Source organism: Triticum urartu, chromosome 5A, assembly GCF_056163025.1.
Source record: "Triticum urartu cultivar PI428250 chromosome 5A, HENAU_Tu73, whole genome shotgun sequence".
Lineage (NCBI taxonomy): Eukaryota > Viridiplantae > Streptophyta > Magnoliopsida > Poales > Poaceae > Triticum > Triticum urartu.
The window spans coordinates 484,326,231-484,398,319 of NC_141877.1; the positions used below are offsets into that span (position 1 = coordinate 484,326,231).

Genomic DNA, 72,089 nt, shown 5'->3' on the forward strand with positions numbered 1-72,089 from the left:
CTATTTGCGTTGGTTGTGAGGATTTATTTGTTTTGTGCAGGTACGAGGGACTCGCGCGTAGCCTCCTACTGGATTGATACCTTGGTTCTCAAAAACTGAGGGAAATACTTACGCTACTTTGCTGCATCATCCCTTCCTCTTCGGGGAAAACCAACGCAGTGCTCAAGAGGTAGCACTCTTCATCGCCCAATGCCCATAGGCATCGCGCCATGCAGCAGCTTAACAGTGAATGACGCCAAGTGCCCTCATCTGCCCCGCAAATCGAGCATGCTGGTGAATCTGCCATATTTCTCTCATGTCGCACGAGCCCCATCGGGATCAAGGTATGTGCTAATCTCCATACAAAAACCCTGATCTTGGAGGGAACCCATACTTTCCACAGCTGCGACCAAGAGTTCCTATCGGCTGCAATGTTTGAGTGTCCCGGTCGATGATCGAGCCAATCCTCCCTCTGAGCCTTGACTGCAGAAATCATACGGTAGGCTGATCGAACCGAAAAAAACTCCCTTCTTATCGTAGTGCCAGGCCCAAAAATCATCTTGTACCCTGGTACTCGGTGGTATGTTCTGAATGACTTCAACATCAGGAGCGATAAAATGTTCCATGAGCACCTGCTTGTTCCATGACCTAGTGGTGGGATCAATCAAATCCGAGACCAAAACTGGCGGGTTGGCCGACCTTGAGCATATTGGTCTGAGTTTGTAATCCCTCGGCAGCCAATTGCCGTGCCATATGTTCGTATGTGTTCCAGAACCAATGCGTTTGATGAGCCCTTGCGCTAGAACATCTCTTCCCTCTAGTATGGAGCGCCAAACTTGGGACGGACCTGCACCCAAGGTGGCCTCCAAGAGGTGGCAATCTGGGTAGTACCTGGCTTTTAGAATACAAGCACTGAGCGAGTCCGGATCCTGTAGTAACCTCCATGCTTGGCACGCGAGTAATGCTAGATTGAACAGCTCCACATCCCTAAAGCCCAATCCACCCATGAACATAGGTTTTGACATAGTTTTCCATGAAACCCACGCAGTTTTCCGTTGGCCATCCTTGCTTCCCCACCAGAACTTCCAGATAATACCATTGATATGCTCACACAAGCCCCGTGGCAGTTTGAAACATGACATAGAGTACGTTGGGATAGATTGATCTACAGACTTTATAAGTGCCTCTTTCCCTCCGGCTGATAAGCACTTCTCCATCCACCCTTGCACCTTCTTCCAGATTCTATCTTTCAAGTACTTAAATGATCCTTCTTTTGCCCTCCCAACATCCGAAGGCAAGCCCAGGTATTTCTCTGTCAACGATTCATTGTGGATAGTGAGGATATTCTTTATGGAGTCACGAGCAGAGTTGGGTACTCCTTTACTGAAGAAAATGGATGACTTCCCCATATTTACCCTTTGTCCGGAGGCGTTGCAATAGATCCGCAATAGCTCATCAATCCGGGTGGCACTATCATCATTTGCTTCAAAGAAAAGTAGACTATCGTCAACAAAGAGTAGATGATTAACAGATGGTGCATTCGGTGCAACTGTGATCCCCCGTACTCCTGCACCAGCTTTCAGCAAGCACGAAACCCCTTCAGCTGCTAAAAAGAATAAATATGGTGAGCTCGGATCGCCCTGGCACAAACCCCGAGAAGGCTTGAAACCATCCAGACTCCTTCCATTAAACAGAACCGAGAAGGATACGGATGTCACACATCTCATAACTGTGTCACTGAAGCGGGGGCTAAAACCCATCTTGAGCATTACAGCTCTCAAATATGATCACTCCAAGCGATCATACGCTTTCATCATATCCAATTTCAGAGCACAGTATCTGTTACCCTTCACCCTCTTAGTCTTCATATAATGTAAACATTCATAGGCTGTGATGAAGTTGTCTGTGATAAGACGTCTAGGGACAAAAGCCGACTTCTCTTCGGAAATGATCTCGGGGAGGATTACTTTCAGCCTGTTAGCTAAGACCTTTGAAGCGATCTTGTAGATCACATTACAAAGGCTTATCGGCCGAAACTGTCCTAACACCTTTGGACTTGCTATCTTTGGAATTAAAATGATGAATGTGCTATTTATCTCCTCCGATGAGTCCACACCATCAAGCACTCTGATGATCATCCTCGTAACTTCATCACCACATAAGTCCCAATGCTTCTGAAAAAAATTTGCAGGAAAACCGTCTGGCCCCGGTGCCTTAGTTGGAAACATTTGAAAGAGAGCTTCCTTAACCTCATCATTACTATAAGTGGCATTTAGGTAGGCGTTCATATTACCATCCACCCTCACCGGTATGTGCGATAACACCTCTTCCATACCTATTGTTCCTTCCGACGTATAGAGATTTGAATAAAATGTCGTAGCCATATTTGCCAGTTCCACCGGATCCGTGCAAGTAGTCCCATCAGCACGATCAAGTTGGGTTATGCTGTTTTTGGCCCGTCTAGCACTAGCCTTCCTCTGGAAAAACTTGGTGTTACTATCACCCTCGGACAGCCATGTGATGCGTGACCGCTGTCTCGCCATAATTTCCTCTCTGTACGCCAGTTCCACCATGCGCTCCTCGACCTTGCGTTCCTCCTTGCTTGGTTCGGTTCTCATCAGATCTGCACGCAGCATAGCAAGTTTCCGTCGAAGCAATCTTTGCTCCTGCCGAACCGATCCAAAAGAGCTCAATCCCCACCTCGAAAGAGAAGTGGCCATCGACTGTAGTTTGTTGGCCAACTTCGTCACCGGCGAGGCAGGTCCATCGCCATTCCATGCATCTTCCACAACGTCCTTGAAACGACCATCTCTCTCCCAGACACATTCATAGCGAAAAGGTTTCTTCATCGCGATGCGCTGATTCCCAGCTTCCATTTCATTCATAAGCAGGATAGGGCTATGATCACTCCTAACTGATGTTAGATGCTCCACTCGTTCAAACGGGAACATGTTTGACCAACTTGCCAAAGCTAGAGCCCGGTCCAACCGGACCCTACAAAACTGGCCTCCTGTAACACGTTTCTCGAAAGTCCAGTCTAAGAAGGTATAGCCCAAATCCGCCAGCTCACATACATCCACAGCTTCCCTAAACCCCTCCATTTGACCGCTATCCCGTGGGTTAGGGCCCATCTGCTCCTCCTGGCAAAGTATCTCATTGAAATCGCCCATGCAGAGCCAAGGTAATGTGCTTTCTCCCCTCGACATTTTCATGGTATCCCATGTTTTCTACCTCAGGCTCCAGTTTGCCTCTCCATAAAAGCATGTGAGGCACCATTGCTCAGACCCTAGTTCAGATACCCAGGAGTCTATGTGATACTGCGAGAAATTCTTTATTACCAAATTAACATCCGCCTTCCAGAAAATACAAAGACCACCACTACGACCACTAATAGATACTGCAAAGCTGTTTTGAAAACCTAAAGAGACCGCCAAGCCTTCCACTCGATTTTTTGCTAATTGAGTCTCCACAATGCAAAGAACCGACGGCGCACTAGCCCCCACGAGATCGCGGAGCTCATGGACTGTCACAGGGTCGCCATTCCCATGACAATTCCAGCATAAAGCTCTCATTTGGTTCGACGGCCCTCCTCGAAAGGAGGCCGCCTCCATTGCTTGTGCCTTGCTCAACTCCTCATCATCTTGTTGCTTCCTCCTCTTGACCAGCGGATCTTTCTCTGGTGTGGATATCGTCGCAGTATTGCTTGAGCTCGGGGTAGCACCTTTGAGTAGCTTTACCGTCCCAGCTACCCTTCCAAGGTTTGAAACGGTCTGCCCCATAATAGTAAGAGAGCCATCCGCATTAACCAGCCGTTTGCGAGCTCCCTTCTCTCCACGTTCATGATTGTCCCCACTAATATTCATGTCCATGCGTTGCGGGGCTGGTGACTTAGGCCTTGTTGCTTCTCCTCGACCGCTGCCTCCTGCCGATGCCCCCCAGCCTCTACCCCCCCCCCCCCATCTGCTCTACCAGAATCCCTTCCTCTTCCTCTAGCTCCACCGTCACCTCTTCCCCGGGCACCATAAGTTTGGCCCGCTGGAACCTCCGGTTCCCACAACAGCCACTCCCCCCATTCAAAGGATCTCGGGTCATGCACTCCATCCCCACATTCATCCGCAAGATGCCCCATGAGGCCACAGGCAAAGCAAAAATCTGGGAGTCATAATAGACGCTATATTTCTTCCGTTCCTTCAAAGTTATATGAACAAAACGAACCAAAGGTGTATTCACGTCAACAAACACCCTTGCACGCAGGGTGCTAGCTGGGTTGATGCGCCCCTCGTTGACAATCACATTGAAAGGAGGATCGCCAACCTTCGCCGCCACTTTTTCAGCAAGCTGTCGCTTCCTTGTCAGACCATCAGGCAGGCCTTTGACCCTAGTCCACACCGGTACCATGTTGAGTTTATACTCTTTAACATCCGAGAAACCATCATACTCATGCAGAACTACCAGTGCCCTTCGAAACAGCCACAGACCTCCCTTCATAATCTTCCTCCAGTCCCCTAAACAGTGACACTGCACCAAGAAAAGATTAGGCCCCTTGATATTGAAAGTGACCCCCTGCGCTTCCATGCATGTATTACGCATCTGGGACAGGAGTGCCGCATGACTAAAAGGTTTAGTGGTATGAACTCGGAACAGTGCAAGCCATCGGACGTCCTTGACCAGATCGTCTACCTCAGCCGAGAAGTCAAGATCTTCTTCCTCCTTCCCGTGCAGCCTCATCCCCGCAAATTGGTTCTCCAGATCTGGATCGGCTCCAACATCTTCACCATAATCCTCCTCTTCATCTGTCGAATCCCCCCATCTGCGTCCTAATCCTTCCCTTCTACCTGCTTGCACATCTGCTCCCACCTCCCAAATTCGCTCCCCATCCTCCGATTCAAACCCCCCACCCAGCGCCATCGCCACACTTGCCGCCGCCCGATCTACCCCCTGGGCCTCCATCTCCCCTGACTCCGATTCAGTCATGCACATGCGTACGCCCGCCGAGCAATGGTTGATCTCGCTGATTATCAGGAAACCCCGGCAATCCGACGAGAGTTGACGTGGACTCTGGCAAAATCGCCAGAGGATGGGTGGAACCCTAGGAAAACCCTACTAGGTTTCGATTCTAGGGGTGCCCTCATTATTTCCAATTTTTCTGAATCTACACACGCTAAATGGGCCAGGCCGACACTGTTCACATGGACGCGAGAGATCCTTGTGGACTCACTTAATGTGATAAATAGTCGTTGGGCTCGTCAGTCCCGGACGGATGAGTGAGGCGGTTCCAAGCTGAAGGGGTTTGGAGTCCAACCGGGAAAACAACACGTGGCAGGGCTCGCAGGCGAATGGCCACTCATTGCATGCACACGCAAAACCTCCTAATCGGCACCTTGTGCGCCGCCAGTTAGGGATTCGGGCGCCCACACGTCCGCATACATGGGCTAGCCCATCACATGGCGACGCGATCGCTTGCCAGGGCGCACTTGGTTTGCTCGGTGCACGGTTGACCAGTTGACTCGAAACTCTTTTAAATTTGGGGGAATACCCAAAAAAACTAAAACAATCATGAATTCAATAAAGTTCATGGATTTGGACAAATTCAAAAAAAATCATGAAATGGGAAAAACATGATTTGAATATAGTTCACAGATTTCCAAAAAGGAACATATTTATAAAAATCATAATTTTAGGAAATGTTTATAAATTTCTATATATTCATGATTTGAATAAGTTCGCGGGATCAGAAAAAATGTTCATAAATCTGAAGAGTTCAAGAGTTTTGAAAAAAGTGGTTCACTGAATTTGAGAAAAGTTCACAAAAATTGAATAAGTTTTCAAATTTTAAATAAGTTCATGTATATAAAAATAAAAAGTAATAATAAAATTGAAAAAAAGTTATGCATTTGGAAAAATCGGAAATGGAATGAAAAGGGAAGAAAAAAAGGAAAGGAAAAGAAAATCAAAAAACAGAACAATCCCCGGTTCATAAAAAAAAATGATCCAAAAGCTTCCCTAAACTGGATTGGAAGCTTCCCAAAACAGGGGAGGAATCTTCCCTCTCGTGAGCTTCATGGATCGGCCCATTAGGAATCGAAGGAACGGCGGGTGTGTGAGATGTTTTGCAAAATAGGCTAAAACGGGCGCAGATGGCGCCAAGTAGACGCCAACCCCAAACTCAGCTCGATCACTTAAATTGACATATATCCCTAAAAAAAACTTAAATTGACATATATGGCCGTTGGCCTCTTTGCAAAATAAAATAAAAAGAAAAATAGGTTATATTTCCTGCTCGGTTTCCGGTTTTAATGCTAAGCATCGCCTTCGATCGCCTTGTACTCGCGAATTGAGCGTAGCTTAGCTGGTTATGTTTTTTGTTGTGCAATCAGCCCACCAGGATTCAAGTCTCGTTCGGTGGGAGGAGATGTTCCTCTCGACTACGAGGCAATCTCGAAGGTGCTTCATATGGGTAGGGTATGCATGCGTTCGTTCGTCAAGGTGAATGTATGTGTGTATATGTGGGCACAATGTTAAAAAAAAAAGTTGTACTCCGGGTAATCAGACAACTCCCACTCCTAGCTTCTATGGCACACGCACCCGGCAGCTCTCTCGTGCATTGTGGAGCACACAGTACAATACTAGTACGTATGAATAAACAAGGACAATCCATGTAACACACATAGTACCGTATCACTTGGCAGTGGCATCATTGAATCAACAACGAACTCGAGCTCGATCTGTTTTATAACTTTATTTCCCAGGGCAGACGTGGAATGGTAGATCAGTCACTTGCCCGGCCGGCCGGTATATCAGACCCTTGGACGACAACACACACGAATGTGCTACTACTACTACAGACCATTACAAACGAACGACTGAAATTAAGAAGTATATAAACGTAAGTATTTCTTTTGGCGGTCGGTTCGCCAATCGTTAGCGATTCATCTCCTGCATGCACCCGTGCGTGCATCAGCCCTTGATCGATCAGAAAGCCTTGATGTAGCCCTTGCGCGGGGTGGGCGAGCTGATCTCCTGCTCCATCTTCTGCAGCTCCGCCAGCATCGGCAGCGTGCTCACCGTCAGCATGGCCACCGCCGGGTGGGTGCCCTCCGGCAGCTCCACCTCCTGCTGCGCCGCCGCCTCCGTGGACACGTCGTGGATCCCCGTCGGCAGCACCAGGGCCGACGTGTCGGGCTTGCGGTAGCAGAAGTAGAGCGTCATCTGGGCCACGCCGAAGAAGAAGCCGCCCACGTTCGGGAGCTGCACGCGTGCACATACATGCATGCTGAGTCAAGCCTCAAGTGCCGTGCGTAAGTAACATGGATGGATGGTTAATTTGCGACGAAAGAAACTGATGGATTGTAGAAGAAGCAGGGCGTACGGTGACGTAGATGTCCTTGGTGAAGAGGCCGTAGAAGAACCAGGCGACGGCGCTGAGGGTGAGGAAGAAGGAGAGCGAGAAGGGCATGTACTCGGCGCTCTTGGTCTTGATCACCACGAACTGCATGCATGCATTATTCACCGGCCGGATAGTTAGTTAGTTAGATCTCATGGTCTTGATCACTCAAGCAAGAGCAGTAGTGGTAGAGCTTACGATGACGCTGAGGGGGGCGACGAAGACGGCCATGGAGAAGGCGAGGCAGACGCTGCCGAGGACCTTGACGCGGCTGGGCTGGGGCACGAGGAAGACGGTGACGACGACGATGAGGGAGAAGGCGGCGACGTCGAGGAGGAGGAAGAAGGCGAGGGCGCGGTGCCTGGCGTTCCTGGGCGCGTACACCACGTAGAGCAGGATGTAGAAGGACTCGACGACGCAGCCGAAGGCGTTGATGGTCAGCAGCGGGCTGGAGTTGGTCTTGACCAGCGCGTAGAAGATCCACAGCATGCAGCTGAAGAGCGCCACCACGTACGGCACCGCGCTGAACCCCTCCGTCGACTTCTTCCGGTACACCCGCAGGAACGTCGGCCTACGTACACATGCATAAGCTTTAGCTCGTCAGAAACTAAGAACGCGTGCTGACCAAGTGACCATGCATGCACGACGTACGGCCAAAAGATGCAAGAGGATTATGTCACTTACGTCGGTGCGAGGAACACCAGGAAGGATATGATGTTGCCTGCAGAAAAAAGGAATGGGAAACGACACTTTGTGTCAGTAAGGCTTAATCATGTGACAAAACAAATGGCTTGGAAATACATGCATGGATGATGCATCAACAGTTGAGCAGCATGCATGCCTACCTAGGATGCCAAAGGCGGAGGCCCACGGGTGAGCCATGGAGAAGAGCCCTTCTGCCATCCTGATCAGTGATCACGAGTACAAAGCACGGTAACTAAGCAGATCAGATGAATGTATCTACTGTATGTTCTTCTCCTTCCCAAAGACTAGGGAGAGACCTTCAAAAAAAAAGACTAGGGAGAGAAGGCAGTGCTTGTGTGGTTTTTCGAATGGAAACAAGCCGTGTATATATAGCAGTAGCAGAGCCCCTCCCCGTCCCCGCTCTACCTCTACGACGAGTACGTAGTGGAATTCCAGGGCAGCCACAGTGGTGAAAATTCAACAAGTGTGCGTGAGTGCGCGGTTACAAGTGTATCGGTGTACCATTCATGTAAACATGTACGCATGCATCCTTTTCCCAGCCAAGATGAAGAATACGTGCACAGCATTCCGTATGGACATTACCGGAAGCAAAAAAGGGCTGATCGGTTACTGCCATATACTACTGTTATTACCACGTGCGTGCTGCGCGCGTAGCCAGTCTACAAGTACATGTGACAAAATTGAAAGTGGTAATGCAAACGTGCATGTACATTACATTAGTTCCACAGAACCACTGGGTACGTCGAGGCTACTAGTAAAACAGAAAGAGAAACCAAAGCATAAAACGAAGTACATACGAAACTGCTTCATGCATGATCCTGGTGCCTGATGAATGCACGACACCGAAATCCAGCGGCCGGTGCCCGATGTATGCACGAATGTCCGGCCATATTTTAAGCATCGTCTATGAGTCATACATATTTTGTCGTATGTATAGCACGGCTCTAGTATATATGTACGCCTTTACAGCACTTAGATTACTTTATTAGAGCGGTGAAAATCCACGTGTGCAATAACGATGCCATGGTGCACCAACTTGGTATGAGCCTTGCATCACCGGCGGATGCTTTCTCTGATCCATCGATCGCCAACAGGATATGATGCTATCGTTGTATATCCCGCTGAAAAGATATGTGCTTGCATGCCGCTACAGTTAGGCAGGTAGCCGAAGCTGCTAGCTAAAACTTGCAGCGAGTGCCGAAGTGGCCGCCGTGGCGAGGGCTATGCATTTTCTCTTCCTGTCAATGCGTGGACTGACCTGACCTGACCTAACAACCGACACGTCACACCCAGCACTCAACGATGCAGTTACATCTTTGGGTCCGTTCGGTTACACAACCGAAGTCCGGTTCATTAGGTCGAACGTTTTGATGCAGAAAGGGTAGTCAGGGCGAGATCTTTCCCGACTTCTTGATGCATGATACATTGCACCCGCACGGGCTTAACGATCGCCATCGTGTGTGATACCATTAAGTTACCCGTCACCGTCGATTGGTCTCTCCCCTGTTCCGTTTCACCTCATGTGTGTATGTATGTATGTATGTACTGCCCCCCCCCCCTGTCTCTTTTACTTTACAGTTGCATCCCACCACTGTAGGTGGAGCGAGGGACGAGGGGCATTTTACGCACGCACGTAGTTCGTCTGGTAGCTGGTATGCATGGTGTATGCAGCAGCGGTGCTTTTCTGCGCCGTGCCACTGGCGGGGTGAAGAAGCGGAAACATCTCAGTGCTACTGTCACGCGCAGCATCGACGATCGATGGATCGATCAATTCAGGCTACCTAATACCTAGGCCGCGGGCAAATTATTACCTGCAGAGTAGCTGGCTGTATAAGCATATGCGGCAACGGGGGCCTTTTCCGCCTCTGCCACTGGCGAGGCGACGAAACGGAAACTCCTCGGTGCTCGTTTCACTGGCGCCGATCGATCCTGTTGCTGCTGCTGTGAATAATGCAGCTGCCGTGCTTTTGTGCAAGAGAGATCGGCCGACTGGCAAAGGTGACGGCGACACGAGTGGCTTGGCATCCATCCATCCATGCACGCACGCGCTGCTCGTTTGGTCAAGCGGGCTAGTGGGGTTCGTACGTATGCAACCGAACCGACTGGCCGACCTCGGAGACGCTTGGCCGGCCTCCGAGAAAAAACTGGTAAATGAAATGGTGTCTGAGCAAGGTACGCGTGGATGCATGATCGAGCCAAGGCGGTACGGCACGGTATGTTCGGCGGCCAAGTGGCACCGATTCCACCTAGTGCCTGCCGCCAAGACGCAGAGTCAGATTCTGTTAAGGTGCATGCAGAAGAATATACTCGTACTCCCCTCCAGCTTTCATTCTGTCTGGCTTCCAGGCTTCCAGCCAGCACAGCGCGTCGCCAAGGAACATGCGCATGGGCGCACGGCGCAATGATGCCATGCCATGCCATGCCAGGGCACCATTGCGAGTGCCGTGGCCGTAGCTACCTCTGCCACCCCGTATTATCATCTGCGCAAAGTCGCAGCAGATCGGCATCCGGCTCGCCGTGCTGGGTGCTCCTCCTCATGCGCACCACCATCCATTCATCTTACACTCGGGCGAACGAGCCGGCCGTGTATCTAATTATCTTCTAGCATCCCATGCATCCTCCGCGACTTGCTGCGATCTGCTCGGCCACTGGCTTACCGTAGCATCATCGCTCGCAACTTCGCAAGTGTCTGTTCTACTAGCTAGCACTGGACGTACTAGGAGGATGTGGGTGGCCTAGTGAGTATGCCATGAGTGAAGAGCAATCGATCCGGCGTCCATTTGCTCCATGATCAAGGCTCAAGGCTGCAGTGGACCTTCCACTTCACCTACTGCTCGCTCTACTTGCAGCCGGACAGGGGAACATAACACAGATATTATTTCGCCGGAAAAATCATTTCATTACTTGTCTTGTCGTTGGTTGAATGTCTCTCGTGCTGCTTCACATCAGACCATTTTCTCTAGGAGAATGAATATAAATACATAAGAAACGCCTTTCCTGTTTTTTCTAACAGAAGAAAGTAAGAAGCGTCTGTCATTTCATCGGGTGGTGGTGTGGTTGACCTACAGAATAACAACTGAGCTGACCAAGTACCGTGAAATGACAAAGAAGCCGCGCAGACAGAAGCTGGAGATTCGTAGTTATTATTATAAAATAAATAAACGAAATATGTATCTGGCAACTGTGTGGCAGATTACAAAAACTACCACACGCATCTAGCATCGTCAGATCCGATCGCGCGCACCTGCCCCGCCATTCCAATTTCCTTCCTTCTATAGCTTTCCCGCACGTCCTCCCGATTTTATCGCGCATCCGCACCTGCATGTACCTCCCTAATTTTCACGCCTCCCGATTTTTAGGAGATCCGATCGCGCGCGCCTGCCTTGCCCTTCCGATTTCCTTCCTTCTTTAGTTTTTGATTTTTGGGTAAAAATAGTGCTTGCAATGGGATTTGATCTCTGGTCTACAGATAATCAATGAAGGGAGCTGACCATCTCACGTACAACTCATTATTAAACAAGCTAAGGAAAAATACGGTTTTGACATGTTTTGCCTTTAATATGTTAGCACAGAAAATCTTTTCGTTTCACCTATCAAACCCGACACATAAACTTTTCCCGTGGTAAATTCTCCATCACCATTATGATAACTAACGCACCACCAACATGATAACTTTTGCATACCACACATTACATTATGTGTAAGAGCATGGTCATATAAGCACCGGAGACGTGATAACTTTGGTGAAAGCATCGTGGTAACTTTGATGATTGGGGAAGAAATTTGTTGAACAACCCCCCCCCCCCAACCCTTCGGTAATTTCAGTAAATAGCATGATAACTTTCACGCCATAGACCTGATAATTTAGATACAAACATCATCGTACCTTTAAACATTGGGGAAAAGAACGTGAAAATATACCCGATAATTTCTGTGTAAATAGATGATAATATACGTAGCGCACATCTGATAACTGAGATAGAAACACCATGGTAACTTCGACCATAGCGAAGAAAATTATTGAAAAGATACTCCGGTAACTTATGTGTAAATAGCACGGTAGTATACCTCCTTCCTCTGGTATTTTTCTGTGTAATAGCATGAAAACATATGCACTGCGATAACTAAACACCATGATAAATTTTGATCCATGGGGGAAATTTTTGCTGAAATATACCCCTGATATTTTTTGTTTAAATAGCATGATTTTTTAAGCATGGCGGGCTTGATAGGTTACCTAGAATCACCATGATAACTTTTTGACCCGGAAAAAAGTTGTTCAAAACATTCCCGATAAATATTTTTGTGTAAATAACATGATAATACAAGCACCCATAACCGATAACTTATATATAAGCATCATGGTAACATTTTACCAAAGGAAAAGAAAGTTGTTAAAAACATACACTCGTCTCGCGGGGGCTCTTGGATGAACACAACACATGGTGTGCCACGAGAAAGTCACATAATGTTTAGTGTCATGAGGGGCACACGTGTTTGTGAGTTGGCCGGAAAAAAATGGTCCACTTTGACCCGCTATAGGCATGATAAATTAAGTTACGCAAAAATTTCGTTGTAATTTTTCACCTATGGAAAAAGCTACTGAAACACACCCGGGTTTTTAGGTATAAGTACCATGATAATATACGAACCGTAGAATCAGTAACTCATGTACAATCCCCCATGGTAACTTTGACCGGAGGAGGTTGATGTAAACATACCTTGATAATTTATGTGTTGGTACCACGGTATATTACGCATCGAGGAGCTGAATAACTTATGTATAGAACACAATGGTAACTTTGAAAGAGGGTGTAGTTGTTGAAACATAGTACCTGATAAGTTCTATATAAATAACATGATAAGTTACGCAACATAGGCCTGATAACTTGCATACGAATACCATGGTAACTTTGACCCGAGGGAAAATCGTGGTAATTTTCTGTAATAACACGATTGTAAAAAAAGCGTCAAAAGGAATAGTTTTCTTTAGTTGAGCAACAAATCCCTAAGGATGAGTTGGTTGTGATGGTGTGCTTTGGTGCCTCGGAGTTGTGGGTTTGAATCCCACATGCGCAATTTTTTTATCACGTGGGAGACAAGAAGAAGTGACAGTTTTCCTGGGGGTGGGCGCGCGAGATGTGCGGGAAAAGCAGGTTTTTCGGGCGAGCCTACAGGGTTGTTCGGGAGGATGAGGGATCGAAGAGAGGGGAAGTTGTTTTGTATTTAGAGGGAAATGGATAAGGTATGTGTGGTAGTTTTAGCTATGTGACACACGTGTGCCAAATATCACGATCCATAAATAAAAATCGATAACAACGAAAGTCATTTTTTATGGGGGAAAAAACACAGGAAATGGTCGCCGCATTAAATCAGCAGCGCACTACCGAAGTTCCACGGGTGCAGCAAGGAAAATGATCGTGCTAGAGGAGCAGGAAAGCGCAAGCCAGCATTGACCTTTCGCCCGAGAAGTAGCACCGCTGGATGAGCTGTGTAACGATCTCTTTTTTATCCCGGAAAGATTGTGGAATGTCTCTGCCCAGTCCACGAACGAAGGAACATTGAGAGAAGAGAAAATACGCAGCGAGACTCACCTGGCAATTATGCCCCTGTCTGCACCAATATCTCAGCTATTGGTAGAATAATAATTCCACGGAAGCAGCTTTGAGTTTACAACTTGTCAACTAAGCAACCATGTCTCACAAATCACAACCCTAAACTGATGATAACTACAGTACATTTATAAAACATGATTTCAAAGCTACGAATATTACAAGCAGCAAATCATACAGAGCACACTTTCTTACACACTGTTCCAATGATAAATATATACACACAGATAAGACAATCCAAGCCACGCAGCAGGAGTTAAATCTCTTCTGTTATTTTCTTTGCTTACTTAAAACACCAAACGAGAAGCACATCAAAAGGACTGACGCCCTTCCAAGATGAAACGGACACAGGTAAGAAAGCATTGGCATATTGTATACCCTAGGTGAAAGGCACAAGCTCACAGGATACTCAGAAAGGCCGGTTCTTCATTTTGGAGATCAGACAGGGTTGTTCCTTGTTGAGATTAGACCCGGTGCGGCGTCAGAAAGCGGCGCGCGGTTTGCTAGTGAGTTCCACTGGTTGTGCCGTGGCCACTGCTGACCGAGCCCCAGTTAGTTTCTCCACCTCCCATCTGCACGGCGATGCTGTCCATCGACTCTGAGGTCCCACTTCTGTGACCCCAGCTTGATCGTCTCGAATGCATACCAGCCCTGCCTTCCATGAGCTCAACTGGAAGGGCTTCTCTGCTCAGATCCGGTGACGCATGGGTTATTCTGCCCTCTTTCTCATCCAGCATGCCCCCAACTTCTAAATCTCTTATATCAGCTCCTGACCGAGGTTCGTCCCATGATACTGGCTTCCTGCCCAATTCAAGGTCTCCAACAGGTTTGCCCATGTTTGGGCTCATGAAACCCCTGGTTGGTGGGCGTGATTGCTGTAAACCTTGCTCTACTGGGACCCTAGCTCGGAAATTGTTCTTGGAAGCGGGGACAGCAGTGCAGAAGATCTCCAGAAAGTTGTTCACCACACCTACGTTATATGGGTTAGCCCGCCGGTCGTACCGATACCTGAAGTTCTCATATGTAGTCTGCAAAGGTGAAAGATTGGATGATTACCAAGTTGCGACCAACTGCTTTAAATATCAAAAGTTTTAAAACAGGGGAAGGGAAGGAACCTGGTTGGTGCTCATCAGGTAGAAATGGAAGACAGAAAGACCACCAACAAACCACACACAAATAAAACAGTAGATGATCAGAACCATTGAGGCGGGTGTCTTCAACATTGCCTTCCAAATCGATGAACCTTCTGCATCTCTGATCTTAATTATGTACACCCAGCAGAACCCAAATACGTAGAGGCAGAGTAATGTGGTCGAGAAGACAAACATATAAAAGAAGCGATAATTACGCTGCAGCAGAAAAGCTGGTAGTTAGCGCCGATCAGTGATTAATAGTAGCAACAGAGAGTCACCGTGCGCATTCGGATAACAATAAAATATTAGACTGTGAAGCATTAAGCTACTTACCAGTCCTATGCATTGACCAACCCAAGGACAGTGATGATCAAAACGCTCCACACAGTTGTTACAGATAGAACAGTGAGAGCAACGAGGTGGCCGATACAGCATGCAGGTGTCGCAGTACTTGACCTTTACAACAACTCCATTTACATAAACATCCTTTGTCCGTGGTAAGCGCAATTGTTGTGGAGTCTGACCATTTCCAGTATCATTGTTCCCATCAAGGGATTCAGGTTCAGGGGGGTGCGTGTTACGAGGTACTATACCAGGATCTCTACCAGAGGTAAGAAGCAGCAGCGTCAAATCCTGGAAAATGAAAGGAACAAGGCTCAGACAAGTGTGAACTCTACAACAGTGCATATTCATAGGAACTCAGGTAAGAACAGAATCATCAATTTTTAACTTTCGTATCAACCGCACCCACCCGCCTACCATGTTCATCTTCATGATTATTGTATTAGAAATGACAAACCTTTTCTCAAATACTGTGTTTCCTTCAATTAAAAGGATCCATAAAAGAGGTCAAGTCATCGCCTTTGAAAGGTCACACAAAATGTTTCACAGGCATTCCCAAATAAGACTACTGCTCAAAATATCCTAACTGCAGCTAATCAAGGGAAACGCTAAAAGAATTTAAGCTCTGAGCTCAGCTAGTTAAGGTAAAATGAACTAATCCTTCTGATCAACCTTCATCTGAGCAGAAAATCAACAAGATAGAAAGAATTGCAGCTCCTCTGTATTGTTTGATTTTAAATTAGAGAAATGGTTCAAAGTAATTTCAAAAGAATGTTGTAGGAATCCAATCCATAACAGATTTTTCCTACAGAGTTCAAACAAATGAACCCTTCAAAATTCTTTTTGATTGCTTCTCTACACTACAATTCCTAGGATTCCAAGCCAGCTATTAGACCTCTTGGAAAATTCCCTCTGTGTCTATGACAACTATGACATGCACTCACTATCTAGAGATAATTCCTGTGTTCTTTTTCCTGTGGTGCAACTAAACAACTCCTCACGTGTAGGGTTCCACATCTTCACGTGTCATGATATCCTATTCATGTGCTTTTATCCTGCAAACCAAAGAGGTCCACTCATGGTACATGGTGTGGCTTCCCAAATCACCATTTTCCAGAAAAGGGAGGTGCCATTTGGCCATCCATCTCAACACTATTTGTAGGTCATTGCCCGGTACTAGACAAAAGAGGATCATTGCTGGAATTTCGAAAAACATGGAACACAACACCAAGAGACGCTGAGCTGAAATTAGTGCAATAGAAGATGGGGTGGAGATGGCGGACACAAAGAACCACTCTACTCTGAAAATACTCATTGTCAAATATGTAAGGTGTAATAGTATCATCTTGCATTTCTAGGCACTCTTATCATCACATTCAATCAAGGGTCACTTCTGACAGATTGATGCAAGAATTTATCTAAAATAAAATTGGAATTAACAATGTTTTAGCAACCAAAGCAAGGTAGGAAAGTTGGGGATCCTCTGTGTATGATAATTCATCACTGTCCAATGAATAATTATGTATGCAGAGAAACTTCAATTAGCATGAAAGGGAGCATAGTGTAACTGTCAATAAAAATTACACAACTCCAGACCAGCTGGTTAAGTTGTTCTAAAATGATCAGAGCAAAACAGAAGTGAAGTAAAAAACAACACTTACATATACTGTGAAGACAACCGCTACAACCATAACTGAAATCCCCCAGTGATCAGGAAAATCATTCATCAGATGTCTGGCAACAAATATACAGAAGACCAACACTGGTGCAAGGATGAGGAATATAGTGAGAAACAAGGATCTCACATCAGGTCCAAATATGAACCGCCCTTGCAAGAGAAACTCCTGAAAGAACATTCAAACTGTCGTCAACAAAGACCAATTGATGAAAGTAAAAGCGACAATTGCAAATACAAAAGTAGTAAACTCAAAATAACATGTATTCTATGAAAAATGATGTTGTTTGCAATAATTTAGCCCCTTAGTCGCTAAGGAACACAAATATCCTCTCAGCACATTAAGATAAAGGTTGATGGAATACAGAAGCCAATAGAAAACTAAAAGCTCTAGAGAGTGAACAATTACTCGAAACTAAAGAGATATGCTAACATATACTTGAGTGGCTGTGGATACGGAGTTCCGAAACAGCACTCGCGCAGACACTATCATGTGCGCTGTTACATGGGGCGGTTAAGAAAACATTTACTAAGGATTAGTGACTTGGTAACATCTGTAACTGGTTATAAATGGAAGGAAATTTCTACAATTCTATCTTATAAAATCTACAAAATGCAGAGCCACTGCCGCCCAAGCAGACTCTCCCTGAAAGAATGCCTCCGTAGACCTTGTTTCATAGATGGATGACAAGTTAATTCATTAGCAGTAAACGTGTGAGAGCAGAATTGGGGCTGCACATTACACATGCAGGGGGGAGCTTCACGGATGCCTCTTCTTTGAAGATAAGGTGATATTTACCACTAGATGGATGACACATATATTTATTGGCAGTACACGTGTGAGAGCATAAATGGGCTGCACATTACACGTGTGGGGGCGCTGTTTTATTGGCAGTACACATGTGAGAGCAGAAATGGGGCTGCACATTACACGTGCAGGGCGCTGCACGAACAGGTGCTTCTTCTTTGCATATAAGGTGACATTTAGAACTAGATGAATGACCGATATATTTAATGGTACACGTGTGAGCGAAGATTTGGTGCTGCACATTACACGTGCAGGGCACAGCTGCACGGGTGCCTCTTATTTGCAGATAAGGTGATATTTACTACTAGCAATATGCCATACTACGTCAAGTGCATCAAAAGGCAGTTTGTGATCCCACGTAAATTGGTATTTCCCCGTCAAGCATGACCATGCACTACAAACATAAAGCTCATATGCCAAATGTACTCAAAATAATGTCCGGTAGTAGCACACGCCTTTCCTACTTGCTAAAGACAAATCATGATGCATACATATGAGACCAGAACAAAGCCAAGTCCATAAAGAAGTTGAACATTTCCAACAAAAGTATTGGCATCATGCAAACTAGTACTTCCCAAGCAACTTGATAAAAACGCTGAAAATATAAGAACTATTTACACTGCATGTAGCACACATATCCAAGATGCCGACCAACATTCCATAGAGGTACAGCTACAACATACTAACAGGTACTTCCTCTGTAAACTAATATAATATTAGTTTACGGAGGGAGTACTATTTATATCACAACCGGAGCCATATTTCCAGCTAATAAGTAAAAACGACTAGACCACTGCGCTCGGTTCAGCATAGCACATCTTGTTGCCATCCGGTATACTGCCCAAGCACAAATTCCTATCAGGTGAACCAAGCACACGACACCATCAGAAAATGTGAGAACTCTTTTACACTGCACGTAGTATGCATATCCAGGACGCCAACCAACAAACATTCCAAAAGTGGCAGCCCAACAGCCACAACACACTACCAAGTGCTACTTAAATCAACTGGGGCCATCCATATTTTCCAGCTAACAAAGTAAAAACGAGTAGACCACATCACTTTTGGTTCATTCAACGCAGCACACCTTGACGCCATTCTCCCCCAGTAAACTAGCTGCGCATCCCAAACCTAGCAAGGCACGAATTCCAGTCATGTGAACAAAGGACGCCGCACCGCACCAGCTGAGCATCTGATTCCCCACCCAGCCGAACGGAATCGACGCCTAGAAAAGGCTACATCGGCACGCAAACCCCTAGGCAGGCAGGCAGGCAGGCAATCATGGCGCGCACGAGCAGCACGACCAGATCCAGATCCGCTGCGCACGGCACCGAATCGAGGGAGAGGGAGAGGGAGCGCTTACGTTGCTTCCCCGCCAGACTTGGTAAACCCTAGGCTGCTCCCCGGCGGAGCCGCCCCCGCCGCGGGACGACTGCGGCACGTACATCCCCGCCGCCACCCGCTAGACGACGACCAGTCCTCCTCCTGCTGCTGCGACTCCGGCGAGCCCGAACCGCTAGGCCGCCACCAGGCCCCGCCCACCAACCACCCCCGCCGCCTCCTCCAACTCTACGACGGCACGCGCGGTAAACCCCGGCCGAGATCTCGCCTCTCGCCGCACGGAGCAAGCCCGGGCCCGGCGCGGCCGCGCCGCGCTGGACGGGCGTGGGGGGGAGGAGGAGGAGGCGGCGGCGGCGGGGCGCGCGATGCGAAGACGAGAGGCGAAATGGCGAGGCAATCAGGGGAGAGGGAGGGGGGTGGGGTGGGGGGGACGAATAGTCGAGCGCGACTACTCGCGAGATGTGTACGCGCGCTGGGGGGACAGGCCGGCGTGCGCCTAGCAGCATCGCCAGCCGCGCGGGCTGGTTAGTCGCGCGGTGGGGCCCGCGTGGCAGCGACGGGGGCGGGGACGGGGGCCGTTGGGAGACCGGTGGGGTTTGAAGGCTGTGTGTGATGATGGTGGGAGGATTTATCTGACTTTTTCTGTTGTGGAGGACTGACTCGTGGTTAGCTGCTGATGGTGGGAGCGGTACTGCTGCTGCCGGGGACGACGAGTGGGTGAGCGGCCGATGAGCGATCGATCCATCGACCGCATTGATGCCGTCACTTGATTTGACCGGGCCGTGCCTAAGTTGGTGATCGGAGAATTTCAGGGCTTGCTAGGCTATGGTCGTGGATGAAGAGAGGGAAACGTGGTGACTGGATGTTCACCCTCGTTGCCTTTGGGACGGACGGTCGGTGGCCGTTTGATCTTGATGGAAAAGCGGGGGAGGATGAAGATGTGGGAGGAGGTGGGGAGGGGCGGATCTTGGAACAACCATACGATGGTCGCCGTGTTTCAAAGCAACCACACAGAGGCTCGTTGGCGCCGTGTGGGTACTAGGCATCCCTTAAGCTTGAATGGAAGCATCGCCGAACCTCAGGTGTACGTGGACGGTCGGATCTCGACAATGGCGGTCAACGCGGAGAAAGACGAGAAGAATGGGTGGCGGCGTCGAAAGAAAGGTAGCAAGGATTAGCGATGCAGCGACGACGCGCCCTACCATTGTCGAAATTGAAGTCATATGGTGTGGGATCATATAATTGGAATTATCAATTTGTTGCCCCATGTTTTTGTGGAGATACATTGCCCTAAAGTTTTCAAAACTTAAGAGGTATAAATGTAGACATGAGCAAGTACTCCACATGCTCAGACATCGGCGTGACTGGACTAAAATTGATGTGGAAATTTTCTATTTATATCATTCGCCCATTATTTTGCAGTCTTGGGCAGCAAAGAAGCGACCATTGGCAAAAGGAGTGCTGACAACAGTAGACTAGATCCAGTCTATGATCCAACTGCGAGGAAATGGAGCGGTGTAAGTCGTATAGCATAAAATGGAAATGAAAAATTCGTCAAAAAAAGTATAAAATGGAAATCTGTACAAGTAGAAGACATACTACATTGTGTAAATAAGTAATTAAGCTGTTCAACGAGGAGGAGGGGGTGGTAACAACACGAAGACCATAATTAACAATGGTGGCTTGCTAATTTGTACAACTATTGCTCTTCTGATATGTTTGAAACATTACCGTTGACTTCGCCTTCGGAGTGACTTGGTACAAAAGGCGGCGGCTCTTCCTCCACTCTCTCGCAATCTAACTTACTCTGAAGTTTCATACTTCAACAAGCAAACTAAGCTAGCTAGTACTCCATCCGTCCTAAAATATAAGAACGTTTTTCAAACTATGTTAGCTTGAAAAATGTTTTTATATTATGGGACGGAGGGAGTACTTGGACACCAAAAAGACCAGACGACGATTCGTCAAAAAATAAATTAATCATACCACTCAGAATAAGTGTGGAACAGTCTTCCATATCAAAAAAAAGTGTGGAACGGCCGAACGGCCACCATCAACGGCAAAAGTCACACATACTACCAAGTGTTCCTTCCTCTGAGGAGACTGAGAGGTAGAAGACTCCCAACCTCTAATCCAGGTGATTTTGGAAGAGGACGCCGGCACCCGGCCGGCAGCAGACCAGCAAAGCCGATGGCGGTGGCGACCATGGGGATCCAGGTTGACAGCAACAAGAAATCTCTGGTGGTGGCAGACCTCGAAGGCTTGGCAGATAGCGGAGTATGTAGAGATCGATAGATGCAATGAGAGAAGAAGAACGGCGCGCTCGGAACCTTCTTTCCCCACCACGGCGTGCGTTTCAGTTTTTTGGCGTGAGTGGAATCGAGGAGCCGGCCGGAAGATAGAGGGCAATAACAGAGGAGATCAACCGTGTCGTGGAGAAAATAAATTGAGGAAACCAAGGGTGTCGTGGAGATGATTATTTATTAGGAAAAAATGAATATTTTTTAGAAAAAAGTTTAACTCGCTGATGTGGCACACTGCTTAGGTCTATATAGGATGATGTGGCACATCGTTGATGTAGACAGTGTGCATGGTAAAAGAATAAGAAGTAATGGGGAGCAACTTTTTAAAAATGGTAGATTAGAAAAAAAAAAGTATCATTAGATTCTGCATGCAAGCGTCCATCGATACGTGCATGCAGTGATTCCGGCATCGCAAAAACTCCTCACGGTGAAATTCTTAGATAGTAAAAGGTCATGCATTCTCCTTAAGGTTAGTCATAGTGGGAGTAACTTAGGTAGTAACATAGCGCACCTCGAGAATTTTTTGCCTATGTGGCAAGTAGTTAATGAGAAGTAGTAACATACTCCCCCCTTTCCGGGTTATAAGGCTCAATTCAAAATTCTCACCAACCAAGGTAGATGGTGAGTGGTGAAATATTTTTGTAGTTTGCAAAAGCACCCAATTAATGCTCTTGTTTTCCTCAAAAAAGTATGTTTACCAATGCATTTATTGCAATGCATGCATGCATAAATTACATGCATTGGTCAATTTTCTCTTAGTACTTGCATGCAATGATTTAATGCACCTTGGAATCTGAACATGTGATGGAAAACAATCAAATTGAGCCTTATGAAATGGAAAAACTAAAATTTTGAGATAAGCCCTATAAACCGGAAAGGAGGGAGTAATATATTACTGTAACATAGCGCTTTCCAAGATAACATGAGTCTACAAGCTATTAAATGAGGTCACATATGACACTAGTACTATGAAGGTAGTAATTTAGACTAGACACTAGTCTAAGTTACTCCCCACTATGACCAGCCTAACTAGCATTGGGATTAATTCTTGCATGCAGGGGACGTGGGTAATTGATCCATTTAATGCCACGCAGCACTGATTCCGGTTCAGATTCCAAGCCGGAGGGAGTAGAAAGGATTGAATATTTTTCTGAGGTGTTATCTTTAACCTTTCGTCTTAGCTTATCTGATCAACAGAACTCCCGGAGGTTCTTTAACCTCCACAAACGATTAATCTCCACCGACTCCCTTAAAAAATCCCCCCAATTCTTCTCATCTTCCCTATCTCTACCTCTCTTTCCATACTGTGTGCACTGCCGCGGCCAAAGCTTTCACAGTTTGTCACCATCGAAGATCTGCTCACTGCTGCCGGCTCGGAGCCTCATGATTGTTCCCTCTATCTCTCTCGGAACCCTGCGATCCCCGCCGTCGCTGGTCATGATGGCCCAAGAACTACTCCAAGGTGTCGACAAGGCGAGTTGTACATGCCGCCGCCGATCTCCTCCTCTAACATCACTTGCGCTAGAGGTGGGTGCTTAGTGCTCTCCTTCCTCTCAATCTTCTCAGATATGAACATATTTCTTGAGTTAGCTATTTTGACGCTCTGATCTGTGTGTGATCCGAAATTTCATAGTAGGGAGCTCTTTTCCATCCCCAGCGACCTTCCCCGCGGCAACAATTCCGGTAAGTCTCTCTCCCCCAAATCCCTTTTAACTCAACTACTACCGCAATAGTACTGCGGATAGACATATGACGAGATGTGATGGATCATTGGTGTTTCTCCAATCCGGCTGTTTCTTATTGGAGGCGCTAGATGATGATTTCTTCTTCCTTTTGTGTTGCAAAGAACAAACAGATGAAGCTACCACGTACTGTTGCCCAACTAAAACTGCATCTCTCTGTCTCCCTCCCTCGAGTTATTTACCGAAAACCACCACATTATGGGCTAGGGTAACAACTTGATACCACATTTGGACCAGGTCACAAAAAACCACCGTTTTTGCGCCTAATGCGTAACGCGGAGCACTGATACTCGAATTTAGTCGAGAAAACGGTGAAACCGACGGGTGGGGCCCGTCTGTCGGGATGGCGTGGCAAATGCCAAGCACACAAAAAACCTTTGACTAGCTGAGGTGGCAGATGAGCCGCGGGCCCCGCCTGTCATTGACTACATGGTCATCTTCATCCCATCTCTATTTCTATGGAGCATTGTGTCGAGCAACTTGTGTGCAGCGAGCCATCTCTGCCGATGCAAGTCGAGAGCTCCATGGCCATGGCAGCCGAGGCCCTACCCGACGTTCAGATCCTCCTCTCCCTTTTCCTCTTCGTCTGGAGCTCGCTCCCGTCCTCCAGCTCTCTCCCTGTTGTTGTCCGAGAGCTAGCCGTCGACGCCGCTCTGCGCTAGCGTGGCCATCGTCGTAGTTTTGCCGACAAATAATGTCCTAGAGCTTTGCCTCCTCGCGTTGGTCATCCTCAACAACGAACAAGAGCCTAGACGCCGCAGAACGACATAATCGATTGCGTCTTCTACCTCGGAGCCGCCGGCCGCCGGCGGCGAATTCGCCACCTTCAGAGCACCCCCGGCCTCGTCGGCCTGCTCATCTGAATCACCATGATTCCCTCTCTGTCTACCCCTTTCCCCCATTGTCAATTCGTCCCATAACTAGTTCGTCCGCCATGCCCGAGAGCTCCCGCTGATGTGCCTTTCTAGTCTCCACCGCCGTCGTTTGAGCACGAATTGGTCACGTCTGAGCACCGTACCGAGATGCTAGAGCTCGCAGGAGGCCATCTGGACTATTAGGCCGCTCGGTTGCAAGCTGTAACCCGGCGCTCGCGCAAGCCGGAGCTCTGCCGCCGCCCAGCTCACCGCCGTCAACTCTGCCGGCCAACCTAGCACTTTCCACCACCACCAGTCGATGCGCACGGTCACCAGCATCCTATAAAACGTAGCCTAGCATTGAATGGTTGCCGGAATCGTCACGGCTAGCGGTGGCTGCAGCCTGCAGGAGTGCTCCTGGTCTCGCCTGCGGTGGCGGTGAGGGCGGCTGCGGTCCTGCGTGCGTGCCACGGCTAGGGGCGGCTGCAAGTGCGCGTGCGTGCCAAGACCAGGAGAGATGGCAGGTGTGCGTGGGTGCGTACGCGCAACCGAGGTCAGCATGGCCGACGGGAACGGCGAGAAGAGAGGAGAGAGAGGAGAAAGAGACTAGTCAACCTGCCCACCTGGAATTTTTTTTCCACGTCAGCCCGATAGGAGGGACCCACCTGTCGGATTTGCTGTTTTCTGGGCTAAAACGAAGAATCAGTGCTCCGTGTTACAGATTAGCCCCATTGTTGGTGGTTTTTTGTGCCCTGCCTCAAATGTGGTACCGATCTGTTACCCTAGCCCATAATGTAGTGGTTTTGGATAAATAACTCCCCTCCCTCTCACACATCTTAATTTAGTACGAATTGTGTACTTTATTGCTCTTCTCTGGTTGTTTTGTAAAATCACAACATATGGCACTGGGTTTCATTTTCAGGAAATTTGTTCCCTGTGAGTAGTGTTCCATTGTAAATTTTATGGTATCTTTCTATTATGTGAGTGATACAATTGTGTGATTGACATTGTTGTTCTTCCCGTACTGCAGGGTTCGTCTGTTGCCGCAACAATCATCTACGTACATAAATGAAAAAAATATTGGAAGTGACTCTTATGAACATACTTGCATTCTTTCTCAAATTTAAAATAACTATGTGGTGACTATCAGTATTTGATTGTTATGCTGCTAATAACAATCCTAACCTCAAAGTTTTAACTCGCTGAGAGGATAAGGTATGGGCTGTTCTCATTGTCATTCAATTTATTAGCTCTTTGTTTGTTGGTCGTGTGTTAAATAATACTCTGTAGTAAAATGGAATGCACATGTGTCTACTCAGGAATGATGACATTTTGTATAGCTGGTTATCTTTCGTCCAATAGGCGGATCAAGGTGGAGAATGCAAGATGATTACTTTCGGGGACATTAACACCACGAGGCTGGCAAATTAGTATGAAATATATCTGTTTCTTGCTCCGATGCTCTTCTAATAGACAACCAAATGATATTATCTTGAATTATTATGAGTAAAATTTCATTACAATATATGTTACTTCTCTTACTGTTGGTGATGCATTCTTCTAATTATGCAAATACGGAGATAGTCTACCACATATTAATTTGCATGACATTTTATATGATTCAAAGATTCAAATAGACACGTATTTATATTATTGTTTTCATAAGTTTCACTATTTCTCACTATAAATTAATCCTCATGTACACTACTGCAAATTCCCGCAGCAATGCGTGGGGTATCATCTAGTTAGTCAAAGAGTCCGAGCCGAGTCATGACCTACTTGTTTTGCTCACAAGCTTCGAGTTTTTGTTTTTGCCAGACCTTTTTTTTTTCAAGACGAGCTTTGAGTTTTAATTCCAGCCATACACATAAGTATGATTAAGAAGATACCTATGCAAATTGAAAAAAAAACTGCTCGTGGCTAGGATAAAAGTAAAACAAATATGCAAATTAAGTTTCGAATCTTAAACAAAAGCATTCCTCTTTTTCTAACTTGCACCCAAATTGTAAATTGGTCATATTATTTTGCGAAATTTCCACGGATAGGTTTTCACTCGATAATGTTTTTCATTGATTTTTCTTCAACACTTGAAAATTACGCATTTTTTTTGTTAAGTTTTAAGACGCGGTATACTGGAACCTACGATCATTCTTCGTTCTTGTATTTTGTTGTTAGAAACCAACACTTTTGATTAAAACAATGACATCTCACAATACGCGGTGTTTTGGCTCCTAGGTGCATATGCACCCATTGTCTAAAAACACATTTTGAAAAGTTGAAAAATTTGAAACAAAAATCCCACGGGTATATCCGGACATTCTATGTGCATGCACAAAGTTTCGGTGAAAAACGATGTTTTTTGTGGCTTGTGTAAAAAAGATAAAGAAATGCAAAATGAATAGTTGTAATGAAGCATCAGAGATTGTCTTTTTTACACAAGCTACAAAAAACCTTGTTTTTCACCAACAACTTTGTGCATGCACATAGAACGTCTGGATATACACATGGGGTTTTTGTTCAAAAAATTTCAACCTTTCAAAACATGTATTTAGACAATGGGTGCATATGCACCTAGAAGCCATTGCCAATTCCCGTCTCACAATGACATTATTGCGTCCTTATAATATTTCCATCAAGATGCTTACCGTGTTTAGTGCACTTACACATGTACCATTATTTAATTGGTAAGTGAGAAGTGTTAAGGGTTAGAAGCATCGTTACTCGGGTAACGCCTGCATGGGCATGTTTGCTTCCACACAAAGTCACAAAGTAGGTCGTAGGAAAATTTATTGTGGTTTCTAATCCTACAAGTCAAACATGATCCATAGATTTATTCTCGAAGAAATCAAATCCTTCTGTGAAATTACTTTGAACAAAAGAGGAATTTCACCTCAGGGGCGACGTGTATGTCATGTCATGGGCGAGCCAATAACTTCACCTCCACACGTAATGCAAAGCCAACTTCCATGCATGCACGTCCAAGCCGGCTCGTCGGAGGGTAAGCATCACACTAAGCACCGATCAGCATTTAGCAGTCCCCCGTCGTCCGAGGATCGGCATGCAGGAGGTGTTTGGTTCGCCCTTTTGTATCGTAACCTGATTACAGCGTTAATGGATACCGTCAGATCTTGTTTGTTTTGATTGCTCTGTAATCCAATAACACGGTATTAGATCCCAGACTAGTACAAATCTGTTACCGGTCAAAATCGTCCGTAATAAAAGCCGCTACAGCCGTCTCCCCCTCGCTATCTCCTCTGCGAAGCGTCGTTCCCGCGACCAGCCGTCCACGCCTCCGTGCGCCGCCGCAACTAGCCGCTGCCAGCTCCGTCCGCTGTCGCCGTCGTTCCATCGGCCGCCGCCCCCGTCGGTGCATCTGCCGCCGCCCTCGTCGTTGCATCCGCCGCTACCCCAGTCGCTGCATCCGCCGGCGCCGTCGCCGTCGTTCCACCGGCCGCCGCCTCCGTCCGTGCATCCGGCGCTGTTGTCGTTAGCGTTGGCCTCGCTCTCAGGACCTCGCCCCCAAGACACGAATGATGTTGGTAGAGAAGCTACGCCGGCATGCTTCCAGCCGGCGGTTCGTCCTCGACTGATACATCCGCAACTCTGGTATTCATTAACATTACAGCGTATACCCAAACAAGATATGATTTTTGCCCATACCGTTTACGTTGACGGTGTAACCCATTTACGTTTGCGTTTGCGTTACCATTTTACAACCAAACACCTCCGCAGCTCCTGGCAACACACGTAATCTCGCGTTCATCGTCTCGATCTCGATGGCGACGATGTTTTACACCAACAGGCAACAGAGTTGATCCACAGCGTCGTTCATGGATTTCGACGTAAAAACACAGCTCAACCGCCGTGTGTCAACAAATGGGGCCATGACGAAGCGCGGCGCGGTTCGATGTACGTACCTTCGCCGCTGGTACATGCACGTGGTGGACGGCCGGCCGGTCCGGCGGTGGAGACAACCGTGACGACGGACTGACTCTCTCTGAGTCTCTGAGAGCAATCATCATGGATGGCTGCACAACGCCGTAAATGCTACTATCAATACCAGATTGTGCCACTCTACTTTTAGGTGTCTAGACGGGAGACTTGTAGACTTGTAGTATAGGGCACGGGTGGATATGAATGGTATGATTGTTTTGTATACACTGATCGTGATATATACTTTAGTGCGTATAATTTTTTTTAAGTCCAACTAAGCAAACTTTGCCGAATTTACTGAGAAAACTATTTATATACACAGTTCTAATCATATACAACATGAAAATATAACTGATGATGTATCCAACGATATGCATTGAGTATTTTAAACATACATACTTTTGTCTATAAACATGGTCAAAGTTTTGTAATGTTTGACTTTTAAATAATCCATACACTCTACATTATCGAACGAATGGGGCACTAGTGAAGAATCATACACTACATTTCTATATACTATAAGTTCCCAAAATTGTGTAAAAAATCAAGCATGTAAAAGATATGTAGACACATACACATGTGGAAATTAAGAAGAAAATATGATAATCTATGAGTCTAGAAAGAACAAAAGTTGTCACAAGTCAAGCGATAGTAAGGCATGATTTTGTAATGCAAGCAAAAAACATCCAAAGTCACAACTAAATACATGTCATAAATGATAGTGATATATTGTACCAAAACTCACACATATGTTTTTATTTGCACTCCACGCGAATTAATTTTCACATTTTTACAAAAGACTTGGATTTTTATTTTGCTAAGTTGAAAATAACGATCTTACGATACTGGGATTTGTTCTCTATTTCTTCAAAATGATGTGGGAATTCCCTATCTGTATCATTCGCCTGTCATTTTGCAGTCTTGGGCAGCAAACAAGCGACCATTGGCACGGGTGTTGCTGACAACAGTAGACTAGATCAAGTCTATGATCCAACTGCGAGGAAATGGAGCGGTATAAGTCGTAGAGTTTAAAAATGAAAAGCCGTACAAGTAGAAAACATACTGTATGTAAAGAAGTAAGCTGTTCAGCGAGAGGAGAGTGGGGTTGAAAATAACACGAAGACCGTAATTAACAATTGTGGCTTGTTAATTTGTACATCTACTGCTCTCCTGATATCTTTGAAGCATTTCCGTTGACTTCGCCGTCGGAATGACTTGATCTAAAGTTTCAAACTTCAACAAGCGAACTAAGTTAGCTAGTACTTGGACACAAAAGAGACTAGACAACGATTCGTCAAAAAATGAATTAATCGTACTACTACTCACAATAATCACAATGAGTGTGGAACGGCCACCATCAGCGGCAAAAGTCACACGTACTACCAAGTGTTCCTTCCACGTGCCTATAATTGCACTTGTACTAGTAGGCATCGATCTGTATGAACCAAACCAGAGCCAGTTCTCCCTATTTTTTACTTTGTTTTGAGTCAATCATGGTATCTACGGTTGAGCCGTTGCACTTCACCTGGATTAAAATCTGGTTCGTTGTTTCCAGGACGGTATAGAAATAACTACTATCTCAAAGTACCGCTTAGAACCGTCCTATACACTTTAGGGCCATTGTAACTGCATTCAGAAAGAGAAAAATATTGAACAAACATTCGTTAGTAACGTGCCGGCGTGGCTATTATAAGTACTACATATCTTCACACGTCACATTAATAAACAATTTACACCACATAGGGCACATGGTGTACCCCACTAATGTTGTATCCCTTTTGATTAACCCTTTTGATTAACAAGCTTACCGAGTTAAATGAGTAACTCGTTAGGTTGTCTCATTAAACTCATTTTGTTAGCGGGTTTAGATTAAAACTGGACTCGACTCATCAGTCAAAGAGTTCAAGCCGAGTTCCGACATACTCATTTTGCTTATGAGCTTTGAATTTTTGTTTTTGTCAACCTTTTTTTTTCCAAGACGAGCTTCGAGTTTTAATTCCAGCAATACACATAAGTATTTTCTTTTTGCATGGAGCAATACACATAAGTATTGATTAAGAAGATACATGTGCAAGTTGCCAAAAATATTCTTTTACTCTTCGTGACCAGGATAAAAGCAAGACATATGCAAATTAAGTTTTGAATCTCAAACCATAGCATTCTCTTTTTCGAACTTTCACCCAGACTGTAAATCGGTCATATTATTTGCGAAATTTCCATGGATAAGTTTTCACTCAATAATGTTTTTCATTGATTTTTTTAACACTTGAAAATTACACATTTTGTTAAGTTTTAAGAATAGGTATACTGGGACGTATGATCATTATTCGTTATTGTATTTTGTTGTGAGAAACCAACACATTTGATAAAAAAAATGACATCTCACAATGAAATTATTGCGTCCTTATAATATCTCCATCAAGATGCTTGCCGTGTTTAGTGCACTTACACATGTACCATTAACTGGTAAATGAGAAGTGTTAAGGGTTAGAAGCATCGTTACTCGGGTAACGCCGTATGGGCATGTTTGGTTGCACACAAAGTCACAAAGCAGGGCGTAGGAAAGTTTGTTGTGGATTCTAATCCTACAAGTCAAACATGACCTATAGATTTACTTTCTATGAAATCAGATCCTTCTATGAAATTACTTTGAGCAAAAGAGGAATTTCACCTCGGGGGCGACGTGGACTTGCATGTATGTCATGGGCGGGCCATAACTTCACATCCACACGTAATGCAAAAGCCAACTTCCATGCATGCACGTCCAAGCCGGCTCGATGAAGGGTGAGGCTGCTTGAAATGGGTAATATCATAAGTTAGTAGTATCATGCATATGGTACTAGTGTGTGACCTACCTCCCTAGTGCATAGTATCATGTACTAGTATCATAGATGACTTAATTTATTGCCATGCATGACAAATAGTAGCATTGCATTTAGGGCCAATTCCAGTTCTGCCCCTAACTCGAACCCACTATTCAGTTTTGCCCCTAATTTTCAGGTATGCTCAGTTTTGCCCCTCCGCCGTTAGTGTCACTTATAGAAATGCCCTTTTGCGTCGTTACCGTCCGGTCAAAGTACTTTGACCATCCAGAAAAAAATAGCAAAAAAATCAAAAAAATATGAAATTTGGTGGGATCGAAGATAGTCATGTCCGCAAGGCGCGTGCATAATTTTGTGTTGGTTGGACACTCTGGGAGCTCGTGGCAAAGGAAAAAAAATAATTTATGCCTATGAACAGTACATTCGAAAAAATAGCAAAAAAGTTTAAAAAATGAATTTATTTGGCGTCAAAGAGGCTTGAGTGCACAAGGTGTTTGCAAGTTTTGGTGATCAAATGACGTACGAGGCGCTCTAGAGAAAAAAAACAAAATACTGCATTTTTTCAAAGTTTTTTTGAGCTAAAATTTGTTTTTTTTCTCCACGAGCTCCTACGATGTCCAAACATAACAAAAACATGCACACATCTTGCCAACCTGAATATCTTCAGTCCCACGAACTTTCATATTTTTTTGATTTTTTCTATTTTTTTGAATTTACTACTCGCATGCGTACAAAATTTATGTTTTTCTTTGACACGAGCTCCCGGAGTGTCCGAACGGCATGAAAATGTGCACGCGCCTTGCGGACATGACTATCTTCGATCCCACCAAATTTCATATTTTTTTGATCTTTTTTGCTATTTTTTCAGGACGGTTAAAGACCTTTGACCGGATGGTAACGGCAGAGAAGGGCATTTCTATAAGTGAAACTAACGGCGGAGGGGCAAAACTGAGCATACCTAAAAATTAGGGGCAAAACTGAGTAGTGGGTTCGAGTTAAGGGCATAGATGTAAATGTCCTTTGCATTTATTATGATACGGTATCATTGTATACTCAACCATCTCTTTCTTCATTTAATTCTATGCCACATCATCAAAATTGCCTACTTAACATGCATGATACTAGCTATGATACTCCCATTACAACTAGCCTAAGCATCAGACTAAGCATCACCCTACCTATGATACTCCCATTAGCATTTAGCAATGCTCCGTCGTCCGAAGGATCGGCATGCAGCTCCTGGCAACACACGTCATCTTGCGTTCATCGTCTCGATCTCGATCGCGACGATGCTTTACTCCAACAGGCAACAGAGTGGATCCACAGTGTCGTCGTTCATAGATTTCTACACAACAAACGTACCTTCGCCGCTGCCACATGCACGTAGACGTAGTGGACGGCCGGCCGGTCCGGCGGTGGAAACAATCGTGACGACGGACTGACTCTCTGAGAGCAATCGTCATGGATGGCTGCAGAACGCCGTAAATGATAACATTAATGCCAGATTGTGCCACTCTACTTTAGGTGTCTAGACGGGAGACTTGTAGACTTGTAGTGTAGGGTACGGGTGGATATGAATGGTATGATTGTTTCGTATACACTGATCCTGATATATACTCCATCCGCTTCATAATGAAGTGCTTAGAACATTATTAGTAGAACCCCTAAACCCTCAAACCCTTGTAGCAGTTTTAAGGGTTGAGAAGTGCCACTTTTTGACACTTTTAAGGGTTGAAAAATAGGGACAAAGACTAAAACCCTTAAACCCAACCTTTAAACTGCTTTAAGGGTTGGATTTGAGGGTTCTAGTCTTTGCCTCAACCCCAACCTTTAAAACTGTCATTTCATATATTACACATTTCATCATATGACATATCACAAATTCCATCACATTTGACATAAAACAATAATCATTCTAGTTATTATTACAACACCGAATAAAACAATAATCATTCAAATTATTACAACAATGTTTGAGCAAATTACATAATTGTTCGAATCAAATAGGACATAGAAAAGTAAAAGAAAGATACATCATGGACCAATGCGCACCTCCATCTACACAATACAACAAACAATAAATTGTGAGTGCTAACAATGAATCAAAAAGGAAAAAAATAAAACAAAAAGGAAGAACAGGAAGCATACCTGCGGGTTGGGGGCAGGAGGCGGGGGCGTCGAGGGGAGGCGGGGGCGTCTGGTGCGGCGGCTCGAGGAGGCCGGCCTGCCTCTACCCTCTAGGGGGCGGGAGGCGGCTGGGGGCGGGGGGCGGGGCCGACGGCTGATGCGGGCGGGCGGGGGCGGGGCGCCGGGGTAGGAGGCGGCGACGCGGGAGGCCGGGGGGCGGGACGCCGGGGCGGGAGGCGGCGGCGCGGGAGGCCGGGGCGGGGCTCGGGGCGGGGCGGCCGGGGGCCGGGGCGCGGGGCGGGAGGCGGGGGGCGTCGAGGGAAGGCGGGGAAGGGCGGATCCGGCGACGGGGAGCGTGGCGCAGGGGCGGGACGGCGGCGGCGTCGAGGGAAGGCGGGGGGCCGGCCGGATTGGCGGCAGGCGACGGCCGGCGGCTTGGGAGGGAGGTTGGGGACGGGAAACTTCCCTCCCGCGCGACGGGGGAAGGGAGTGCGGGCTGGGGTCGAGCGCCCCCCTCCAACCCTCACTTCTACGGTTCGAAATTGGGTTTGAGGGTTGGACCCTTACTTTTTTTAGGGTTTGAGGGTTTAGGGGTTCTAGTCTTTGCGTTTTTTGTTGCAACCCACAAAAAACGGTTATTTATAAGGGTTTGAGGGTTTAGGGGTACTACTAGTAATGCTCTTATAATATAGTCGGGCTCTCCTGAAGTACGGCGCGTAGCGCTCATCGTACTTCATCTTCACGGCATTCGCGTGACTCCTCATGCGCAGTGACGTGAGCATATGTCAAAAAGTGTGTTAAACAATGTACATACGGTATATCTATAAACCGTATATTGTATGTGTGCGTGTAGATGTTGTACTCCTGTTAGGTTGTTGCGATTGCATCTTATCCTAGCCCATGACTTGGAGATCAATCCGTGACCTAACAACCTTGTAATCTCGCAGCCCTTCGTGGCTATATTAACACGCACGCGTCCCTGCTAATTTGCATACGCTTAAGCCTCTCTTTCCACATGGTATACAGAGCCTAACCCTTCCAACACATCTAGGTCATGTCTTCTTCCTCCTCTCCTCTCCCGTCGCCATGGCCTCACCTTCCCTCGCATCGCTTGGACACACGATCACCGAGAAGCTCAACAGGGAGAACTTCCTGGTGTGGAAGGCGCAAGTCCTGTCGCATATCAAAGCGGCAGGGATGATGGGCTACCTCGATGGCTCGATCAAGGAGCCGAACGCCGCCCTCCTCTCTGAGAAGGAGATCGGTGACGGGAAGAAGGAGACCGTCACCACGCCCAACCCGGAGTACGCCATCTGGGTAACGCAGGATCAACAGGTTCTCATGTTCCTGATTGCCTCTCTCTCCCGCGATGTTCTCATGCAAGTTTCAAACCACACCACCCCTGCTAGCATCTGGCAAGCCTTGTGCCAGAGCTTTTCTTCGCAGTCCAGGGCACGCACCATCCAGCTCCGCTCAGCCCTAGGGAACACACGCAAGGGGGATCTCTCGGCCGCTGCCTACTTCACCAAGATGAAGGGCATCGCCGATGAGCTCGCAGCCGCCGGCAAGCCCCTTGAAGAAGATGACCTCGTCGACCAGATTCTCCAAGGCCTGGTGCATGAGCTGGAATACAACGGCTTCATCTCCGCGATCTCCACCCGTGCTGCCATGGACCAACAGATTGGGCTCACTGCGCTCTTCTCATTGCTCTTGGCAGCCGAGTCACGCATCCTCGCCCAACAGGCTGCCTTCTCCCCCAACCACTCCGCCAATCTTGCTTCCCGTGGTGGTGGCCGCGGTGGTCGTGGAGGCGGCAGCAGTGGCGGACAAGGTGGCTACAACAACAAATCTGGCCCTCCTCGCTACAACGACAACTCTGGTGGTGGTGATCGCGGTGATCGCGGTGACCGCGAACGCTGTCAGATCTGCAAATAGGACGGCCATGGAGCATGGCAATGTAGGAAGCGCTACGACTAGGGCTACAACAACAATGTCTGAAACCCTGCAGGAGGCGGTGGTGGCGGCAACAATGGTGGCGGCGGTGGTGGCAATGGCGGCCAACACCGGTCTGCCAACGCTGCACACTCATACGGTGTAGATACCAATTGGTATCTTGACACCGGTGCGACCGATCATATCACCGGCGAACTCGACAAGCTTGCTGTTCGGGACCGCTACACCGGCAACGTACAGATTCATACCGCTAGCGGGCAAGGTATGGCCATTACACACGTTGGACATTCAGTTTTATCTACTCCCTCCGGGTCATTGAACTTGAATAATATTCTTCATGTCCCTAAATCTGAGCAAAGCCTTCTTTCTGCCTATCAACTCATGAAAGATAATGACGTGTTTATTGAACTTCATCCTGAAACTTTTCTTGTCAAGGATCAGGCTTCCCGGAGGACCATACTTCAAAACAAGAGTAGATGGCGTATGTTCCCGGTGACCGGGCACCACAGTGCTCCCCAACGACAAGTCTTTGGAGCAATCAAACCATCTACATCCCGGTGGCACAAGCGTCTAGGACATCCCTCCCTTCCGGTAGTCCAGAAAATTGTTCGAGATTTTAATCTTGCTGTGTCCAATAAACAAGATCACCTTCTAGTGTGTGATGCATGTCAGATGGCCAAGAGCCACCAACTTCCCTATCCCCGCTCAGTTAGTGAATCCAAAGCTCCTTTAGAGCTTATTTTTTCAGATGTTTGGGGTCCTGGACCCATCTCTGTAGGCAGACAAAAATATTATGTCAGTTTCATTGATGATTTTAGCAAATTCAGTTGGATCTATTTGCTTAAGAACAAGTCTGATGTGTTTGAGAAATTTCATCTCTTTCAAGCTCATGTTGAACATTTGTTTAATCGCAAAATTATTGCTATGCAAACAGATTGGGGTGGTGAGTACCAAAGTCTAAACTCTTTCTTTGAACGCACTGGTATCACTCACCATGTCTCTTGCCCTCATGCACACCAACAGATTGGATCTGCCGAGCGGAAACATCGCCACATAGTGGAAGTTGCCCTCTCCCTCCTAGCTCATGCTTTTATGCCTCTTAAGTTTTGGGATGAAGCATTCCTCACAGTGGTATATCTCATTAATCGTGTTCCTAGTAGAGTTATCAAAAATCAAACTCCACTAGAACGCCTCTTTGGCACCAAACCCAAATATATTTTTCTCCGTATCTTTGGTTGTGTTGTTTGGCCTAACTTGCACCCGTTCAACAAACACAAACTTGAGTTTCGCTCCAAGCAATGTGCCATCTTGGGTTATAGTAGTCTCCACAAAGGGTACTGTTGAGGCATATCTCTCTCAAGGTAGTTTTGGTGATTGATGGCAACATGTTTGCGGACTAATCATGTGCTTTGAGTAGTTCATAGATTCATCCCTGGCACGAGACGTTTTCTTCCCTTCGGAGTGTCATTCAAGACGGTGTAGCTCTTTCGTTCCTCTCTCGGTGGACTAGTTGCGTAGAGGGCACCGTACTATCAAGAGGGGGTCCAATGGGGTATTGCATGGGTGGAATCAACATGTACACATCAGCTTCTCACCCTTTGAGCTCTTCCACTTTATAGAAGAGATCTCTCCTCTTTTCTATGTCCTGTCTGGGTTCTAGCGGTAGTACCGCGCAACCCAGCGGTAGTACCGCTGAGGAGCCACAAGCGGCAGTACCGCTCCACAGCGGTAGTACCGCCTGTGACTCCACAACAGTAGTACCGCTGGGGTGCCTGGCACCACCGCCTCATCCTCAGCCTCTTTGGAGAGATCCTCTCTCTCTTCTGTGTCCCAGCGGTAGTACCGCCGAAGGGTCACAAGCGGCAGTACCGCTCCGCAGCGGTAGTACCGCCCGTGACCCCGCTGCCGTAGTACCGCTAGGCTGTCTGGCTCCTACCGCCTCGACTCAAGGGCTCTTTTTCTCGTGCCGGGTTTTGCGGCACTAGTTGCGATTGTAGAGGCGGTAGTACCGTTTCAGGAGCGGTAGTACCGCCCTTACCACCGCGGTAGTACCGCGCTGGGTCCTATTCCCTACTAGTCTTCTCTACACGGCAGTACCGCTGGTTGGAGCGGCAGTACCGCTGAGCTAGCGGTAGTACCACCCCCTCTTAGCGGTAGTACCGCCCTGTGCGGGGCTGGTTGGTGGGGGCAACGGTTGGTTTGTTGCCCCCACTATAAAAGGGGGCCCCCTTCTTCCCTTTGACCTACCTCTTCCCCCCTCAAGCTCCATTAATGCTCAAGCTCCATTGAATGCTCCAAGCTCCATTTTCGCCTGATCTATCTCTCTAGCCAATCAAACTTGTTGATTTGCTCGGGAGTGGTTGAGAAGGCCCCGATCTACACTTCCACCAAGGGATTTTCGATTCCCCCACTCATCCCTAGTGGATCTTATTACTCTTGGGTGTTTGAGCACCCTAGGCGGTTGAGGTCACCACGGAGCCATAGTCCATTGTGGTGAAGCTTCGTGGTTTTGTTGGGGGCCTCCGATTAAGTTGTGGAGATTGCCCCAACCTTGTTTGTAAAGGTTCGGTCGCCGCCTTCAAGGGCACCAATAGTGGAATCACGGCATCTCGCATTGTGTGAGGGCGTGAGGAGAATACGGTGGCCCTAGTGGCTTCTTGGGGAGCATTGTGCCTCCACACCGCTCTAATGAAGACGTACTTCCCCTCAAAAGGAAGGAACTTCGGTAACACATCCTCGTCTTCACTGGATCCACTCTTGGTTATCTCTTACATTTGCTTGTGGAAGCTCTTTAGTGTTACTTCTCTTGCTTGCTTGTATGCTTGTTGTTATTGCATCATATAGGTTTGCTCACCTAGTTGCACATCTAGACAACCTACTTTGATGCAAAGTTTAATTTGATAAAGAAAAGTTAAAAATTGGTAGTTGCCTATTCACCCCCCCTCTAGTCAACCATATCGATCCTTTCAATTGGTAGCAGAGCCTCGTCTCTTTATTAAGGACTTTACCGTCCAAAGAGTATGGTTGATACCGTAGACGGTGTGGAGGAACACTCCGGTGTGAATCGGACCTCGTCTACGGGCGATGGGGGAACCTCGGTCTCTCGTGAGGAGTTCAATGTGGCCTTGGAGACATTGAAAACCTCCATGACGACCGAGGTTGAAAGCATGTTTACTAAATTTCTTGAGGGGCTTAAACTATCCACCGCACCGTTGAAAGTGGGTGACCCCACCGACAAGGTGACGGATGCTATCCCCGACAAGGGGGAAGCTAGTAGTGAAAAGGCTCCTTCTTCTAGTGGTAAAAATGGCACCGGCATCTTTGCTCATGTGGAACCACCACTTGTTTATGGTGGACCGGTTCCTTCTACTCATTTGAATCATGCCGGTCCTCCCCCTAAGATTGTGAAAAATGAGGACTTTGATTCTTGGGTTTACCGCTTTAAACGTCATTTAAATCATGTGAACACTAACCTTTGGAGAATCATTGAAGAAGGTTTCTATCCGCATGATCCAAGCAACTTCACTCCTCGAGAAGCCGCGGATAATCAATTCAATGAGAATGCTCTTTTCATCATTCAAGATGCAATTCCATGTTGGGGAACGTAGCAATAATTCAAAATTTTCCTACGTGTCACCAAGATCAATCTAGGAGATACTAGCAACGAGAGAGAGGGAGTGCATCTTCATACCCTTGAAGATCGCTAAGCGGAAGCGTTAGAAGAATGCGGTTGATGGAGTCGTACTCGCGGTGATTCAAATCGCGAAGATACGATCTAGCGTCGAACGAACGGTGCCTCCGCGTTCAACACACGTACAGCCCGGAGACGTCTCCTCCTTCTTGATCTAGTAAGGGAAGAGGAGAAGTTGAGGGAGAACTCCAGCAACACGACGGCATGGTGGAGATGGAGCTCGTGGTTCTCCAGCAGGGCTTCGCCAAGCACTATGGAGGAGGAGGAGGTATAGGAGGAGGGAGGGCTGCACCAGGGAAGAGGTGCGGCTGCCCTCCCATCCCTCCACTATATATAGGGGCAAGGGGATAGGGGGAGGCGCCCTAGGGTTTCCCCTAGGGGGCGGCGGCCAAGCAGATTGAATCTCCCTAGGGAAAATCCTAGGGAGACTTGCCCCCCCAAGCCAAGCAGGTGGAGGCTTGCCTCCCAAGCCTGGTGGAGGCGCCCCACCTCCCCAAGTAACATGGGAAAGGGTGTGGGGGGCGCACCACCCCTTAGTGGGCTGGTTTGCCCCTTCCCCTTTGGCCCATGAGGCCCTCCAACACTTGCTGGGGCTTCCGAAACACCTTTCGGTCATGCTGGCCATAGCCTGGTACCTCCAGAACACTTCCGGACTCCAATACCCTTCGTCCAATATATCAATCTTCACCGCCGGACCATTCCGGAACTCCTCGTGACGTCCGGGATCTCATCCATGACTCTGAACTACCTTCGGTAACCACATACTATTTCCCATAACAACTCTAGCGTCACCGAACCTTAAGTGTGTAGACCCTACGGGTTCGGGAACCATGCAGACATGACCGAGACACCTCTTCGGCCAATAACAATAGCGGGATCTGGATACCCATATTGGCTCCCACATGTTCCACGATGATCTCATCGGATGAACCACGATGTCGGGGATTCGATCAATCCCGTATTCAATTCCCTTTGTCAATCGGTATGTTACTTGCCCGAGATTCGATCGTCTGTATCCCAATACCTTGTTCAATCTCGTTACCGACAAGTCACTTTACTCGTTCCGTAACGCATGACCCTGTGACTAACTGCTTAGTCACATTGAGCTCATTATGATGATGCATTACCGAGTGGGCCCAGAGATACCTCTCCGTCATACGGAGTGAAAAATCCCAGTCTTGATTCGTACCAACCTGTTGACACCAGATTTTGGCATGGTCACGAATCAGGGTTCGTATGCAAAAGTTAGAGGCAACACTTCGCGGGTTGGCCCTGAGTGAGAAAGTATTCGGCCTTTGCCGGCTGAATGAAACCTTGCCGGGGTAAAACCTTGCCGATGTGAGGGCTTACCGATGTGGAAAGCTTGCCGGCGGAGAAGCTTGCCGGCGTGGAAAGCTTGCCGGCGAAGAAGCTTGCCGGTGTGAAATCTTGCCAAGGGAGAAACCTTGCCGAAGAGGAACTCTTGCCGGGGTAGAAACCTTGCCGAGGAGGAACTCTTGCCGGGGTAGAAACCTTGCCGAGCTAGGGAGAACCCTTGCCGGTGTAAAAAACCTTGCCGGGGTGAAGCCTTGTCGGTGCGGAAAGCTTACCCGGGTAGAAGGCCTGCCGGGGTGGAGGTTGTGATAGTCAATCCGACCAAAAGCTGAAGATGGGCTCAAATGATTATCTAGATGGACTCAAATGGAGAAGTGATCTACATGAAAGAGTTCCGTATTATTGATATGAACATCTTTGAAATTTGGGTCACCGCCGTCCGATTTCATCTCGAAGGCCGAAACTATGCTCGAAGTACCAAGATCTTATATTCAAAGTACAGTTTAGCCGATTAAGCCCCCAATACGACCTCAAATGAAAAAATGATCTACATGGGTTGTCTTCGTCTCGTCGAAACGATCGATTTTGATATAAAAATCGTTCAAATCCGAGTTCATATGCAAAAGTTAGAGCAATCGGAGTGCAGCCCTGTCACGAGGCGAGATGTGGCGCGCCCCACCAGACACATGTCTGACGGGTAGCGCGAGGAGATAGCCTGTGTTGCGAGACCGATCTGACCCTCAAGATGTTCTCTGATCAAAAAACCTTCAACATGAAAGTTGTTCATCTCGTCGAAACGGTCAAGATTGCTTTTGGGCTTGTTTTCATCCGAGATCGTTTACCACCGCAAAAAAGACCCGCAAGGTGCAGCCAGTTTAAACCGAACAGTTTTGGAAAGTTCGGATAAAACCAGTCCGAATTTGACTAGGGTTTTAGACGTGAATTGATGTAATTTTCTTGTAAGGAAAGCCTAGATAAATCCTTTGCTTGTACGGGAAGTCCAGCCGCCTCTTATATATGTTGGGGGTGACGGCCGATTGAAACAACATCAATCGAACCAATCAATCTATTACAGTTTTGTGTTCATTTATCTTTATCCCCTACCCTTGTATCTTTCTTTCTCGTTATTCGTTCGTTCTTCGCATTGGAGGGCAGCGATCCACGAGGCTCTAGGGGCGAGCGAATCGACCTAGGGCAGCCCATAGCCGTCGCACTCCCTGACGGGGTCCCTCCCGGGCGTGTGGGGTTTCGGGTCTTCAAAAGCGCCCACTGATTATCTTGCGTATCGCGCTGTCGGTCGGGTCTCCTTCGACGTGAGCTGCGGTGCATCACCCCCGGCGTCGAGGGTACACGTGACGTGTTCGTGTGTCAACACACTTTTTGGCGACTCCGCTGGGGACCAAGTTTTGAATGGTCTCTGGCCCGTTCTTGCTACGAAGAGATCGTCATCAAGTTGCTGAAATCTACAAAGGTAATATGAATACCGAATTCCCCTTTGTAGATGCAAATAATTCATATGTTGTTGCTGGATCACCTAATGAGCATAATGTATCGGCTAGCCCTAGTTTTATCAATCATGCATCTAATTATGCGCAAGGGCCGATGCAAAACAATTTTCATGCTTCAAATTCTTATGATTTTAGCAACGTACAACATATGTATCCAAACTCTCATGCATCGGCAACCCCACAAATCCATATGCCGATGAACAACATGATGGGTTTGGTTAATCAATTTGAAACACCTCATGTTAAAATTTCCAATAGCATACAAGAAAGTGTTTCACCTTTTTATTCATCGGCAACTGATTTGCAATATGTGAATCCAACCTTGCCAATGGATGGGAGAATTGGCCATTCTACTACTAGCTATTCGGCCAGTTACTCTCAACCATCATATGCTACACCTCATGTTAGTAATTTTTTAGCATCGTATGCAACTGTAGATGTTCATAATTCGGCCCCGCATCTTCATGGTCACAGCCGAATAAGTGAAAATTTTACAGGAACACATGTGCCGTCATCAAATACTGTAGCATATAATGCATACTCTACGCAATTCAAGAATTTCAGCAACACTCACGAATCATTGCCGAAAGAATCTGAAAGCGTTGCGGAGCAATCCCTTCCAGAAGCGGTTGTGGCTGCATTAAAAAAGAGCTTGGCACAAAACAAGAGGGTTAGTGCTCTTTGCCTTGAACAATATGAAAAGGGGTTGTTTCCTGATTATGCTGCAATAAAAGCTAGCGTTTTACAAGAAGATGAATCTTTGCCAATTGATAAAATTGGCGAGCAAAAATATGGTTTTACAACAATGCATATGCCTTCACCTAATACTACATCATATTATACAACACCTACACAATTGCAAAGTTTCGGCAACACCCATGTGCCATTGCCGAAAGAATCTAAAAGCATTGGGGGGCAATCGTATCCGAAGTGGGCTGAAATTGAGAAAAAGATTAAAGCCAATTTCACCGCTCGCCGCCAGAAACAAAAAGAAACATAATTGACTCAAGTGAAAGAAGCATTGCCAATTGGTAGAAGCAATGTAAAGAAAGATGATTCAGAACATGAAAGTGCTCCGGTTAAAAGAGCCGAATCAAGAAGTATATATTCTGAATCCATCAAATGCAAAGAGGCAAGTATTATTGAGAAAGGGCATGGCAAGCATAGCAAAGCGACCATACTTGATTTTTCTAAAGTTAATGGAACCTACTTCCTGCCCTATGAGTTTCATGCCAGAGAAATTGATGAACTTCAAGGACAAGACCAAGTAGCCGAACAAAGTTCGGCCGACAAAAAATTTCAATGTAATGATGCACGGAATCAAGAAAAAGATGATGAAGAGGCGTTGGGGAGCCATCCAATGGCGGAGCAAGATATTGTTCAAGTCACACCACCATCGTGCTCTCCCAACATATTTGAAGAGGTATGTTTAGCAAGTAATTTACCTATTTTCAGATTTGGTCAGGACTTTATTGTTGATACATCTATTAGAAAAATCCTCATAAGTAATTTTGAAAGACCAATGAAGAAGGGTAATTTACTTGCTAGCAATAAAGTTGTTATTGAACATATTGGTCAACCCATTACGCCATTTATAAAGACCTATAGTGACTTATTATTACAGCCAAAGCTTTCTCCGTTGCTTTATCTAAAGTTCATATCTATTTGGGTAGCTTTGCTTATTTCATACTTGGCTTGCACTTGGTATCAATTGAGACATGTATGTTCTAACTATTTTCGTTTTAGAAATTTAAAGCCAAGGTTAAATTCTGTTGAGAAAACCGATGCTAGTATAATATCTTACCCAAAGACATCGGAAATAGAGTGCAAACACAATGCTTAGCCGAATGGTGTGGTGCAAAATCTGAACCATTCGTTTTGCTTAATTCCAAAGCCGCTCTCACATCAAGATCGGCTAGAAAATAAAAGGTTTACCTTTAATTCAAACATGTGTGATAAAATCTTTGATTTGTTGTTGAGGAATAATTATATTAGAATTCTTGATCACCATGTTGAGGCATTTGTCCAGGGACGAATGTATTGTAAGTTGCATGATTCGTCCAAGCGTAATTTTGAGGATTGCAACATGTTTCGTCAAATAGTTAAATCGGCCATTGATAAAGGACGATTGAAATTTGTTGAGACACCAAGAGATGACCAGTCTATTCCGATTGGTCCCGATGGTAGAAAGTTTTTGCATCGGCTGCTTCAAGCCGATCCATTTGAAGAGAAGGTAAAAACTGCAGGTGATGGGATCAAGCTTTCAAGTAAAGAAGTTGTCGAAGAGCATAATGAATATAATCTTGAGGGAAAGAATTCCATCGAAACTATAATGGAGACACCAAGGACTGGGGGCAGCAAGCAAATCCAATGATCGATGAAAGCAAACCAAAAGGAAACAAAGGCCGAGATAAGCGCAAGTGTAAGAGATCAAAAATCACCTTCGCTGAACTATTAGATAAATATCAAAAGAAGAGTGAAGAGAGGAATGCTTATCGGCCCAATCATGCAAAGAAACCAAGATCACCCCCAAGGCGCAAATATGAGGATCGGTATTGGCAAAGTGAGAATTTTAGTGCAACATATTCATATCCTTATTTTGGGCCGCCAATGCCAATACCGTGGATGCCTCCCTATGCTCATATAGATCCATATCCATCATGGGTCAGGTATGATACAAGGGCACATTCTCCATCTTATTTTAGACCATCTCACCAATATTATGCAGCTCCGAGAAGATCAATATCTGAACAATCACATGTTAAAGACCGTTTCAATCATAAGGAATCGGTCCAGAGCTCAAGGATGAAGAAAGAGGTGGTCAAGCAAGTTTACCGTGTTAAAAGACATGGTCGTAAGAGTGCAACTTCAGATTTGATCTCAAATAAAAAAGAGCCAATTAAAGTGTTAACATTGGCAATTAAAGGCAATGAGACAAAGCAACCAATTATTGAAAGTCAAAGTGCCAAATCTGAAGAAAAGAAGTTGAGAGTGCATAAGGCCAAAAAGGAACTGCCATTGGTCAAAACAGAATTACAGCCGAGATGCCCACTCAGCTTAACGTATTGCCAAAAGAAGGAATTACAAAATCTTAGTGCACAAGAGCTGAGACAGAAGAACATGGCATGGGTTCCCAAGAGGATCATTCATAACAAAAATGATGTGCATGCTTCTATTGCAACAAGTACAATAAAAGTGAAGAAAGAGAAGAATGGAAGCAACAAACAATTAAGCCGAAGGTGTGGATCACAACATCAAAATCTTCGGTTAGCACATCATCCATTTTCTTCAACAATACCATTGATGCCTTTGCCATGGAATTCATCCACAGGTATGACCAGTTACCCTCCATGGACTTATTTTGATCCATGGATGCAACATAATTTTCTATATCATGACAGAGTATTACCAAATCACTATACATTTGGTTAGTTACATTTTTGTTGCTAATACAAAGGGGCCTGAAATATCTTATTGCTATTTCATTTGTTTATTTCAGCTATACATACCTTGGTGGGTGAATACTACATGGACCTCATTGTAATGGCCGATATTTATCTATCGCCCTAAGAATATATCTAAGAATGGCTGGTGTGGTATTCTAACATCGTCCTTAGTTTGAGATAAGTGCTTGCAAAGGAATTTGTCAAATTGATGCCATTGAAGATATTATGCATAGACCAATTCACCAAAATTGCAAAGTGAACTTATGTTTTGATTGGGTGTGCTTTGGCTTATTAGTATTCAGAATTTATGTAAGGCCAAATCATGGTTGATTTTATTATTGAGCATCATATTGGCATCATGCATAATATTGATTTCAGCTTGATCTCTCTAGAACCATGGAGATTATATATTGATGGTTAAATTTGTAGCAATGGCCAAGGTGTTGGTGTTGTTTATATATATCCTTGTGGTGCTATTTTGTGAAGCCTCATGCCGCTTAAAATATTTTTGCACAATGATCAAAGCCGAATATGCATTGTCATTCGGATTGGAGCTTTGCCTTGCTATAGGTGTTATACATATTGAGGCTTCCGGTGATTCATTACTAGTAGTGCAACAAATATCCAATGGTTATCAATGTTTTGACGAATCATTTTTAGTTTATCTTGAGGTATGTCTAGATGTAAAATTTACCATGGGTTGTTTTAAGATTCTTCATATATCTGGACATGATAATTGGAGAGAGTTGGCATAGCAAGCATTTGGCTACCATGTTGGTCATGGTGTATTGCACATCTATCAATAGCCGATGCTTATTCTTGCCAACATAGGTAAGGCCGAATTGGAGTCCACAACTTTGGCCACTAATGATATTTTTATGCAGGCGAAAGTAAGGATTGGAGAAAGTTTATTGTTGATTGTCTGCAAAATCCTAGCAAAAGGGTGAACAATATGGTTCGGAGGATGACATTGAGATACATATCTATGGAACTTTATCACCGGATTGTTAATGAAGCTGAGAAGGTTTCACCCAAGTTTGCATCAGAAAGTTCACACAAGACATGGCCGATATATGATTATCGCCCTTAGCACAAACATGGCCGATACCTGATTATCGTCCTGAGGAAAATAAATGGCCGATGGAGTGTTGACATCGTCCTTAGAACAAACACAATACAAGTTATTTTTCGGCACGCAAGCTTTCCCGAAAAACAGGGGGGCATGTGTTGACACCAGATTTTGGCATGGTCACGAATCAGGGTTCGTATGCAAAAGTTAGAGGCAACACTTCGCGGGCCAGCCCTGAGTGAGAAAGTATTCGGCCTTTGCCGGCTGAATGAAACCTTGCCGGGGTAAAACCTTGCCGATGTGAGGGCTTACCGTTGTGGAAAGCTTGCCGGCGTGGAAAGCTTGCCGGCGAAGAAGCTTGCCGGTGTGAAATCTTGCCGAGGGAGAAACCTTGCCGAAGAGGAACTCTTGCCAGGGTAGAAACCTTGCCGAGGAGGAACTCTTGCTGGGGTAGAAACCTTGCCGAGCTAGGGAGAACCCTTGCCGGTGTAAAAAACCTTGCCGGGGTGAAACCTTGTCGGTGCGGAAAGCTTACCCGGGTGGAAGGCCTGCCGGGGTGGAGGTTGTGATAGTCAATCCGACCAGAAGCTGAAGATGGGCTCAAATGATTATCTAGATGGACTCAAATGGAGAAGTGATCTACATGAAAGAGTTCCGTATTATTGATATGAACATCTTTGAAATTTGGGTCATCGCCGTCCGATTTCATCTCGAAGGCCGAAATTATGCCCGAAGTACCAAGATCTTATATTCAAAGTGCAGTTTAGCCGGTTAAGCCCCCAATACGACCTCAAATGAAAAAATGATCTACACGGGTTGTCTTCGTCTCGTCGAAACGATCGATTTTGATATAAAAATCGTTCAAATACGAGTTCGTATGCAAAAATTAGAGCAATCGGAGTGCAGCCCTGTCACGAGGCGAGATGTGGCGCGCCCCACCAGACACATGTCTGACGGGTAGCGCGAGGAGATAGCCTGTGTTGCGAGACCGATCTGACCCTCAAGATGTTCTCTGATCAAAAAACCTTCAACATGAAAGTTGTTCATCTCGTCGAAACGGTCAAGATTGCTTTTGGGCTTGTTTTCATCCGAGATCGTTTACCACCGCAAAAAAGACCCACAAGGTGCAGCCAGTTTAAACCGAACAGTTTTGGAAAGTTCGGATAAAACCAGTCCGAATTTGACTAGGGTTTTGGACGTGAATTGATGTAATTTTATTGTAAGGAAAGCCTGGATAAATCCTTTGCTTGTACGGGAAGTCCAACCGCCTCTTATATATGTTGGGGGTGACGGCCGATTGTAACAACACCAATCGAACCAATCAATCTATTACACTTTTGTGTTCATCTATCTTTATCCCCTACCCTTGTATCTTTCTTTCTCGTTATTCGTTCGTTCTTCGCGTTGGAGGGCAGCGATCCACGAGGCTCTAGGGGCGAGCGAATCGACCTAGGGCAGCCCATAGCCGCCGCACTCCCTGACGGGGTCCCTCCCGGGCGTGTGGGGTTTCGGGTCTTCAAAAGCGCCCGCTGATTGTCTTGCGTATCACGTTGTCGGTCAGGTCTCCTTCGACGTGACCTGCGGTGCATCACCCCCAGAGTCGAGGGTACACGTGACGTGTTCGTGTGTCAACACAACCCAACAGACACTTTCGGAGATACCTGTAGTGCACCTTTATAGCCATCCAGTTACGTTGTGACGTTTGGTGCACCCAAAGCATTCCTACGGTATCCGGGAGTTGCACAATGTCATGGTCTAAGGAAATGATACTTGACATCAGAAAAGCTTTTAGCAAACGAACTACACGATCTTGTGCTATGCTTAGGATTGGGTCTTGTCCATCACATCATTCTCCTAATGATGTGATCCCGTTATCAATGACATCTAATGTCCATGGTCAGGAAACCATAACCATCTATTGATCAACGAGCTAGTCAACTAGAGGCTCACTAGGGACATGTTGTGGTCTATGTATTCGCACATGTATTACGGTTTCCAGTTAATACAATTATAGCATGAACAATAGACAATTATCATGAACAAGGAAATACAATAATAACCATTTTATTATTGCCTCTAGGGCATATTTCAAACATTCCACCCGAAGACCTACCTCATCTTCGTCCCTTCGCCTTGGCCAAAGATGCATGGCATTGTGTTGTCTCTCTCTACCGGGGAAGCGCAAGCATTCAACGCTTCAACTGTGAAGTGGTGCAAGATGAGGCCGATGAGTTTGCTATGAAAAAAGATGAAGAACCTCGTGAGCTTTATCGGAGAGTAACCAAACTCGCGGTCTCACTACGAGATCACGGGAGCAAGGACACGGATGACAATTGGATCAAGCGCAAATTCCTCAAGGCAATGATGTCCTACCACAAGGCCATGTCCTCCGTCATTCGTCAAAGACCGGACTTCCACACTTTGACCTCAAGCGAAGTGTTGGATGAGTTTGTGGCCATGAACATTTTGGACAAGACCGCCGACAATCCGGTGCTCCGTTCTCAACGGGCAAAGAAGCCTAACCTTGCATTGAAGGCCAAGCTCACCGTTGGAGAAGAAGAAGAGGAAGAAGAGGAGAGCAACCCCAAAGATACGAAGTATGCGTATCATGAACACATGGCACTTGCTTCAAGGCAATTTTGGAGCAAGAAAAACTCGAGGCCAAACTTTAGCAAAAACAACTCAAGTGGCACGAAGAGCAAGCAACGTGTAAGGACTTGCTACAATTGCGGCAACGTGAGTCATTTTGTTGCGGAGTGCCCGTATGAGAAGAGGGAAGACAATGGTGGCAAGCTCATCCGAAAGGACAGGGCCAAGTCGTTCCCCAACAAGAGCAACTTCACTAAGAAGACTCCTCCCAAGGCATTGGTGGTACAAGAAGAGTACAATGAGGATGATGACGATGATGAAGGTGATGAGTCGGTTGCCATGGCCTCCGCTGCCATTGCGGCGACTTCACAGGTGTCTCTCTTCGACTCACCCAATGAGAGCATCACCGCCAAGTGCCTCATGGCTAAAGCCACCAACAAGGTAACCCCCAACATCAAAACTACCATCATTAATCATCCTTCTCTGGCGGATAGCATTAATGAACTTGAGGGAGCTAATGTGGAGACTAATGAGTTTGAGGCCTTTATGGGCAAACTCAAGGAAAAATCCAAGAAGCACTTTGTTGCTCTCTTGGAACAACTTGGTGAAGCCGATGACATGATCGAGGCTCACGAAGACACCATCACTAAGATGGAAGGGCATAGTCGTGACTATGCCGATGAGATTTCGGATCTTTCCAATGCTCTTGAGGAAGAGCGTGGTCTTCGTTTGGCTCTTGAGGAGTCACACAACATTGATCATGCTAAGTTAAAGAAAGATTATGATCATGTCCTCATTGTTTCTCATGTGCTAAACTCCGAGAAGGCCGAACTTGAGGTTGATCTTGCTAGACTCAAAGAGGAGTTTGATCTACTTGACAAGGCTCACAAGGTCTTGAAGGGTGCTCATGCTAGCCTCAAAGAGTCTTATGATCAACTTCAAGTAAAGCTAACCAAGGAAAAAGCCACTTTCCCTCGTATGATGTTAATTGATAATGCAAATGCTACTAACCCGTGTTGTGAGCATGTGCATCTCGTTGAGGAGAACGCTAAGCTAAAGGGACAACTTGAGAGAGGTCTTGCGACTTGCATACAAGGCAAGAAGAACCTCAATGATCTCTTGATCAACCAAAAGGGAGTTGTGGCCAAGGAAGGGGTTGGGTACGTGCCTGACTCCAAGAACAAGAAGAAGAATGACAAGACCAAACGACCTCTTCCTCTCATGCAAACCTTTGTGAAGGAGGGAGAGAGTGCCTCCGAGGAGAAGAAGAAGAACAATGCAAAGGGTGGCAATGTCAAGAAGGGCAATGCCACCCTTCCCAACAAAGCCGGTGATTTTAATCCTTCTTATGTGTTATGTTGTGCTAGTGATGGGCATGTTTATGCCAAATTTGTTGGTTCTCTTCATGAATACATTGAATGGTCTATTTGGGTTCCAAAGACCCTTGTTACTAACATCAAAGGACCCATTACAAAATGGGTACCTAAAACCAAGCATTGATCTCTTGTAGGTGTTTGCTTCCGATGGGGGATCATGGTTGCTCGATAGCGGAGCTACAAATCATATGACCGGAAGCAAGGACTTGGTGGTGGACGTGCACAAGGTTCCATCTATGCCCACCAATGTCGAGTGGGGTAACGCCTCATCTTCTAAGGTATTGGGACTTGGCAAGGTGGTCATCTCTCATGATCTCACGATCGAGAAGGTCATGCTTGTTGAGTACCTTGCATACAATTTACTTTCCGTTCGTCAACTTGCAATCATGGGCTTTGCCACTTTCTTTGATATCGATACCGTGGCCCTTTTGTGGAGCAAGACTCTTAAAGTAGCCTTTGTTGGGCATGTCGAGAACGGTCTATATGTGATTAACTTTTCGGAGCGACCCACTAACACCGCGATGTGCCTAATGGCTAAAGTTGATGTGGGATGGCTTTGGCATCGCCGTTTAGCCCATGTCAATATGAGATCTTTGCAAAGTCTCCTCAAGGGGAACCATGTCCGTGGACTAACGAATGTTAGTTTTGCTAAAGATCATGCTTGCAGTGCTTGTATCGAAGGAAAGCTACATGAGAAGGCTCACCCTCCCACGACTATCATTTATTCAAAGAGGCCTTTGGAGCTCCTTCACATGGATCTCTTTGGGCCTCCATCCTTCGATAGTCTTGGAGGTAGGAAGTATTGCTTGGTGATTGTGGATGATTACTCAAGGTACACGTGGGTGTATTTCTTCAAGAGGAAGAGCGAGACCCAACAAACCGTCATTGACTTTGCAAATGAAGCACAAACGTCAACACAATGCAAAGATCTTGACAATAAGAAGTGACAACGGCACCGAGTTCAAGAACTACACCTTGGATGAGTTTCTTAGTGATGAGGGAATCAAGCATCAATATTCCGCACCCTACACCCCTCAACAAAACGGTGTTCCGGAGAGGAAGAACCGGACGTTGATGGATGCGGCAAGGACCATGATGGCGGAGTTCAAGTCTCCGTACAACTTTTGGGCCAAAGCCATCAACACCGCGTGTCATGCATCCAATCGGCTCTACCTCCGCAAGGGCTTGAACAAGACTCCATATGAGATACTCACCGGTAACAAGCCCAACCTCAAGTACTTCCGGGTATTCGGGTGTAAATGTTTCATTCTCAAGAAAGGTGTTCGGTTGTCTAAATTTGAGGTTAGAGCTTATGAGGGCATATTTGTTGGTTATGCTACAAACTCTCATGCTTACCGTGCCCTCAATAAATCCACGACACTTATTGAGGAGACGTGTAACGTGGATTTTGATGAGAATAACGGCTCCCAAGTGGAGCAAAGTGGCACTTGTGATGTAGGTGATGAAATTCCTCCCCAAGCCATAAGAAGAATGGGTGTTGGCTTTATCCTACCCATTGAGGACCCCTTATGGCCGAAGGAGAAGGACAAAGCTCCACTCAAGTGGAGCCATCACCAACCCAAGGCCCACACGCTTCCGAAGAACAACATGAAGGCCCTCATCCTCAAGAACATGACCAAGGACAAGATCAAGCTCAAGACGGTGTTGACACATCAAGTGATGCTCAAGGTCAAGTTCTCTCCTCCGAGCAAGTTCAAGAACAAGAACAAGCCCAAGACGACGCTCAAGATGATTAAGTGACCACTCCTCGTCTCACCCCCGAGGAGGAATTAGAGTGTCGTGCTGCCAAGGTTGCTTCCAAGCTCTCCACCAAGGATCATCTCATGACGAATGTGCTTGGAAGCTTAAGAAAGGGGGTAAGCACTCGTAGACAATTAGCAAATTATTGTGAGCATCACGCGTTTGTCTCTTGTGTGGAACCCCACAAGGTCTATGAGGCGCTAGAAGATCCGGATTGGCTCAATGCCATGCATGAAGAACTCAACAACTTCGAGCGCAACAAAGTGTGGAGATTGGTGCCAAGACCGACCGGGAATCACCATGTCATTGGAACCAAGTGGATATTTAAGAACAAGCAAGATGCCCATGGTATTATCATTCGCAACACTACTCCCAAGTCGAGGGTATTGACTACGGTGAAACCTTTGCTCCCGTTGCTCGTCTTGAATCCATTCGCATGTTGATTGCATATGCTTCTCATCATAACTTTAAGTTATAACAAATGGATGTGAAGAGTGCTTTTCTTAATGGTCCTATTAATGAATTGGTTTACGTCAAGCAACCCCCCGGGTTCGAGGATCCCTACTTTCCCGATCATGTGTATCAACTCGATAAGGCACTCTATGGCCTTAAACAAGCCCCACGTGCGTGGTATGACCACCTTACCGAGTTGTTACAAGACTGTGGTTTTGAAGTTGGGCTAATCGACCCCACTCTTTTTACTAAGAAGGTCAAAGGGGAGTTGTTTGTGTGCCAATTATATGTTGATGATATTATCTTTGGTTCACCTAACAAAGCTTTCAATGAGGAATTTGCCGCTCTCATGACCTCAAAGTTTGAGATGTCCTCCATGGGAGAGTTGAAGTTCTTTCTAGGGTTCGAAGTGAAGCAAAGAAGAGAAGGAACCTTCATCAATCAATCCAAATACACTCAAGACATGCTCAAGAGATTCAAGCTAAGTGACGTCAAGCCGGCTTCCACTCCAATGCCCACCAAGTGCCAACTTGCTTAGATCCCAATGGTAAAGTGGTGGATCAAAAGGTATATCGCTCCATGATTGGATCCTTGCTTTACCTTTGTGCATCTAGACCGGATATCATGTTGAGTGTGGGAATTTGTGCACGGTTTCAAGTCGCACCTAAGGAAAGTCACTATGTGGCGGTCAAACGAATCTTTCGATATTTGGCTCATACCCCAAACTTTGGCTTATGGTACCCAAGAGGATCAAACTTCAAGCTTGTAGGGTACTCGGACTCCGATTGGGCGGGAGACAAAGTGGATAGGAAGTCCACTTCCGGAGGGTGCCAATTCCTTGGTTGCTCTTTGGTAAGTTGGTCTTCCAAAAAGCAAAGTTGTGTGTCTCTCTCGTCCACCGAGGCGGGGTATGTTGCAGCCGGTAGTTGTTGTGCACAACTCCTATGGATGAGGCAAACTTTAAAGGATTACGGTGTCACTTGTGACAAAGTGCCTCTTTGGTGTGACAATGAAAGTGCCATCAAGGTCTCTCTCAACCCGGTGCAACACTTCAAGATGAAGCATATTGAGATTTGGTATCACTTCATCCGGGATCACATTAGGCGAGGAGAGATCAAGCTCAACTATGTCAACACTCATGACAACCTTGCAGATATTTTCACGAAGCCCTTGGATGAAGCAAGATTTCGCGAGTTAAGGCATGAGCTAAATATCATTGGTTCGAGCAATGTGGCTTGAACCCTTGCACACCCCACCACGCTCAGTTTGCTGTCTAGTCTAGGTGTAGGCATGGACATAGGGGGAGTGTTGTTCTCTCAATGAACTCTCCCCCCCCCATTATGCATAAATTGAATCAAGTCTTTCACCTTAGCCATTGTTGATGGTACTTGTGTTTCAAAGACGAGTTTTGGTCATGGGCCCAAGGTTAAAATCTTCGCGGTGCCATACCTCTTGACTCAAACATAGGTGGCCTCAGCCACCGCCCTCTCTTGAAGAGGTGTGTCTTGGTCGTTTGCTGGTGTGCTCTCTTTTCTTGCCGTTTTTTTATTTCCTCGAGCTACGCCGTGTTGTCCGATTGCCGTGGCGTACTGGGCGGTACTACCGCTGGTGGTGCGCGGTACTACCGCCCCCAGCACGGTACTACCGCTGAGGGACGGGACCAGGGGGTTATATCGGGGCAGGGGGAGGTTTCTTCTCCCCCATACCCATTCGCTTCGCCCCCTCTTTCCTCTTCCTCTCTCTAGCCTCCTCTCGCCGTGGGAGGGCTCCGGCGGATCTCCGTCTCCGGGGCGTCCCTCTCCATTTCCTTCGGTGGAGTCGATCCCCACCTCGTTCTCTTGCCATGGATGTCGGTATTGCCCCCGTTCCTTCTCTCCTTTTGTCTCGTTTTTCAGATCTTGTTCTTAGGGGCAATGGTGGTTGCATCTCTAGATTTTTGGCTAAATCTAGGCGTGAGTAGGTTGGAGAAGGCAACTAGACTATCTTGATTAGAGTTTGGTAGGAATATTTTTGAATTTGGCAGGCCGTTAGTGCCGAATCTGACCACGGTAGTAAGAAACTGCTGTTTCCCCGCCTCGAGCGGTACTACCACTCTCTTTGGAGCGGTACCACCGCTTGACCTCGAGCGGTACTACCGCTCTCTTTGGAGCGGTACTACCGCTTGGGCGGTACTACCGCGAGCATGTCACGGTACTACCGCTCTCTTTGGAGCGGTACTACCGCTTGGGCGGTACTACCGCGAGCATGTTACGGTACTACCGCTGCCTGCCAAGTTCCGTCATGTTCCTGCCTTTTCTTTGATCCTTTTTGGTGTGTTTGTTGGCTTATGCTCGTTCTTTCTGGTTGTTTTGCGTGTTCTTGTGTTTGGCTCCAGGTGATGAACATCCTGAGCATCAAGCTCGCCGTATCAACCCCGGGCGTGCTACATCAAAACGCTACAGCACCTCTGAGCCAACCGGTGGTTCCTCTAGCACCCAACCGCCACCAGCAGGTGCATCCGCAAGTGTTCCTCCACCTCCTCAGCAGTCGAAGAGATCCGCCACCAAGCCAAAAGGGAAGACCGTCACTGAGATGACCAACAAGGAGTTTTGGGAAAGGCGTCGCCGCAATCCCTATGAGATGGACAAAGAACCCACTTTGGTCAACCGCCCGTTCTGGAACCGATTTCAGTTTGCCATCTATTTTGATGTGATCAAGGCCAAGAAGAATCTCTTTGTTGATGTTCGCTCCATTGACACTGATGCTATGGAGAAGGACCCAGAGTACTTTGGCGAAGCCCTTTAGATGTGCACTCAGCTGAACATTCTCAGGATCATATAATTCAACAAGGATTTCGATGCAGATTTGGTGGCTCAATTCTTTGCCACCGTTCATCTTGGGACGGATGTCGACAGAAATCTGACATGGATGACCAATGGCAAGCTGCTTTCCGTCAAGTGGAAGGCTTTCATGGAGTTACTTGATGTGGTGGATTACGGGCTTGAGACTCCAGTCGGTTTCCGCCCTCACCGTAATGCTACGTCCACTCACAAGCAAGCCCTCTGGCCCTACTGCACTGTGAAAGTTAACCCAGTGACTAAGAAGAAAACCTATGAGCTGTCTCAGTATCTGGACATTCTTCATCGTATCTTCCGTGAGACTCTCTTCCCTCGCATCGGGAATCTGGATATGGTCCACTCTTATCTTGTGGACATGCTCCTTTTCTGTCAGCATGAGAAGGAAGCAAACACTGGAGAGAGCCTGGATATTTCTCATGTCATGTGGTCTGAACTTCTCTCTGCCGTGTCTAAGCGCAAGTGCCCGATATATGGTCCATTCATCATGAGGCTCATTGAGAGGGCCTGGGCACAGATCTATCCCAGAGTGATGCTGGAAACTAGGGACTTGGTTTCCCATGAGATCAAGCGTCTGAGGAAGAAGGACAATTGGGTCACCCCAACGCCTCAAACCGGGGGGCCGTCTACTGCGGCTGCTGCTGATGCCATGGAGACCGAGGGTGGGGCTGCCACTGATGATCACGAGGAGGACTTTGGGCCCTCTAGTGCAGAACCTTCATGGGCGAAGAAGCTTAAACACAAGATGAAGAAGCTTTTCTGCATGGAGTCTCATGGTCAGTACTTGACACATGTGGCGGAGAAGCATGCCAGGGTGCGCCACAAGGAGCGCATGCGTCAGATGGGAGCGACAGTTGCCAGTGGATCTGAGGGTCAGATCACTGAAGAGGAGGAGTGGATTCATCAGCATTGCCCTTGAACCGACTCCGACGCCGAGCAGTTTTCGACCAACGATGGAGATGCAGATGATCACGTTGAGATGTGATATTCGAGATCCTCAGCTTTCCATCACCTGGAGTCGTAGCGTCGCTCTTTTCCCTTTTTGGTGTCTCGCTGCCAAAGGGGGAGAGAGTGTAGGGATTTGTGTTGCCGTGCTTTGAGTTTGTCGTATTGTGTTTTCTTGTGTGTTCTCTCGGTGTCTTTGTTTGGTTTGGTTTGGTTTGGTGCCCGTGAGACCTAAGTTCTAGACATATGGTGTGAGACATATGCTCCCTATCGCTACCTTATTACTTATGTCTATTCAGTACTGTAGTATATTATGAGTTGCATGCTTGTCCTGTTATATACTCTTCTCTCATATATCTTGTGCTTAGAATTGTTGGACTATAAAATATAGGGGGAGTGTTGATCCGGATGTGTGTGTCTTGCTTTCCTTTTGCTCCTCTTTCTAGGTGCACACATTCTGGGGGAGCCCGTCTATATTTTGTAGTTCTTAGTTTTCTTACGTTTATATCTTTTCCTTGTGCAAATCCCTAGTTGTCATCAATGCACCAAAAAGGGGGAGATTGTTGAGGCATATCTCTCTCAAGGTAGTTTTGGTGATTGATGACAACATGTTTGCGGACTAATCATGTGCTTTGAGTAGTTCACAGATTCATCCCTGGCACGAGATGTTTTCTTCCCTTCAGAGTGTCATTCAAGATGGTGTAGCTCTTTCGTTTCTCTCTCGGTGGACTAGTTGCGTAGAGGGCACCGTACTATCAAGAGGGGGTCCGCTGGGTATTGCATGGGTGGAATCAACACGTACACATCAGCTTCTCACCCTCCGAGCTCTTCCACTTCATAGAAGAGATCTCTCCTCTTTTCTATGTCCTGTCTAGGTTCCAGCGATAGTACCGCGCAACCCAGTGGTAGTACCGCCGAGGAGCCATAAGCGGCAGTACCGCTCCGCAGCGGTAGTACCGCCCGTGACTCCACATCAGTAGTACCGCTGGGGTGCCTGGCACCACCGCCTCGTCCTCAGCTTCTTTGGAGAGATCCGCCGAAGGGTCACAAGCGGCAGTACCGCTCTGCAGCGGTAGTACCGCCCGTGACCCCGCTGCCGTAGTACCGCTGGGCAGTCTGGCTCCTACCGCCTCGACTCGAGGGCTCTTTTTCTCGTGTCGGGTTTTGCGGCACTAGTTGCGGTTGTAGAGGCGGTAGTACCATTTCAGGAGTGGTAGTACCGCCCTTATCACCGCGGTAGTACCACGCTGGGTCCTATTCCCTACTAGTCTTCTCTGCGCGGCAGTACCGCTGGCTGGAGCGGCAGTACCGCTGACCTAGCGGTAGTACCGCCCCCTCTTAGCGGTAGTACCGCCGTGTGCGGGGCTGGTTGGTGGGGGCAACGGTTGGTTTGTTGCCCCCACTATAAAAGGGGGTCCCCTTCTTCCCTTTGACCTACCTCTTCCCCCCTCAAGCTCCATTAATGCTCAAGCTCCATTATATGCTCCAAGCTCCATTTTCGCCCGATCTATCTCTCTAGCCAATCAAACTTGTTGATTTGCTCGGGAGTGGTTGAGAAGACCCCGATCTACACTTCCACCAAGGGATTTTTGATTCCCCCACTCATCCCTAGTGGATCTTGTTACTCTTGAGTGTTTGAGCACCCTAGGCGGTTGAGGTCACCATGGAGCCATAGTCCATTGTGGTGAAGCTTCGTGGTTTTGTTGGGGGCCTCCGATTAAGTTATGGAGATTGCCCCAACCTTGTTTGTAAAGGTTCGGTCGCCGCCTTCAAGGGCACCAATAGTGGAATCACGGCATCTCGCATTGTGTGAGGACGTGAGGAGAATACGGTGGCCCTAGTGGCTTCTTGGGGAGCATTGTGCCTCCACACCGCTCTAACGGAGACGTACTTCCCCTCAAAAGGAAGGAACTTCGGTAACACATCCTCGTCTTCACCGGATCCACTCTTGGTTATCTCTTACCTTTACTTGTGCAAACTCTTTAGTGTTACTTCTCTTGCTTGCTTGTATGCTTGTTGTTATTGCATCATATAGGTTTGCTCACCTAGTTGCACATCTAGACAACCTACTTTGATGCAAAGTTTAATTTGATAAAGAAAAGTTAAAAATTGGTAGTTGCCTGTTCACCCCCCCCTCTAGTCAACCATATCGATCCTTTCAGGTACAAATGCCTAGACATATCCTCCAGGCGTGTCTATATTTCTCGCGATGTCGTCTTCGACGAACAAGTTTTCCCTTTTGCTAGTCTTCATCCCAATGCCGGCGCACAACTCGGCAAAGAACTTGTTTTGTTACCATCCCATCTTTTGCCTTCACCCAATTTTGTTCTAGGGGGAGTCGATGCTGCTGGTCCTGTGTCTCTGGCTAATACATTTGATGAAGGGTCTGCTAATAGTGTGCAGGAAACAGGGCCTGAAATTCATGAAGAAACTGGTGAAAACTCGCATGATTTTATGCAGCACACAGATGATCCAGGCGCAGCCCTCGATGCTGATTCTGGTGGGCGAATCCCATCGGGATCAGGTGCTGCAGGCGCGTCAGGCGGATCCCCCGCGGGATCGGAGCCCGCAAACGTGCCAGGCGGTCGGCCAGGCGGGCCCTCTGCCGCGCTGTCCCCTGGTCGGGCTACCCGCGCCCAGGCGGATTCCCCTTCTGCGGTCGAGCGCGCTCCACATGGCCGGCCTGACACGCGCACTGGTCCGGGCGAGCTGGGCCCACGCACTAACTCAGGCGGGCCGGGCTCCTCCCAGCCAACCGCGTCGAGTGCACCGCGACCAAGTGGCGGGTCTGCACCAGGCGCTGCGGCTGGATCGGCCGAATCCCCACAGGAGTTCTTCCTCAGATCTGGTGCGGCTAACTCCGGATCTTCTATGGCTCCTTCGGACTCTGCAATTTCTGCTTCATCCAACAGACTGCAAATTCAGGCTGCTCGACCACCTCCGCCCCCTCCTGCTCGTACACACACCAGGTCTCAAAGTGGTATTGCTACACCAAAAGTTTACAAAGATGGGTGTGTTCGCTGGGGGTCTTTTTGTGCCGCGGGTGAACCTAGGAACTTGCAAGATGCCCTTGATGATCCGAAGTGGAGGAAGGCGATGGACGAGGAGTACTCTGCTCTCATGGACAACAAAACTTGGCGCCTAGTTCCACCTGTCAAAGGGAGGAACGTGATTGACTGCAAATGGGTTTACAAGATAAAGAGGAAGTCTGATGGCACCATTAACAGGTATAAGGCACGGTTAGTTGCCAAAGGCTTTAAGCAAAGGTATGGAGTTGACTATGAAGACACTTTTAGCCCTGTGGTAAAAGCTGCTACTACCCGGTTAATTCTTTCCATTGCAATCTCTCGAAATTGGTGCATGCGTCAACTAGATGTAAAGAACGCGTTTTTGCACGGTGTTCTGGAAGAGGAAGTCTTTATGAGGCAACCTCCTGGGTATGAGAGCTCAGTCTCACCACGACACGTTTGCAAGCTTGATAAAGCACTATATGGCCTGAAACAGGCGCCAAGAGCCTAGTATTATCGCTTGTACTCCAAACTTCGGTCACTTGGTTTCTTTGCCTCAAAAGGAGACACCTCGTTGTTTTTCTATCATCGGCATGGAGTCACTATTTTTATGCTCATATATGTTGATGATATTATTGTTACAAATTCCTCGCCTAAAGCGGTTGCAACTCTTCTTAAGGATCTGAGTTTGGATTTTGCATTAAAAGATTTAGGTGCTTTGCACTTCTTTCTTGGTATTGAGGTGAAAAGTGTTGCAAGCGGAGTTCTTCTGTCACAAGAGAAATATGTGCAAGAGATCCTTCAACGGATGGGAATGACAGGATGTAAACCTTTTCCTACACCTCTGTCCACCTCTGAAAAGTTATCTCTTCGAGATGGAGACCTTCTTACTTCTACAGACTCCACTCGGTACAGGAGTATTGTGGGAGCATTACAATACCTCACATTGACTCGTCCAGATATTGCATATGCTGTTAATAAGGTTTGTCAGTTCTTGCATGCTCCTACTACTGTTCATTGGACTGCTGTAAAGAGAATACTCAGATATCTTCAAGGAACACAGAGTCATGGACTTAAGCTTTGCAAGTCAGACTCCATGCTTGTTAGTGCGTTTTCTGATGCAAATTGGGCAGGCTGTCCTGATGACAGGAGGTCCACAGGTGGTTTTGCAGTTTTCCTTGGAGGTAATCTGATTTCATGGAGTGCTTGTAAGCAGGCTATCGTCTCCAGATCTTGCACAGAGGCCGAGTACAAGGCCTTAGCTAATGCCACTGCTGAAGTAATCTGGGTTCAAAACATGTTGACAGAATTGGGTGTTCATCATCCCAAGGCAGCATCATTGTGGTGTGACAACTTGGGTGCTACGTATTTATCTACCAATCCTGTTTTTCATGCTAGGACAAAGTATATAGAGATAGATTATCACTTTGTTCGAGAACGGGTAGCCAACAAGCTGTTGAATGTTCGCTTTGTTCCTACTGGTGATCAAGTCGCAGATGGATTTACTAAACCGCTTTCTTTGAGGCAGCTGGAGGAATTTCGACACAACCTCAACTTAGATAAGTTGTGATTGAGGGGGAGTGTTAAACAATGTACATACGGTATATCTATAAACCGTATATTGTATGTGTGCGTGTAGATGTTGTACTCCTGTTAGGTTGTTGCGATTGCATCTTATCCTAGCCTATGACTTGGAGATCAATCCATGACCTAACAACCTTGTAATCTCGCAGCCCTTCGTGGCTATTTTAAGACGCACGCGTCCCTGCTGATTTGCATACGCTTAAGCCTCTCTTTCCACAAAGTGGACGCCAAAAGTTAGTAACTTATTTTCATCATCCGAAAACTTTGGTTCAATATTTCGTTCGTAGTACTTACCACTCCGTTCTCTACGAAACGGGCACGATGACCCTTGTCGAACGCGTAGTCAAGCATGGAGTACAGTTTGCCGATGTTGTTCGCAAGAGGTGCCCACCTAAATAAAATTTCATAAACATAAGCATTATAAGCATAAGAATAAATAAAAAATGAAACATGGTTGATTCATTCATACAACATTCATATATTTATTCATACAACATCCGTATATAACATCCACATGCATCATATATCAAAACAAATTCATCCAGCATGCATCATATCATATCACATTTAAAAAGAATTATGAACTAAGGTTCATCTTGAAGGTTCATCATTTTTTCAACCAACTAGGCCGACTATAACAATTGGAAATGATGTCATTTTCATCCAACCTATATCATTTTGAACAAACATGAAACATATCAAGTCCAAATATAAATGAATCATATTCAACCGACATGAATCATATCATTTTCATCAATTATCACTTATTCAACCAACATTCATCAATTATCATATATTTAACCAATATAAATGTTAAATGCGAATGAATCATATTCAACCAACATATATCATTCAACAACATTCAACCATCACTCATGCAGTTGTTTATTCAACATTTCTAAAAAAATGCATATACATAATTTACCAAAATCCATCATATGACCATTTGTTCAAAAAATATGCATATACATAATTCAATCATATGTAGGCAACTACTAACAATCCCTCCAACATCAACCATATGACCATTTGTTCAAAAAAAATTGAATCTCCAACTAGGGTTCATATAAAAACTACATATAATCTCCACAAGTAGTTATTAGAGAACCCTATACATCATATACAATCAACCTAAGCAATCTAAGATAAAAAAGTAAGAAAATATGATTTATTTGCACTAAATAATGCATCGAATCGAAAGCGTTTCGAGTAAAACTAATTGGAGGGTTTGAGAGAGCTTACTTTTCCCGATTCAGAGCCATCTTGATCCGCAAAAAATGGTGGCAAAACACCTCCGCAGCTCCTGGCAACCAAACACCTCCGCAGCTCCTGGCAACACACGTAATCTCGCGTTCATCGTCTCGATCTCGATGGCGACGATGTTTTACACCAACAGGCAACAGAGTTGATCCACAGCGTCGTTCATGGATTTCGACGTAAAAACACAGCTCAACCGCCGTGTGTCAACAAATGGGGCCATGACGAAGCGCGGCGCGGTTCGATGTACGTACCTTCGCCGCTGGTACATGCACGTGGTGGACGGCCGGCCGGTCCGGCGGTGGAGACAACCGTGACGACGGACTGACTCTCTCTGAGTCTCTGAGAGCAATCATCATGGATGGCTGCACAACGCCGTAAATGCTACTATCAATACCAGATTGTGCCACTCTACTTTTAGGTGTCTAGACGGGAGACTTGTAGACTTGTAGTATAGGGCACGGGTGGATATGAATGGTATGATTGTTTTGTATACACTGATCGTGATATATACTTTAGTGCGTATAATTTTTTTTAAGTCCAACTAAGCAAACTTTGCCGAATTTACTGAGAAAACTATTTATATATACAGTTCTAATCATATACAACATGAAAATATAACCGATGATGTATCCAACGATATGCATTAAGTATTTTAAACATACATACTTTTGTCTATAAACATGGTCAAAGTTTTGTAATGTTTGACTTTTAAATAATCTATACGCGCTATATTATAGTAAGGCATGATTTTGTAATGCAAGCAAAGTTACATACATGCCATAAATGATAGTGATATATTGTATCAAAACTAACACATATGTTTTTTTTCATACGATTCAGAGAACCGAATCGGGTTATCAAGAGATAACGGAATTGAATAGTTGGGGCCCCCAAAGGCGTTCCAAAAAGCGATCACCACAAAACATGCTAACAAAAGGACAGACAAAAACTAGGTAGTTAAACTAACACATATGTTTTTATTTGTACTCCACGTGAATTAATTTTGACATTTTACAAAAGGCTTGGATTTTATTTATTTATTTTGCTAAGTTGGAAATAACATGATCTTATGATACAGGGATTTATTCTCTAGTTCTTGACTACACACGCTTGAGGAAAATGAGCACACATGAGAGATGACAAGACTACCGGCAATCGAGCAAATATTAATCCACTGACCCATTATAAACTAGGGAGGGGGGGGGGGGGTATGGTCCGTGGTGGAGTAGAGTAGACCATGTTTTTTTTCTCGTCCCAAGCTCACATGCACAGTCAAATTCAAACAACAAACGTGGTCGAGTGTTTCATATATGTATATTGTTCACGAAAAACTGCACATGGGAAGAGCACTGTCACGCCCTGGCCACAACCACCAGTTTCCTGCCGTTATGCCTGGCGGGATTTAGATCGGTCCCACAAACCAACACTAGTATTTCCTATGCAGTTTGTCCTCACTCAGGCATGCACGGGATCAACTTTCCAATCGGTCACATTGGTCAAATGGGCTCTCGAAAAAGGAAAATTCTGTTATTGATATGAGTAATTGTCGTTCCTGTTAAGACAGGATGTCACGGTCACTTAACCATGTTTGTTTTGCTATTTATTTGCATTTTACTGTTCATCGTAGGTGTATAGGAGCTGGGGATTAGACAAAATATACATATTTAAGACCATGTTTTTCTTGAACTTGTATTTTTTTTCCTTTGATTCTTTTCACTGGCTGGATTGTAGTAAGGGCTTACTTGGATTGCAGGAATTTAGAAACATAGGAATAAGAACAACATATGATTGAGATGTCATGTCCTATGAATACCTACATGAGTTTGAAAACATAGGAACTTTATTAGACGTATCTTTGGATGATGCACATCAAACGAGCCAAGAAATTTTAGATAATTGTTGAATCCTTCCACTAGAACTAGAGAGAGAGAGAGAGAGAGAGCAAGTGCATTGGACTTGTCAAAGTAAAAATAAAATGATGTTGGAGCGCATGTTTATAGATTTTTTTATAGGAATGGATTCCTTAAGAATTTGGTGAACCCATTAGTATGATCCAGAGGGCTTCCAGGGGAAAAAATTCTACGAATCCTATGAAATTCCATTGATCCAAATAGGAAAACTGAACTCTAGTGCAAGTCGATCCTTTCCTTTCGTCTCATGAATACCGGAAAGCCAGGCAGAAAAAGGTAACAGATAAATATGCAGACACTCGTGGACACAAACTGCAAGGTTCCAGGGCGGACTGGTGGTAGCATGAAAGGTCACGTCAATCGTATCGTTGGTGAAGACTGAAGCGGTGAACAGAGCGCGGATCGTTGAGAAGAGCAGTTGGATGCAGGATGCGAGCGTCCTCCCTCACAAGGCTTGTCCGATACGACATGCGTGAGAAAACCCGGAGGGCAACGGCATTCCCCGCGAAAGTAAAACAATTATTAAGCGTCCCTCCGGTCTCTGATCCAAAGATTAGTATATTTTCCTGAACTAGATCCAAAGATTTGGCCGACGCAAGAACGGAAAATGCATATAGCTCGTCAGCTCGGGCCTAGGGCTGTACGTCCAAGTCACCGTCGCAATCATGTGAACGCTTCCCACCACGGCCTGCGCAGCGCACACCAACAGGCAACGGCGCTCATCTCTCGAGCTTTTTCCCGCCCGGCCTGACCTCGCTCAGATGTGAACCTGAACCCCTCGCCTCATCTTGAATCGCACGCCGCCAGCGCCAGCCAGGAATGGCCGCACAACAAGCAAGCCATGCGCTTTTCGTCTTTGACCCTTTGACCTCGCTCAGAGCTCAAAACCCTTTGACGCTGAAAACACGGGCACGCCGCGCAAGCTCATGAGCTTTCCGTCTGTGACGGTTTGACCATGCTCGAACTATCTCTGCGCTGCGCTGCGGCATGCAGCATGGGCGAGCTGCAAGCGGTAGGCACGCGTGAGCCGGCTTCGCAAACGTCCAACTGCACCACGTATCAATGCCGGTACCAGGCCTCATCAGGCCTGGCGGCCCCGCATGCTGCATGCACAGCCGTTCATGAGCACCCATTGCCTATTGCGGTAGCTGATACAGTGGACTGGCGTGGGCGCACGACCCCGGGATGCATAGGGCCAAGCCCGGACCCAAAGTCGCCGTGTCCTCTCGTGCAAGTGCAATGCAATGTGCTGTCAGAGCTCGTTTGCTTGCAACTTAGGCTAGTCATAGTGGCAGCAACTTACCAAGTAACATAACACAGCCCAAGACAAGTTTACTTATGTGGCACCTAATTAATGAGGAAAGAGGTGTTTGAAGTAACATATTATGTTACCATCACATAGCGTTTCCTAAGAAATGTTGAGTCTATAAGCTAATAAATGCAACCATATATGATACTACTTATATGACACTTTGCGCTATAAAGGTAGTAACATAGACTAGTGTCATATACTATGACCAGCCTCAGGGCTCGTTTGGATACTCTAACTCAGTTAGAGGTTAGAGTTAGATTCTAACCTTAAACTAACCCTAGACTAACTCTAACCAAAAAGCTGTTTGGATGATAGAGTTAGATTAACAACAAATATTCTTTCTCAATCATTTGACTACTTTGAACCATGTTTGAGTGGGAGGGATAATTTTTTTACTATTTTTTCTAGTGGGCCTAGAAGAACTAACCCAAATAAGCTACTCTAGTGTGAGTGGGCCTAGAAGAACTAACCCAAATAAGCTACTCTAGTGTGAGTGGGCCTAGAAAAACTAACCCAAATAAGCTACTCTAATGTGGGCTAGTTTTTTTAGGTGGGTTAGACCCAACTAACCCAAAAAAAAACCATCATGTTTGGATACTTTTGGATTATTTGAGCCCCAACTAACTAAAACTAACTCTAACTTAGGGATCCAAACAGGGCCTTAGACGTGATCGGAAAAGTAGACATCGTGCTTTTTCAGGCTAATGAAGAGTGGTAGTGGTACCAACGTGCTACCGCAGAGACGTTGCATTCACAACGAAACCTCACCGTATTACACAAACGGGGTAGAAGGTCGAAATGTTAATGCCTAGTTTACCCACATCGCACAAAAAAGATAAAAACTCCAACTCGAAAACGTAGTAAAAACTACTACCAACAAGAGAAAGTGAAAGTGAAAAATGTAAATACTACTACTACGGTATGAACACGCAGCATCCAGTGACCGTGTCTGGTCAGCACGGGAGAGGTTGAGGGCTTCAGGCGACGCAGCCCAGGCAGCCCATCATCCACAGGCTCCTCCTCTGCTGCGCAACCTGCATTCAAACAGAGATCAGTCACTAAGTTCCAACCATTACGACAAACAATTAAAGAAACCCGTTCCAGCAGTAATTACACGTTCTTTTCTGAGGCCGTACGTGCGTGCTCTACCTTAACTGGCCGCCGGTTGGGGGTGAACTCCGGCGGCGGCACCTGGTACAGGTCCGCGTCGACCGGCCGCACCACCCGCCTGGAGGCGCCGCCCTTGGCCGTTGCAGCAGCGTCCAAGGACGGCCTCGCGCTCTGACGCGCCCCGGACACGCCATCGCAGCCCGCCGGCCGCCTCCTCCTCGCCTGCTGCTTCTTGGGCGTGGGCGCGGGCTTGCGCGGGGGCGGCGAGTACTTGAACCACACGTCGCTGCAGGCCTGCGGCTCCGGCATGGCGTACCACGCCGCCTCCGGCTCGTCGTAGTGGTAGTAGTAGTTCCACTCCCCGAACGCCGGCACCTGAGGCCTCCTCGCCTTCTGCAACACCAGAAACAGACCGACCACAAGGATGAACAACACACCCATGATCCTCGACGAGCTTGGCACTGGTATGGGATGCCTTACCTCCATCTGGCTCAGCACGGGGCAGGGGAGACAGAACGAGCTAGAGAAGAAGAAGAAGAAGAAGAAGAAGAAGAGGAAGAAGAAGAGGAAGAGAGGCAACGACTCTGGGGTCGGTCGGTCGGTCGGGGTGGATCGAAGTTTAGAGCAAAACAGAGAGGAAATGGAACCTCCTCCAATGGCTGGCTGGCTGGTTAGCTGGACACGCGTGCACTATATTTATAGCGAGAGCCGGGGGAGCAACGGAGCGCCAGCCACGCCGGTCAGAGTGGCAAGCCGGGCGCGCGCTCCGGTGCGCGGCGTTGAAGTGAGGAATGGGGCTTCGGGTTCGGGACCGGCGAGGTTTGAGAAAGAGCGAGCAAGAGAGAGAGAGGGAGAGAGGGGGCAGTATGGAAGGCCGGACCTTTTCAGCGGGGTAGGAGCACTGCAGCTAGCCCACTGTAGCCTGCGGCAGGCGAGCTAGTAGTAGGCATCGACGGGCAGAGCGGTGCCTGTCTGTCCGGCCGGCCGTGGTCCCTCGTTTGGCGCGCGGGCTTTTACTGCGCGCGCATCGGGCGCCGTTCCTTTTCGACGCTCGCTGCATCTGCATGTCGTCGCCGGGTTCGCCGCTGACCCCCGCGGCCCTCTTGTCGCGCGCCCGTGCTGTGGTGTTTCGGCATCATCGCCGGCCGATTATTAGAAAATCGGAGTGAGCGTCGCGAAGCTGGCACGCCCTGCTGGCCGAATGACTCCGAGGTGTGGCGGTAACACGCTTTGACAAGATGGCTTCTACCGCAAGCTTTGTATTACTACTGTATTATTATTGCTTCTGCTCCGGTGTCGACAAGTGTGGCTCGGAATCTCGGATTGTGTCACTCGAGGTAGCATTCAAATGAGTGAGTACACCTATCGTAAACGTTGGATGCTCTTAACTCTATAAACGATGGAAAATTTTACTCTCAAAATGGAGATGGAATACTCCAAAAAGTATTGTAGGGCTTTGCTCTAGCGAAAATTGCACGGTTTGGGCAGCTACATTGTTTCAGACTTGTTTAGCAAGGACAGACCGAAGAAATGCCTTTTAGTCCTCCGGCGCTAGCGCGCATGCTTATTTTTCTCTTCCCAAAATCAGTATTCAAAGTTTCATGGTGAAACACATTGACGAACGACCTAGAAAAACTTGATTTCAAAAACAGTAATTGTGCGTGCGTGCGTGTCTGTGTGCGCGTGCGCCCATTTTGTGCACTCCTCCCTCGTGCTCCCCTCCCGTCATCGGTGCTGTCGACGGACGAAGCCCGATGAGAGGTATGCGGCGGCGGAGCTTCCCCGTAGCCCTCTTCTTGGCTGTTGGGGCCATCCCGCCTTGGTCACCAATTTCGGTCATCTACCAGTCTACCATAAGTTAGATGCTTTTGTATAGGAACGCAATAGTTGGCGAACATGGAAAGGTTTGGCATTTGTGAACGTTTTAGATGGCAAGCTTAATTGTATGAGGTCGAAAGTTTCTTCGGAAACACACGACAACTTCTAGGAGAATTGGGCAGGATTTGCCATCTCTTATAAACACTAGTAGAAAAAGGGTCAAATGTGAAGCATATTAGTGCCGGTTTGAATTTGAGCCGGCATTAATGTGACCATTAGTGCCGGTTCCAACAGCTAGGCGGGCGGGCATCATTAGTATCGGTTCGTGGGCAACCTTTAGTACGGGTTCATGCCACGAACCGGTACTAATGAGGCTGTGTCAGGCTATGGTCAGGCTGGGGCCCCCACGAAGACCTTTAGTGCTGGTTCATGCCCTGAACCGGTACTAGAGTTTCTTAGTAAGCTGATTTTTAGTCCCACCTCGCCAAGAGAGAAGCAGTATGAGCGGTTTATAAGCCGTGAGTGCACAGACAATGACGAAGAGTTGTAATGCTCACCTGCATGTTGATTAGCTTCAAGCCTTGCGGAATAGCATAGATTGCACTGAGCTATGTGCAGTGCAGTCTACACTATTCCAAATGGCTTGAAGCAAATTAACCAGCATTGCATCTTGTAAGTGCATCTACTGCCACCCCTAGTTGGTTTTGGAGTATTGACGACAAACCTAGTTGAGGGACTAATGTGTTTGTGAGAATTACAGGATAACACAGGTAGAAGTCCCTCATTGATTCGGTTTCACTACCAGAGATGACCCCTAAAAATGTACGAAGACATTGAAGACAATGGTGGTTTATGAAGATATTCATATTGAAGACAATGACATGAGAAGACTCCCTATGAAGCTTATGGAACTCGAAGACTTAGATCCTTCGTAGTTTTATGTCATTTTTGTTGAGTCATAGGAACCACCGAACTGTTAAGTGGGGTCCAGGAGAACCAGTCAGAATGACTGAAGTGATGCCTAAATCAAAAACCTATGTCTTCGAGTGAAGATAATGAGAGCAAATCTTGTCCAGAGCCGGATAAGTCAGCTTTGCTTGTAGTCCAAGTAAAGTTGCCATGAGAGTTCAAAATCTGACCGTTGAGACACGTGTCAGTTCCTTAGTGACCCAGGGTCATTTCGGACAAATCAGGTCGGGTTGCCAAGTGGCTATAAATAGCCCACCCCCACAACCATAAACGGTTGGCTGCTCAGATTTCAGTGCACGGCTTTTGTCGTTTTAGAGCAACCCACCTCGAAGCCTTTGAGAGAAAATTACTAGTGAGGAGAAAAGCCCTAACCACCCAGAGCCAGAGTAAATTGGGCATCACTTAAGTCTTCTTGTCTGTGTGATCTGAAGACTTATTACACTTGAGGACTGTGAATCCTCCAGACGGTTAGGCGTCGCGTTCAGAGCATCCAAGAGAAATTGTGGATTGCCAGTGAACGAAGTCTGTGAAGGTTTGGGAGTCTACCTTGAAGACTTACCAGAGTGATTGGGCGAGGACTAAGTGACCTTAGCTCAAGGAGATTACGGTGAGGACTGGGTGTCCTGAACTGTGTGTTCAGGACTGGGTGTCCGGGACTGTGTGTCCTAAGGTTTAAATACCTAGCCGCTCCAACCAGACGTACAGTTGTCACAGCAACTGGAACTGGTCCAACATATCATTGTCTTCAACGAGTCACTGGTTTCATCTTCACTTCCTTATCTTGCTGTTACTCATTGTGAAGTCATTGCGTGCTTGCTTTATCATTTGTCTTCACAACGTGAATGCATGATCTGTTTGGCTTCATAACTTCTTCCAACTTGATCCTTATTACACCGAAGCTGTTTGTCACTTTGCTTTCACTCTATTGAATACATGACCATGGCTGGCCTAGTGTAATCTAACTTCCGCTGCATAGTAATAGGCATAATCTTCACTGTTTGTCTTCATAACTCCCAAGTTTTGAAGACTTCCATAAAAATCGCCTATTCACCCCACATCTAGTCGATATAACGCACTTTCAATTGGTATTAGAGCTAGGTGCTCCCTTGTTCTGTGTGATTCGGTTTAACCACCTGGAGTTTTAGCTATGTCGACTGCAGGGATAATCAAAGTTTCCGCTGCGTGCCCCGTCTTCGATGGAACTGAATATCCCTACTGGAAGAATAAGATGCGCATGCATCTTGAAGCCATTGACGTCGACCTATGGTATGTCGTCGAGAACGGCGTTCCCAAGGCTGGAGAAGGTGTCACTGCTGCTGATGTCAAGAAATTCGTTCAACTGGACTCTACTGCCAAGAACATCATCTGTGGTCATCTGACCAAAGGACAGTATGGCCGAGTGAGTGCTTTGAAGACATCCAAGCTGGTTTGGGACTGGCTCTCCAAGGTCAATGAAGGCATCTCAACCCAGAGAGATCAAAGAATCAGTGTCCTTCGCAATCTCTTCAACCGCTTCAAGCGAAATGACAATGAGAATGTCCAACACACATTTGACCGGCTCACTGACATCACAAATGAGCTTCAAGCCCTCGGCGCCACTAAGATCACCAAACATGAAATCGTCAAGACGCTGCTGAGATCACTTGATAGTTCATTTGACATCCTGGCCCTGATGATTCAAGAACGTCCTGATTTCAAAACACTCGATCCATCTGACATACTTGAGAGGCTCAACACACATGAATTTCAGCTTTCTGAGAAAAGAGATATTTACGGTCCAAACTATGGGCGAACTCGTGCCTTGAAGGCAAAAGCTGTTTCCTCATCTGAAGAAGAATCTGGCAGCAGTTCTGATGATCCTGAAGACATTGGAAGGGAACTTGCAATGCTAGTGAAGAAGTTCCAAAAATTCACCAAGAAGAAAGGCTTCAGAAAATCTTCACGATCAAGCTCAAGGAATGATGAATCTTCTGCTCATGACTACAAGAAGAAAACATGTCACAAGTGCAAGAAAACTGGACACTTCATCTCTGAATGTCCACAGTGGGACAATGAGAACAGAAGGAAGAAGAAGAGCAAGGAATATGATTCTGACGACAAGAAGAAGAAGAAATACTCAAAGTCTTCTTCCAAGTCTTCATCAAAGTCTTCATCACACAAGAAGAGCTCATCTGGCAAGGCACGTGCGTTTGTTGGAAAGAAGATGGATTCAGAGGAGGAGTCCGCATCTGAGGAGGCAGAGGTGGAGTCTGAGGAGGAGTCTGATTCTGGCATTGCGAGTCTGGCTACAGCATACGTCGCCAAGTCCATCTTCAACACTGAAGACAATGACTGCATCACCGACACCGACGCAAATGACAAGAACGACTCCACTCCTACCTACTGCTTCATGGCACGCGGTGCCAAGGTAAACACACGCACTACTCGCTATGAAACATCTAGTGACGATGACTCTGAATGTGATTCAAAACCTAGCTACAAAACACTTGCTAAAATTGCAACTGAACAACAGAAAGCTATGGAACATATTCAAAAACTGTTAGACAGAAGCGATGATCTGTTGGGTGCTGAAATGACTCGATCTGAATCCTTAATTGAAGACATAAAAAACCTTCACGTTAAGTATCAGGAACTTGAAGATCGTCATGATACTCTCTCAACAACTCATGAAAAGCTTTCATATGATTATCTTCAAAGGAAGCAAGAACTTGAGAAATTGAGGGTGGCTCATGAAGATCTTCAAAAGGAAAACGAGTCACTTCGCTCCGAACAGATCAGTCCCGCTCAGGAAGGATTTGAACCACCATGTCTTAAATGCATTGAGCGTGATAATGCTAATTCTGTTGCTGAATGTTCCACTTCTACTGCTGTTGCAATATCTTCAACTGTTGACGTGGTAACTAACCCCTCTGCTGAGGATACCACTGCTATTGCTGATGAGAATGCTATGTTGAAGACATTGCTTGAAACAGGGATGTACAAAAGTCTTAAAGGACATCAGACACTATGTGATGTCCTCAAGAAGCAGATCCTGAATCGAAACCCTAGGAAAGAGGGTGTTGGATTTGTGAGGAAAATCAATGCAGATGGCTCTTACTGGAAACCTGAGCAGTACCCCAAAACCACATGGGTTGCTGCAAAGGAACTTTCAACAGATCCATCCAACTTATCTGGCTTCACTTGTGCTAACCCCATTATCATTGATGAATCCTTTGATGCAAACTATAAACTGTTTAAGAATCAGAATGGTGAAGTGTTTGCCAGGTACATTGGTACTAACTGCAGGAATGGACCGCCTATGAAGAAGATCTGGGTTTCCAAAAAGTGTCTGGAAAATCTTCCTGTGAATGTCTTCATGACACCTCACTTGAAGAAGACAAACCTCAGACCAAAGGCTTCATACGGTCCAAAGGCTTCAT

At 46.5% G+C, this 72,089-nt stretch overlaps 3 protein-coding genes across 3 annotated transcripts; all 3 read right to left on the minus strand.

The window, feature by feature from the left end:
• Nucleotides 1–6,693: 6,693 nt before the first annotated feature.
• LOC125556358 (bidirectional sugar transporter SWEET11-like) lies at nt 6,694–8,398 on the minus strand. Its single transcript, XM_048719111.2, has 5 exons — nt 8,209–8,398; nt 8,048–8,084; nt 7,562–7,934; nt 7,349–7,468; nt 6,694–7,227 (listed from the first exon to the last, which is right to left on the minus strand). The coding sequence occupies exons 1-5, from the start codon at nt 8,264–8,266 to the stop codon at nt 6,952–6,954; spliced, it is 864 nt and encodes a 287-aa protein (XP_048575068.1). The 5' UTR covers nt 8,267–8,398; the 3' UTR covers nt 6,694–6,951.
• Nucleotides 8,399–13,788: 5,390 nt separating this feature from the next.
• On the minus strand, nt 13,789–19,398 carry LOC125509950 (putative protein S-acyltransferase 7). Its single transcript, XM_048675022.2, has 5 exons — nt 19,002–19,398; nt 16,817–16,999; nt 15,147–15,446; nt 14,796–15,029; nt 13,789–14,708 (listed from the first exon to the last, which is right to left on the minus strand). Exons 1-5 carry the CDS (start codon nt 19,083–19,085, stop codon nt 14,184–14,186), a joined length of 1,326 nt encoding a protein of 441 aa, XP_048530979.1. The 5' UTR covers nt 19,086–19,398; the 3' UTR covers nt 13,789–14,183.
• A 46,163-nt stretch (nt 19,399–65,561) lies between these two features.
• LOC125556359 (uncharacterized) lies at nt 65,562–66,801 on the minus strand. Its single transcript, XM_048719112.2, has 3 exons — nt 66,364–66,801; nt 65,923–66,276; nt 65,562–65,807 (listed from the first exon to the last, which is right to left on the minus strand). Exons 1-3 carry the CDS (start codon nt 66,367–66,369, stop codon nt 65,751–65,753), a joined length of 417 nt encoding a protein of 138 aa, XP_048575069.1. The 5' UTR covers nt 66,370–66,801; the 3' UTR covers nt 65,562–65,750.
• Between the last annotated feature and the right edge of the window lie 5,288 nt (nt 66,802–72,089).

What these genes read in the sequence shown, in the direction of transcription:
- LOC125556358 (XM_048719111.2), bottom strand. Translation starts at nt 8,266, where the DNA reads ATGGCAGAAGGGCTCTTCTCCATGGCTCACCCGTGGGCCTCCGCCTTT. An exon ending in CTGGTGTTCCTCGCACCGAC is followed by an intron (nt 7,935 to 8,047) that starts GTAAGTGACATA and finishes ATGTGTACGTAG; the next exon opens with GCCGACGTTCCTGCGGGTGT. An exon ending in CCAAGGACATCTACGTCACC is followed by an intron (nt 7,228 to 7,348) that starts GTACGCCCTGCT and finishes GCACGCGTGCAG; the next exon opens with CTCCCGAACGTGGGCGGCTT.
- LOC125509950 (XM_048675022.2), bottom strand. Translation starts at nt 19,085, where the DNA reads ATGTACGTGCCGCAGTCGTCCCGCGGCGGGGGCGGCTCCGCCGGGGAG. An exon ending in AAGTCTGGCGGGGAAGCAAC is followed by an intron (nt 17,000 to 19,001) that starts GTAAGCGCTCCC and finishes ATGTTCTTTCAG; the next exon opens with GAGTTTCTCTTGCAAGGGCG. An exon ending in ACCTGATGAGCACCAACCAG is followed by an intron (nt 14,709 to 14,795) that starts GTTCCTTCCCTT and finishes TCACCTTTGCAG; the next exon opens with ACTACATATGAGAACTTCAG.
- LOC125556359 (XM_048719112.2), bottom strand. An exon ending in CCAACCGGCGGCCAGTTAAG is followed by an intron (nt 65,808 to 65,922) that starts GTAGAGCACGCA and finishes GTTTGAATGCAG; the next exon opens with GTTGCGCAGCAGAGGAGGAG.